Genomic DNA, 60,948 nt, shown 5'->3' on the forward strand with positions numbered 1-60,948 from the left:
AAAGAAAGAAAGCCCAAGATTTTATTTTTTTTATTTTTCTAAGTAATCTCAACAGTCAATGTGGGGCTCAAATTTACAACCCCAAGATCAAGAGTCGCATGTTCTAGAGACTGAGCCAGCCATGTGCCCCAGTCTACCCCACTTTAAAAGAAGTGAACACAGGTGCACTTGGGTGGCTCAGTCCATTAAGTGTCCAACTCTTGATTTTGGCTCAGGTCATGATCTCATGGTTTGTGGGTTTGAGCCCCATGTCTGGCTCCATACTGACAGCATGGAGCCTGCTTGGGGTTCTCTAGCTCCTTCTCTCTCTCTCTGCCCCTCCCCACTCACATGCACTCTCTCGAAATAACTAAACTTTAAAAAAAAATAAAGACGGGGTGCCTGGATGGCTCAGTCAGTTAAGCGCCCAACTTTGACTCAGGTTGTGATCTCACAGTTCGGTTTGTGAGTTTGAGTCCCACGTAGGGCTTTGTGCTCACAGTCCGGAGACTGCTTCAGATCCTGTCTCCCTCTCTCTCTGCCCTTTCCCTGTGTTCTCTCTTTCTCTCAAAAATAAACATTAAAAAAAATAATAAAAATAAAAGAAGTTGGGAATGCAAGCTGGTGCAGCCACTCTGGAAAACAGTATGCAGGTTCCTCAAAAAACTAAAAATAGAACTACCCTACAACCCAGCAATTGCACCACTAGGTATTTATCCAAGGGATACAGGTGTGCTGTTTTGAAGGGACACATGCACCCCAATGTTTATAGCAGCACTATCAACAATAGCCAAAGTATGGAAAGAGCCCAAATGTCCATCGATGGATGGATGGATAAACAATGGAGTATTACTCGGCAATCAAAAAGAATGAAATCTTGCTATTTGCAACTACATGGATGGAACCGGAGGGTATTATGCTAAATGAAATTAGTCAGTCAGAGAAAGACAAATATTATATGACTTCACTCATATGAGGACTTTAAGAAACAAAACAGATGAACATAAGGGAAGGGAAACAAAAATAACATAAAAACAAGGAGGGGGACAAAACGTAAGAGACTCAGAAATATGGGGAACAAACTGAGGGTTACTGGAGGGGCTGTGGGAGGGGAGATGGGCTAAATGGATAAGGGGCACTAAGGAATCAACTCCTAAAATCATTGTTGCACTATATGTTAACTAATTTGGATGTAAATTAAAAAAAAATTAAATTAAAAAAATAAATAAAAATAAAAATAGAAGTGAATGCAAAGTGATCAAATTGAACACAAATATGACATCGTCTTTCCCTTGCTTAACATAGTTTGAATGGTGACTAATAACGATAGCATAAAGTCCAAAGTCCCCAGTATATCAGTAAGGGGCTTAATGATTTAGACCCACCACCCAATTGGCAATTTTGCCAATTGACACCTACCCCTCTAGCCTTGCCAAATTTCTTACAAACTCTTGCCACATGCAGTTGTCTCAATCTGGAATGCCCTTTCTGTAGGTCAATTGGAACACTGCCACTAGGCTTCTAAATTTCATTTATTGTGTCCCACCTCCCATGGAAAAATTTCAAGTTGTTCCCTGGTCTCTGCCTTTAAAGCACCATGTTCATCCAAGCATTAACTTTTATCAATAGTTTTAAAATTTTGCTTATTTGTCTGTAAATGTGACTAGAAATATTGTTTTATATTTGTACTTCCAGTGCCTAACAGAGCATCAGCTTGAATTCAAGAATGGATGAATGGATACCTCCCTGAAGCTGCTGCAACTATTCTGTAGGCAATTGATTGGTTCCCTTCCTCCCTCCTCCTTTAATACTGTCTATATATTTCCAGAATAGTATTTATTACCTTATATGTCCATCTCTCCAATATAGTCTGTGAGTAGACCATTCTTTCCTATTGTTTTCGTTTCTGGTTCTAGCATATAATATGCCCTGAAAAACTTGAAAGGATGCTTCTCAAACTTGTGAGTGGTACTATATTTTGTAGGTCAAATGCCAGAGTTTTGATTCAAAACGACCTGGGTTTTTGTTTTTTTCACGATATGGAAAGGCTGGAAAGATGGACCAAAAGAAGCCAAATCAAATTTAACAGAAAGAGGTATAAATCTCCAAGTTTTGGTGCACATTAGGTTTTTATTTGCAAGGTTGGAGAGAACCGAATCAATAGTATGATGTGACTGAAAATAAAACACAGACACGCACTCTATGAATTAATAAAGCACAGAAGCTGCAGCAAGAGAGTTGTGCCTTGTCATACTATGAACTCTTCAGATGTAACTTGGGTGTTGTATAACTTATGGGCCACATTAGCAAAATAGGAAAATTCCAGAAGTGGGTAAATGGGCTCATGAGTGGCCTGAAAACTGCAAAAATAGGAATAGTTAGAAGAATAGGAATGCCTGGCTTGGGAAAAGGGAGCAGGGAGAGCAGGGGAGACAGACTATGGAGTATTAGCTCAAGGGTTGCAGATTCCATTCAACCTACTTTCGATTATTAGGCCTGTATATCTTCCTCATTTTGCAAATGAGGAAATTTGTAAAGTTTAATGGAGTTACCTGAAATCACTCAGCTAATAGAGCTAGGGCTCAACTCTGATCCATTATATCGAGCTGCTGGAAGAGTTGGGCTTCTTTAAATGTTTATCCTTATAGCATTTTCCTTTTATTTAAACCCCTAGTTGTATTACCAAATGCATTTGCAGTACATTGTAGATTGAATAACTAGTCATCACTGGAAACATTTGGGGAGAAAACTCTCATCACAGATGGATAGGAGAGTCTTGTATTTGGTTGGAGTTTAGACTTGAAACCCTCCTAGGTTATTTCATATACTAAGGTTTCAAACTTCTGTGATATAACATACATATTTGAGTTAATGCATAACTACTTTAGAATTAAGCAGTGCAGTTTGAGCTCTGGAGTCTGAGTTTGAATTCCTGCTCTGCCACTTACCAGCTAAGAGGTCTTGGGCACATTTTTAACCTCTCTTGTCCTCAGTATCCTCATTTGTAAAAGGGAGAAATAATATTTAACTCATAAAGTTATTGTGAGGGCAAAGACCTAGCAAACAGAAGTCAACAAACATGAGTCTAGCTGTATGTATGGGAATGAAAGAGATTGTCAAAGGAGAGGGTATAAAGTAAGAAGGGCTCTCAGGGAAGAACCATGGAGAACACCAATATTTAGCTGGTGTGCTGGGTTGAAAAGTATTCCCCCACAAACTCTTGTCCACTGGAAACCTTATTTGGAATTAGGATCTTTGCAGATATAACCAAGTTAAATTGGGTTAGGATTAGCACCCTAATTCAATGACTGGTATTCCTATAAGAGGGAAATCTGGACACAGAGAGATGCACAGGAGGAAAATGATAAGAAAACATGGGGAAGAGACTGTTACATGGAGACCATAGACACAGGGAAGAAGGCCAGGTGGCCACAGGGACAGATTGGTGTGATACATCTATTAAGCAAGAAACACCAAGGACTAAAGGCAACCACCAGAAGCTAGAAAGAGGCAAGGAAGGATCCTCCCCAAGAGCCTTCAGAGAGAGCATGACCTTGCCAACACTTTCATTTAAGATTTCTAGCTCCCAGAACGGTGAGAATAAATTTCTCCTGGGTGGACAAATTCCACCCAGTTTGTCCTACTTTGTTATAACATCCCTAGGAAACTAACACAGTTGGTGAACAGTCATGGACAACACAGGATGGGTGAGAACACTTCATAGTTTCAAAACTGTTTCATAAATATATCTCAACCGATCTTCACAAATACCTTGTGAAGTAGCAGTAAAGTTTGTAGATAAGAAAATAGATAATCAGAAGTGTTAGGAACTCGATAGAAGGTGGCAGAAGAAACAGAATTTCAACCCGAGTAAAAGGTCCTCTTCACTCTGACCCTGTGAAGCAAAATGCTTCATCCTTTCCCAGTCTTTTTGAAGCTTCCTTCACTAGCACAATTCCAACTTCAACCTCTGACCTCTGGCAATTTGCTTTCAGGAAGATCACTGATCAGTGAATTCTACATGAATTACATTGTCTAACTTTTTGCATTGTACAGCCTTAACCCTTACTATGGAAAGACCTTATCCCTTACCCACACAGGTAAGGAAGACATACTGGGGATGAACGGGTCATTCCTCTTCCTATCGTTCAGAGACAAGGCAGCAACCTACCCCACTAACTCCCGTTTCCATGGGCAATTTCAGCAGAAAAAAAAGTAGAGCTGTGAAACGATAAAGTTGTAAACACTCCATATTATATAATTCCAATTGTGTGCCCGTCCTGGCACAGATTTACTAACTTTCCTCGGATTACACAGCTAGCTCCTCAGTTTCTGAGTAAACAGAAACTCTCGGTTCAATGTTCCTTCCATTAAACCACCCTGTCTGTTCCTGCATAGAGATTCCTTGACACTACTTCCCTGGTTTGTTTGTTTGTTTGTTGTTGTTGTTTTGGATTACAACGAAAACTTTCAGCGGAATGACCACCCCAGGAAAAAAAAAAACTTTTTAAAGTTATTTAATCTCTTTGAGCTTCAGTTCGTACAGGTAAAAAGATAACACTTATTCTCATTATTTCCTGAGAAGCATAAACGATAGGTAAAACACCTGGCACAACAAATTTTGCCCCAAGACAGCACAAATCAAGGTCTGGGGCTTTTTTTTGTGTTCAATGACCCCCACCCGGAGACCGGAGATCCCTGCCTCGGCAGCCGCGCGGGGGAAGCCTCCGCCCAGGCGCCGTTTGAGGGCGTGGCCGGCGGAAAGGACCCGGTTCACTCCGCCCCACTCGGGGTGCCCGGCGCGCCTGATCGCCTCGGCCCTTTGCTCATCCCGCTTCCCGATCCGCCGGCGCCCGTGTCTCTTCTATCTTAGTACCGGCGACGGGGACGTCTTGGAGGATTTGGATCCGACGTGGAATGAGGCACAGCCTGTGACAGCCCGGGCCCGGAGCGCCGCGGCCACCTGAGGTCCCCGCCGTCGCCACGCCCGCGCGCTGTCGCTTCGGCCCCGCCCCTCCGAGAGCCGAAGCTGGTGGGTTCCAAGACTGTGCTCTCTTTCTTACTGTTCTCCGTACTACCATGCCTCTGTATGAAGGCCTGGGGAGCGGCGGGGAGAAAACGGCAGTCGTGATAGACCTAGGAGAGGCTTTTACCAAGTGAGTGGCGGCGGCGCTGGCTGCGGTCGTCCCCGGGGGAGGGCGGGTGGTCGAGGCCCGGGCCGGGTCCCCCCAGGCTCGCTGGGCAGGTCGCCGGGTCTCCACTTTCTCCTCCCGCACCTCCGCGAATGACGGCCCGTATTCCTTTCACTGTGAGCGATACGAATCCCGAGGGTCCGGTTCTGACTGTTGGGGAGGCCCAGGAGGCTTCGAGAGAATTGTCTTCTCCGCTGGTGTCTTCCATGCAGGGGATGACAGCGATGACTTAGATCCTTATCCTGGTCTTGTTTGCTTGGGAAGGTAGCAACCGAACTAACGTAGACGTAATTTATTGAGTGGAGCGGCTGTTGGTACTGGAAATTCGAGTACAAGACAGAGCCATTGCTCCCCAAGAGTAGGAAGTCAAATGAGAGAAACTGCACACATAAAGAGGTGAAGCCCTATAGGTAAGACTCGAGATCCTTTGTTGCACCGCCCCCCCTCCGCCCCAAAATCTTGGATTAGGAAATTTGACGTTTTAAAAGGCAACTTGTAAACACTAGAGTATTAGTTTTCAATCTTTTGGATGGCATGGATCCCTTTGACGACCGAAAGAAAACCACAGATGCACAAACCTTAAAATATTTGCACAGGGTTTCAGGGTTTGGCGAACCATCACAGTGGTCCTTGGACTTCAGGTTGAGAGCCCTTGTACTAGGTTCAAGAGAGAGGAAAGTAACAGCCAGAATTGCCTCATATAGGTATTTGAAATAGAAACATCTGAAAATCTTTATATATATCTGAACATTGCCTAATATATAGTAGGTGTTTAATAATTATTTGTTGAGTAAAGGGTCAAAACTGCCTATTTAAGAATTAGACTTCAGGTGCTTCAGAATTGGATTAAACATAGTTCTTGATCCATGACATTCTCTTAGTGTTCTATGCAAAATCTTCCCTTATTTATGTTTTCTTATTTTAAAGGCTTATTTTAATACCATAATAAGTACCTTGAGACTGACAAAGATAATTACTCTGGCTATGAGGAAATGAGAAGCAGAAAGCTATACAGGAAGGTGATTATTGACAAAGACAACAGGAGGGTGATAAGATGAATTTATGAAGTAAAAGAAAGGAATTGAAATCAACCAGTGGGTTGTTGCATCCTGGGGAATTTGAGAACTGGTGTAAGTAAACATGATGTGACTAGTAGAAGATAGAAAGAACTATTTGGGGATAGGAGAGCAGTACTGAAAACTAGACAGGACAGGAGGAGATAATGTTAAAACTAAACTCACATGGTGATCATTTTTAGCAGCATTTTTTGGAAAGTTTTGTTGTACTAACATGAAACATACATGGAAATACCTAAATACTCAGAAGAAGCCTTTTTGGGTTTTTTTGTTTGTTTTTATAAAGGATGAATTAGGGGGCACCTGGGTGGCTCAATCCATTAAGCGTCCGACTTCAGCTCAGGTCACGATCTCACAGTTCGTGGGTTTGAGTCCTGCGTCAGTCTCTGTGCTGACAGCTCAGAGCCTGGAGCCTGCTTTGGATTCTGTGTCTCCCTTTCTCTCTGCCCTCCCCTGTTCGTGTTCTGTCTCTCAAAAATAAATAAACATTATAAATAAGTAAATAATAAGAGGATTGAATATACATAACAGTGAAGACTATAATAATATGGGCAGAAGCTTATTGTATGAGTTCATGATGTGTGAACAGCATGATTATGTCAAATATGCATAGTGTAAAAAAAAAAAAAAATAGACCAAAAGCAAACACATCAATATGGAAGCTAATAATATAAGAATGATGGAATTATGAGTAACTTATAATTATAACCCTGGATTTCTACTACATTATGGGATTTCATTATGTGAAATAAAATCCCATAATGTAGTAGAAATCCAGTGTTATAGAGATATGCTCCCTGAAACTAAGGTAAAATTTATTTTTTAAAAAAAGTTTATTTATTTTGAGAGAGCAGGGGAGGGGCAGAGACAAGGAGAGAGAGAGAATCCTGAGCAGGTTCCATGCTGTGAACACGAACTGTGAAATCATAATCTGAGCTGAAATCATGAGTTGGATGCCTGACTGAACCACCTAGGCACCCTAGGTAAAATTTAAAACTAAAAAAAAAGTGCATGCTGATCTGAAATTCTGAAATAGTATACTGGTTTACAATATCACTAATTTGAAACAATTTTTCTTTTTACCTATAATATACAATAATGGATTGGATGGTATTTCTTTTTAGTTTCTTTGCCCCTTTGAATAAATCAGAGATGTTTTCGTATGTTTTTTGTGACCACTGCTTTGAAACAACGGTAGAAAAACTTGCTTCTGTGACAAATACACAGAAAGAATGTTATAAGTTGAATGTTTCAATTTTCTGTTATTTGCAGGTGTGGATTTGCTGGAGAAACTGGTCCAAGATGCATAATTCCTAGTGTGATAAAAAAAGCTGGCCTGCCTAAGGTATTTTTTTTTTTTAACAATTTACCAAAACAAATGCTGTACTGTAAACTTTTTTTTTAATGTTTATTTACTTATTTTGAGAGAGATAGTGAGAGAGCACGCACACACGAGCAGGGGAGGGACAGAGAGAGAGGGAGAGTAAGAATACCAAAATCCCAAGCAGGTTCTTGCCTGTAAGCGCAGAGCCCAATGCGGGCTCGATCTCACAATTATGAGATCATGACCTGAGTCAAAATCAAGAGTTGAATGCTTAACCAAACTGACTGAGCCACCCACGTGCCCCTGTAAAGTATTTTTTATGTGACTTCAAGTAAGTTTGATTAGAACAGTGCTAAATATATAACTTATGACTGTATTCCAAGAAAAATTTTTTACATCATTATTTCATTTTAAAAGTTTCCTGCCAAAGCTAATTTGGCAGATTAGGACTTACAGAACAATAGGAAGAATAATTTTTCGTGCCATAGAATTCACCTATTAAAATCAAATACAGATGCTCCTGCCTTAACTTAATATTTGCATTCCTGAAGAACTTCCCTTTGATCACAAATGGGAAAAGTAGGGCTGAGGGAGACCATATAAAACCCATGTAACTTTGCAAAATAATAATTGATCCCTCAGGAAAAAATTGGAATAGCTTTGGCTTGCAACTGAGAGTGACTGGAGGCTCTCTCGAAGATAGTAAAAATGAAATGATGGATTGAAAACTTTGGTCAGTGGGTGTTGAGACTGGGCAGATGATAGGGTGTGGGGCCAATGGGGCTATTTATTGTCAAAGTGGAACCAAGAGGAAATGCAGCCCAGTGAAGAGTCATGAAAGGGTCTGCTTTGGAAAAGGAGCCTCTGGTACAGAAAATCATTTAAGCTTTTGAAAAATAGATCTGAAAGGATGCCTACCTGTTTGGTTACTGAGTTGATGATTCTCTTTCTTGATGAGAGTTATAACTGTTAGAATTTTAGCTCCTCTTGCCTTACATGAACTAATAACGAACATAATACAAATTACATGTTATGCAGACATTATTCCCTTCTTTAACAATGGGATATGATCATATTTGGTTTTATAAAACACATGTTGTAGCAGAATAGATTAGTACATCAATTTATATTTGGCATGGGGATGATCATTAAGATCAACACAAAATATGTTGATTCAGAAAGCTTTTTAATTATGCTTGATTAGGGAATCATTTTATTGATTGCAAAAATTTTCTGCAAATCCTTGCGTTAATGTAACAGATATATGTGGTGTGGTATTCAAAATGTGATGGAAGTTCCTGTCTATTCACTTTTTATGTTATTTTGCTTTATAATACTTGATTTTAATGTGATACTTGATAAATTAGTAGATAGATTCCTAAGAACTTTAACATTCTCATTGACACTTTTCTTAGTGCTTTCAGCTTTTTTTTTTTTTTATTATTGTTTATTTTGAGAGAGAGAGAGGGAGCACAAGCAGGGAAGGAGTAGAGAGAGGGGGACCAGAGGATCTGAAGCAGGCTCTGCACTGACAACAGCGAGCCTGATGTGGGGCTCAGACTCAGAAATGGTAACATGACCTGAGCCGAAGTCGGACACTCAACCGACAGAGCCACCCAGGCGCCCCACTTCTTTCAGCTTTTATCTTCATCTGGAAAAGACAGATTTCTGTGAAGATTAATCTCTAATCAGCCATACCTGGTTTGGAACCTTTTTTAAGCTACATAAAATCATGAAATTAGCGGAGCTAATGGTATTGTCATTAAAAGAGTAAATAGAGGTCTGCCAGTGATGCATCAGAGTACTTAGAGCTTTCTGAGGATCCTAATTGAAGTCCTTGTTATGTATTGGTGTTGACTTAGCACTCATGGCTTGGGAGTGTTTGCCTATACTGTTGTAATGCTAATAGTGTATGTTCTCATTTTTACCACACGTATTTGTGAGCACGTACTTTGTGCCTGGTACTGTGTTAATTAAAGGAAGATGTATCGTAGGCCCGACACCGTGTGCTTGGCCCTTGGAGTAGGTAGTCTGTTGGGAAGGTACACATGTTACGAGTAATTAAGTGGGATGATCTTATCAACAGGAAAGTGTTGGTGCTTTGAGAGTGACTTGCAGGCCCTGAACCAAGTCTGGAGTGTTTCAGGAGGCTTTTCATACTTTTTAATCAGTGCTGATTTTTATCAGTCCTGGCAAAATGGTAAGTCCAGATAGAGGAAAAATTCGAATGAGCATAGCTCTCTGCTTGTGAACACATACTTTTATCCCCATAAACCAAAAGTTGTGTCATCTTCGATGAGCCAATTCTTAAAGATTCCTAATTTAAGTGATTAATTTATATTTAGGGTTTGTATTTATTCTCAATACGGATTACTTTTGATGTATTACTGGGAAATGGATTAGTACAATAAATAAGCATATATTAATTTGAAATTATTTTGTTATTATAAATTAATAAATCATTTTAATTTTTTGTAGCCTATCAAAGTTGTTCAATATAATATCAATACAGAAGAATTATATTCCTACTTAAAAGAATTCATCCACATACTGTATTTCAGGTAAGATGTAGTTATGGTTCCCCCCCCCCCCCCCAGCTTTTGTGATTAGATTTTCCTAATGCCAGTCATGGTGATATTTGGTTGTGTTACATCTGATGCAAAAGAGTTGTCTTCCCTTACCGTTTTTACTTGTTTATTTTCAGCCGTTTCCAAAATATATTTCAAGACTAGACGATTGGCAAGCATAAGAGATACTGAAAGCAAATTAAATGTTCATTTATAAAGGAGGTTGGATAATTAAATTATTATATATCCATATAGTGAAACACTTTATAGCCATTAAAAAAGAGTTCTGTATATGTAGTTATATAAAAGGTGTCTTAGATATATTGATATTTGAAAAAAGTTGCAGAACAACATCTATGGAATAAATATTTCTGTTAAAGTACATGCATACACATGGACAATAATGAAGATATACAAACTGCTGTAAGTGGTAGTTTTTGTGTAGTCGAAGTGTAAAATATTTGTACTTTTCAAATTATAAGCTTCTATTATATTTGGAGTTTTATGAGCATATATTACTTTCGTAACCTAAAAAAAGAAAAAAATCTTTTTAGTGCTTCAAGTGTGTGTTCAGACTAGGCTGTAACTTTTGTTTTCTGAGATAATTGCGTTAAAGATCGTGACACAGTGCACGGCATGTAATAAAAGGTCAGGAATGTTATCTTTACCAAGTAATAAAATGAAGATGTCTTTCTCTTCTTAACAAAATTGCACTATGTGCCAAAATAAATACAAACTTCTATTTACGTTTATAAATGAAAGCTGTCACCTTCCAGGCATCTATTGGTGAATCCTAGAGACCGCCGAGTTGTGGTTATCGAGTCGGTATTATGTCCTTCCCACTTCAGAGAGACACTCACTCGTGTTCTTTTCAAGTATTTTGAGGTACCTATTTTTATGTTGTTTCTTTTTAATTTTTTTTATGTTTATTTGTTTATTTTGAGAGAGATAGCAGGGGAAGGGAGGGAGAGGGAGGGAGAGGGGAGAGAGAATCCCAAGCAGGCTCTGCACTGAGAGGGCTTGAACCCACAACTGTGAGATCATGACCTGAGCCAAAATTAAGAGTTGGATGCTTAACCTACTGAGCCACCCAGGCACCCCAGTTGTTGTTGTTGTTGTTAAAGAGATTCATTACTTTGCCTTCTTAGAAAATTTTTTTTATTGTTTATTTTTATTTTTGAGAGAGAGAGAGAATGACAGAGTGTGAGGAGGGGAGGGGCAGAGAGAGATGGAGAATCTGAAAGCAGCTCCAGCCTCTGAGCTGTCAACATAGAGCCTGATGTGGCGCTCAAACTCACGAACTGCGAGATTAGGACTTGAGCTGAAGTCAGATGTTTAACCTACTGAGACACCCAGGCACCCCATTACTTTGCTTTTTAATTTTTTTTTTTTTAATATTTATTTTTGAGGGAGAAAGAGAGCATGAGTGGGGGAGGAGCAGAGACAGAGGGAGACACAGAATCCAAAGCAGGCTCCAGGCTCTGAGCTGTCAGCACAGAGCCCGATGGGGGGGGGCTCTAACTGGCAAACTGTGAGATCATGAGCTGAGCCAAAGTCAGACACTTAACGGACTGAACCACCCAGGCGCCCCTGTTGTTGTTTTTAGTAGGTACTAAAGCTTAAACTAAAAGATCCTCATTTAATTTCCTTCATTGTATATACTACACAATCCATTTAAGAAACCAGGTGAGAATACACTCAAACCACTTTAAATTGACCATTTATTTTCTTTTCTTTGTATGGTTATTTCACATGTAATCAGCATTTCATCTAATACTTAGAAAACTGAAGATTTCTTCTTACTGATATTTTCTTTTTTTTTCTTAATGTTTATTTTTGAGAGAGAGAGAGAGAGAGAGAGAGAGCACAAGAGGGGGAGGGGCAGAGAGAGAAGGAGCCACAGAATCCAAAGCAGGCTCCAGGCTCTGAGATGTCAGCACAGAACCCAACATAGGGCTTGAACTTATGAACCGTGAGATCATGACTTGAGCCAAAGTTGGATGCTTAACCAACTGAGCCACCCAGGTGCCCCTCTTATTGGTATTTCTGTTATTTATTTATTTTAATATAGGTTTTTATGTTAGGGGACTTTTTTAGAATTAAAAGATACATTCTTTACTATGGAGCTTATGATGTATTTTTTGCAGGTCTTTCTGGTTTCCAGTGTTTAGTTACTCTGACTGCTCTAAACTCTTTAGTTCTTTCATGTTAGTCTTTAAATTCCTATTATATATAAAAAAAATTCCTACTATACCAAGAAATTCCTATTATATAAAAAAAATTCGTATTATATCTTATTGTATCTAATATTCAAATAATGTCTCCCTTAGAGTAAGTGTGTAGTGCTAGGAATGACTCTCAAATCTTGATTGTGATAATATTACTTATAGTTTTCATTTTATAGGGGTCAAGATTATTTAAAAACCAAAATTATGGTTTAAGATGATTATATTTCATTTTAGGCCAGAATCCTTATTATTCAAATTTTTGAAAATTTTTGCCGTACACATTTAGGGTTTTTCAACAAGGGAGACTAGAAGATTGTAGAAAATGTGTATAATGGGTGAGAAATTAGGGGTGCCTGAGTAGCTTAGTCAGTTGAACATCTGACTCTTGATTTCAGCTCAGGTCACAATTCCAGGGTTGTGGGATCTCATCTCGTGTCGGGCTCTGTACTGAGCTTGGAGCCTGCTTAAGATCCTCTCTCTTTGCCATTCTCCCTGTTTGCGTTCTCTCTTTCTCCAAAAATTAAAAAGAAAGAAAGAAAGAAAGAAAGAAAGAAAGAAAGAAAGAAAGAAAGAAAGAAATTAAGCACATAACAATTTATTTTTTATATATTCTACTGAGCTCAAAATATATCAGAAATCACAATGCATTTATGAGTAAAGAACAGTTAATATTTCTAAGTTATAGTTTAGTAAGGCAGGCCCAGAGAAACAGGTTACATATTCTCCTGTACTTACTGATGTCATAAACTTAGGGATTTGGTTTGCCATTTAGAAAAAAAACAAAACAGGAAGCAGCATCAACACTTATCTGAATAAAACAGATGAGTATATTTACATTTAGAGCTTTAAGTGGGTTTGTGTTGGTATCCTTATCTTGTACGTGGCTGGAAACCTGCTGTGTCTACTTAGATAATGGAACTACAGCCATTATTTTTAGCATTTAGTTATGAGGACTTTCATATTTTGATTGAATATTTATTTAATATTTGAGGTGTCACCAGATCTGGAAAATTCTCACTGAAAAATGTCACATAGAACCAAAGATTTTTATAGATCTTCAATTTAATTTTAACTGCTATATTATATTTTAGAACTAGAGTTCAGGGTCGTCCAGGTAGCTCAGTCAGTTAAGTGTCCAACTCTTGATTTCAGCTCAGGTCATGATCTCAGAGTTCATGAGCTCGAACCCTGTGGCAGACTCTGTGCTGACAGTGCGAAGTCTGCTTGGGATTCTCTCTCCCTCTCTCTTCCCCTCCTTGACTCATGCATGTGCTTGGGTTCTCTATCTTTCTCTGAAAATAAATTAATTAATTAAAAAAAAATAAATACAGGGCGCCTGGGTGTCTCAGTCGGTTGAGCGTCCGACTTCGGCTCAGGTCATAATTTTGCAGTTGACGAGTTCGAGCCCCACGTTGGGCTCTGTGCTGACAGCTCAGAGCCTGGAGCCTGCTTTAAATTCTGTGTCTCCCTCTCTTTCTGCCTCTCCCCCGCTCATGCTGTGTCTCTCTCTGTCTCAAAAATAAAGATAAGCATTAAGATAGATAGATAGATAGATAGATAGAGTTCATATTACAAACTTTGTGAATAAAGACAATCAAGAATCTTTTTCTTGGGGCGCCTGGGTAGCTCAGTCGGTTAAGCGTCCAACTTTGGCTTGGTTCATGATCTCATTGCTCATGAGTTTGAGCCCCGCATCAGGCTCTTTGCTGACAGCTGGGACAGAGCCTGGAGCCTGCTTCAGATTCTGTCTCTGTCTCTCTACCCCTCCCCTGCTCGTGTCGCGTGCTCTCTCTCTCTCTCTCTCTCTCTCCCCGCCAATGTAAAATAAAACATTAAATTAAATTAAAATAGAATAAATAAAAAAAGAATCCTTTTCTTAATTTTCATTTTGATGACAGAAGCATCTCTTTATTTTTTTAATTTAATATCTTCCTTAGAATTTATGTTTCTGTATCTCTTCTTCTATCTCTTTGATTTTTTCCTCCAAAAGACAAAGAGCAAGAATTAATAAAAATGTTTCATAATTGTCATTTGGAATAAAAACAACTTAAAGGATTTAAGGAGTGGTTTTTTGTTTTTTTAATTTTTTTTTTTTAACATTTATTTATTTTTGAGAGACAGAGCATGAATGGGGAAGGGTCAGAGAGAGAGGGAGACACAGAATCCAAAACAGGCCCAGGCTCTGAGCTGTCAGCACAGAGCCCGATGCGGGGCTTGAACTCACAGACCACGAGATCATGACCTGAACTGAAGTTGGACGCTTAACCAACTGAGCCACCCATGCGCCCCAGGAGTGTTTTTATTTATTAAGGTATATAGTTAGATTATGTAAATTCAGATAAATCAACAAACAGCCATAAAATGGTTGAAAAGCTATCATAAATATAATGTTAACTGTGAATTTTTTCAAGTATATTTGAAATATAAGGGAAGCATCTTCGACTACTAATACTTCAGGTTTTGTTGTTGTAATTGTTATTTTGGTTTTGCTCTTTCCCAGGTTCCATCTGTCCTACTTGCTCCAAGTCATCTAATGGCTCTTCTGACACTTGGAATAAATTCGGCCATGGTTCTGGATTGTGGATATAGGGAGAGCCTCGTGTTACCTGTATCTTTTTTTGTCAAAAGCTTATTTCACAGCTTTTACTTTACTTTCCCAGTAATTAGGCTTATTATGATTGGTGTTTGTGGTATCAAACTGTTTTGGGTTACCATATACAAATATGAATTCCCATGTAGAAAAAATTCCCAAGATTGTCATGAGACTGAAATTTGGTGGAAATTACCATTATGACATGGTCCCAGTATATACTCCAGGGGTCAGACCTCTTGAATATCATGTTCAGTGTTTAAGAAGAACATCAGCTAATTAGGATGTGTCATAGGACTTGACTATCTTAGTCACGTTCTAAGAAAAGGTAATACAAAGAGTAATTGGAGAAAGTGAAATGAGAAAGTTAAATCAAGAAAAAACATGAAATCTGCCTTCAGATAGCTGAAGGACTTACTGTGGGAAAATGAGTACGTTTTCTCCTTTTTCTATTTCTGCAGGCTATCACAGAGGCAATAGCGCATAGGGTTTATGATGTTGGTTTTGGAATCAAATACGTTAAGTGGTAAATCTTAGCTATGCTTCTTACTATCTATATGATATTAGTCAGGTAATCTCTTTGGGCCTTAGGTCTCTCAACTATGAGATGAGAATTAAAATATTTCCACCTCATGGAGGGGTATTGTGTGACTTAAATGGGGTAATGTATGTAAAGTATTTAGCATATGATCTGGCATGTAGTAATTGCTCAGCAAGTGCCGTAGTTTTTGTATCAATCACCATTGGGAAGAACTTCCTGGTAATTCATGCTGTCCGAAAATGGAATTAGTGACTGAATACACTGGTGCATTCCTTGTCATTAGAAGCAGGGTATAGGTAAAGGCTGTTAGAAATGTTACAGTGCACATGGCTCCAGTGAAAACGAGATTGAAATCTGTAAATCCATGATTCTTGAGCAGTTTTGAGATCTACATACGTATTTATTAGAAGAAATGCTTGTGGGCATGAAATCAAGAATCAGTAGCTCCTAAAGAACTAAATTAGGTAACATCTTTTTGATTTATCTTTTTTAAACTTTTTAAATATTTTTTTAAGTTTATTTTGAGAGAGAGAGAGTATGCACAAGACAGGGAGAGGGGCAGAGGGAGAGAATCCCAAGCAGGCTCTGCACGGTCAGTGCAGAGTCCATTGTGGGGGGCGGGGCTCCAACACATGAACCCTGAGGTCATGACCTGAGCTGAAACCGAGAATCCGTTGCTTAACTGACTGAGCCACCCAGGCACCCTGGTAATAGCTTTTTAAATATAAACTATTTTGTGTTTATATCTTGTAACAATCCTGCCACACAAGTAGTATTCTCTTTATTATATAAATGAGAAGATGGAAAGTTGGGATAGTTGACTACAGGTCATATAAGCATATAGCCAAGGTATATAACCATGTTTGTTTCTAAAGCCAGTGCTCTTACCAATATATATTTTTTTTAAACATTGTACTTACAGACAATATGGAAAATAAGGTAGCAAATCTTCAGTACAGTATTGTCCACTATCCTCTCAGCTCTAGTAGAAACACAACGTGAGACATATGTAATTTAAAATTTTTCTAGTAGCTACATTTTTAAAGTATAAGTGAAAGATGCAATTACTGTATTTAACCCAATATATTCAAACTATTAGTTCCACATAAGTTGTATAAAAACTATAATGAGATATTTTATAGGGCTTTCTGTATGTGTGTGTTAAGTCTTCTAAATTTGGTATTGGGTTTGTTCTTACAGCACATCTGAATTCAAACTGGCCACATTTCAAGTGCTCAGTAGCTACTTTATCAGTAACTAATGAATTCTGTGTGTGTATGTGTGGGTGTGTGTAACCTTTGTCTTTGGAGAAAATTTTGAAAAAAGACTGATATTTTGTACCTCTTAAAAATATTGAGAACCTGTTACCAAAGCTGACTTAATACGCAGAAGGTAAGGAAAATACCAAGAAAACCACATTTTATCTCCTAAAATGGTTACATCCTTGACTACCCTATAGATATATGAAGGGATCCCAGTACTGAATTGTTGGGGAGCACTCCCTCTAGGAGGAAAAGCTCTTCACAAGTAAGTTTCTTGGGATTTAGCACATTTGCTTCACCTGTGCCACAAAAACATGTTAATATTTTGATAGTATCAATAGAAGGTTGATGGACATTTAATGTCACTCATTCCATTCTCTCTTAGCCTTGAATGTATTCATCTTTTTTATTTTATTTTTTTAATTTATATCCAAATTAGTTAGCACATAGTGCAACAATGATTTCAGGAATAGATTCCTTAACGCCCTTTACCCATTTAGCCCATTCCCCCCCCCCCCCAATGTATTCATCTTTTAAGGATAAAACCACTTTTGTGTAAAGCATTATAACCCACTATGATGTGGTAAAAGTATTAAATAAGAGAAGATATTAAGCGCAATATTTTAATTCCAGTAACTTTTTTTTTTTTTTTTAACCTTCAGGGAGTTGGAAACTCAGCTACTGGAACAATGTACTGTTGACACAGGTGCTGCTAAAGAGCAGAGCCTTCCCTCTGTGATGGGTAAAACTATTTTCAACTATTTAATACTGGTTTATATTCCCTTTTCATTCTTCGGCTCATATTGGTTTTTTGCCCCATTGTATAGTTACTCTCTTTTCCCTCACGTCACCTAATGACATTGCTTCAGTTATAGGGTTATTCTTCACCTCTTAAGTTCAGTAATTTAATCTTAGTCATACTTTCTAGACTTGTGGCATTGTGGATTATCATATACTCTTTTTTTTTTTTAAGTTTATTTTTGGGGGGAAGGTCAGAGAGAGAAGTTGGGGGGTGGGGAGAGAAACAGAAACCCAAGCAGGTTCCATGCCGCCAGCACAGAGCTTGACATGGGGCTCAAAAGCACAAACTGCGAGATCATGACCCAAGCCAAAACAAGTGTCAGATGCCCAACCAACTGAGCCACCCAGGTGCCCCTGTCCTATACTCTTGATATTATCTCTTCCCTTGGCATTCTGAGCTCTCTTCCTTTATGATGTTCTATTATTTCTCCAGGTATTCCTTGGTTCCCCCTGTTTTTGCTTTCTCTACTGATATTCCCTAGGGATCTGTTCTTTTATTTCTTCCCCCCCCCCCCCCACTGGTTTTTAACAGTGATCTCATCTGTTTCCATAACTTCAGCTACATCAGTATGCTGTTGATTCTCAAATGTGTCATTGGGCCTGACCTTTCTAAACTTGATACTCATATTTCCAACTGATTATTAGATGTAAACTAGGCATGTTTAGGTACCTCACATTTAAGACCTTCAAAATGGGAACACGTTATCTCTTTTTCCATATTTATTTCAATAAATTGTTATCAGATAAAGATGCCATCTTCCTTATCTCCCATTTTAGAAAACTGGGAGTTGAAAATCCTTTCAGTTCTCCCTCAGAAATCTCTTTTTAATCTCATCTCCTTTTCTCTATCATCTATACCACTGACCATCTGAAAACAAAGACATTGTAAACTAGACCCTCATTGTTTCTTGCTTGGATTGTTTCAGGAGACCATTCTCTGGACGTATTCAGTCTATTTTCTACTGTTGCCAGGAGTAACTTCCACAATACAAACTTGATTACCTTGCTCTTTGGGTTGAGGGTTTCTGCTGGCTCCACAGCTTAAAATCCAAATTATTTGTTTGATAACACATTTCTTCCCAATCTGACTTTCTACCTTGTAGCCCTAACTATTCAACTTAACCCTGTGCACCTTTTTCAGCTACAGTAAATTTCGTATAGTTTTCCAGGCACCACTAGTCCTCCCATAAACCTGAGCCTTCATACCTGGATGTTTTTCTTTGCCTGGTTGGGTTTTTCATCCCTCTACGTGACTCAGCCAGAGTGTCATTTTATTGTGAAGCCTTTCGCATTTCCCCCAAGCAGAATAAATTTCTCCCCTCTCTGTTAAGCCCTCACCAGCATTTATTACAGCACATATGACACATCCTCCTTTACCTGTTAACTCACCAATTTCCTTCAGTACACTTTAGGGATCTGTCTTACTTGTTTTTCAATCTGAAGCACTTAGTATACTACCTAGGCACTAAATAAATGTTGCAAAGAGAAAGACAGGTTTTTAGGACGTTTATCCTTGCTTATATTGTTTTCCTGTTTTTCTTTTGGTAGTTAAGATAATAATTGCATTCTTCTATATATTTTTCTTTTTTTTTAATTTTATTTAAAAATTTTTAAAAAATATTTATTTTTGAGGGAGAGAGACAGCATGTGAGCAGGGGAGGAGAAGAGAGAGAGGGAGACACAGAATCTGAAGCAGGCTCCAGGCTCTGAGCTGTCAGCACAGAGCCTGGCACAGGGCTTGAACTCATGAACCGTGAGATCATGACGTTAGCTGAAGCCGGACGCTTACCCGACTAAGCCGCCAGGGTGCCCCAGAGAGAGAATCTTAAGCATGGGCTCAATCCCAGGACCCTGGGATCATGACCTGAGCCAGACAAGGTCATCACATTAAGAGTCAGACACTCAACTGACTGAGCCACCCAGGCACCCCTAATTTATCTATTACAGGTAAATTTTGTTACTCTTTTAGTATGTCATGAAGACAAAAGTATCCAAAGATAATGAGTTTAATGTAGCATTCAAAGTATTTTTAATAAAGATCTTTAAAAGTGATGATAACATTTCCTTACAATTCTGAACTGTACATTCTTGGATACCCTTTCTTTAACCAACCATCGTGGTCTCTGATTCTAATCTTTCCGTGACATATTTTCCCAAATCTGAGTCTGTGATAGCCTTGCAGTCCTACTGATTGAGGAATTAAATCATATCATTGTTTGCTGAAGGACACGTGTAGGAGGATCAGAAATGCAAATACATTTAAAATATCTCTTGTCAAGGTTCTTAGCAAGGAGGAGACGCAAATCTCATGTATATGTGGGTATCCTTATATGAACTTTGAATGAGTTTTTTCATTTAGTTTTTGGAACCTAGTTCAAAAAGAATAAATACATTAAAGTAACTTATAAAGACTAACCCAAGTACATTGATTCAACAAAAAGTGTACAGTTAAAAGAAAATTATATAAGAATATAGGGGGGTAGCATCTACCCCCAGCTAAAATAAGGGTTTTATTTTCAAGCCTGCTTTACATTTTTTTTTTTTTTTTTTTTTTTGCCTAAAGAAAACTGTTTCTCATGTTACAAAATTTCTTTGTTACATTTTGAAATTCATTTGAATATGCCTAAAGAAAATATAACATTAATTGAATGTTACAGTTTTTAGCAGTTATATTATAGTTACATTTCTCTCATCTCTTTATAGCCAAATTAAAATTTTTTTGGAAATCTCTATCCTTTTGTGAGGTACGTTCCGACACTTAAGGACAGAAGTCTTCAAGTTTTTGATCACACACTGACCCCATCAGTAAAAAGCTTTTGAGCATATACCTTCAATACCTATGTGTGTTTATTTATAAGTTGTGTGTATACCACTATGACTATATTATGAAACACACAAAAGTAAGAATTTGGGAAGGACAAGATAATGGTAAATAATAATTCTAACGTTATACTTAACTAGGGCTAAAAGTTTTTTGTTCCTCAAAACAAGGTGATAAAATATTTTTTTAAGAGTTATGGGTTAATATTTTGAAGGTGTGGCTTTCAAGTTTAATTTCTATTAATACTTAGTTTTAGTGGCTGCCATAACTTAAAGATATAGCTAACAAGGTATGTAAGTTCAGATGGAAGAAGTGCATGATTACCCTTATTAAATCATGATTCCATTTTCAGCTATAAATTTCTGTCTTCTTTGATATAAATAATTTGTTCTTATAAATCGGAATATTTTTACATAATTAACAATGAGTTAAAAAGTCTGAGTTTAGAAGGTTTTAATTTTAGGTTAGAAAATTTTGTTTCTGAGCCTGACTTAGAGAACTAGATTTTTAGCAACAAAATCACATAAAAATGGTAATATATCCAAACATCCACCTTCTAGAGGCTCCCTAAATTGTATCGATTTCTTTGAATGGATACATTCTTGCTCACTTTTTTTAAATGTCACCTTTACCTTGAAGAAAAAAAGTTGAGAGTCTGTGTCTGATCCTTTCTAAAAATAAGTATTAGGTTAGCATATTACCGACATCACAGGAGGATAAGCAAACTTGAAACCTCACTTTTTGTACAAGAAAAATTAATAACTCCTATTTCTTCTAAGTATTTTACCACAAGATACCCAACAAATCTTTTTATAGCAGAAAGGATTGTTGTGGTCAATTTCTATGTGGTGCCAATTATTCTAATATATTATTAGATCTTGTTTATCCAAGTTTTGAGTGTGTGATATCTGGTAGGACTTGGTGCACATCTGGCTTCAACTTCTGTGCTTTGGCTTGGCTTTGAAAAATGGTGACGTTTCTATTTGGCTTTTAAAAAGCTATAGTACTTAGCTCTTTAAAAAATTTTGCTCAAATGGAAAGTGGAAATGTGAGTGCAATTTAATGGACTGCTTTTGCTTATTATTAAACTTCTCTAAATAAAATTTCTGTTTTAGGTTCAATTCCAGAAGGTGTCCTAGAGGACATTAAAGGTAAACTAAGTTCCCACTTTTGTCCCTTTTATCCTTAAGTATTAGTTTAGAGGGCATGTGTTTCTAAATATTTACAGATGTACAACATATATTCAATTGATAATGTAATATCCTAAAAGTATTTAATATACAGGATAAGCTATGTGATAATGTAAATAAAATGTTTATTTTCCTTTAGATTTATGGAAGCTTTTGCCATTATTTATGATGTCTTATTGAAGAAACTACAATTATAGAGTATATAGTAATACCAGGGAATTAATAGTTTGCACAGTATGAATTAACAGATAAACTGCTTAAGAAAGCCACTGGTTTTATGTTGTATAGAATTTTTTTTACTCTAGTTTTTAAATACATATATACAAGGTTAATCATTTTACTGACTTTAGAAGTTCTATATTTGGGGCCAAAATATATTGGATTCACTTTTTTTTTTTTAATTTTTAATGTTTATTTTTAGTTTTGAGAGAGAGAGAGAGAGAGAGAGAGCCCTCGTGCGTGAGCACAAGTGGGGGAGGGGCAGAGAGAGAGGGAGACACAGAATCTGAAACAGGCTCCAGGCTCTGAGCTGTCAGCACAGAGCCCGACTTGGGGCTTGAACCCACGAACCGTGAGATCATGACCTGAGCCGGAGTTGGACGCTTAACCAACTAAACCATGCAGGCACCCTTGGAGTTGCTTTAAAAAGATATATTACTTCTTTGCTAGAGTGTATTTTTATGATAATGTTTAAATTGAGATTTCTGGTATTTTGATTCACTGAAAGGAAAAGCATTTAAAATATAATTTCATATTCTTCAGTACTGACAATGTCATGTAAAATTCATAAGAGAGAATCAGACAATAATGGATTTTAGAATTTAATGAGACCTGAAGATAATCTGGTGTGGTTGGGGCCCTGAACAAAAGTGATTTGTTCAGTGTAATACTGTAGGTAGGATTAGAGCTGGAGCTGAAAGATGGATCTTGTTCTTCGTTATGTTGTTTACTTATGTGATATAATTACCTAAAATTTCTTCACTTATTGTAATACCTGAGTTTTACAATATGTAGATACTTATCTTGCTTTGTTATTTATGAGGACTTGAATAAAATAGATAATACCCGAGTAACTTGAGCACCTAGCTTACTATTAGCATATTAGTATCTTGTAGATTCTCAATATGTTTTAACGAATAAAAAGACTCTTATTATGATACATATATTTAACGTGTTTTGCAAGTAATTGACCAAGTCATTAGATTTTTCACATTCAACATTAATTTCGTTTCTAGTTAAACATTTTTTATTCCTTACCTTCTGAAAATATTTTGAAGCAGCTTGTTGTAAAAGATACTTTGCAACTCAAATAATTTTTGACAGAATAAATGTTCAAAGTGAAAAAAAAAAGTGGGATAGAGGGAAAATGGTAGTGTTGGGGTATGCTAGAGGTAGAAAATAATACGCCAAAAAACCCTAAACTAAGGGAGCCTTACTGCAGCTAAGAGCAAAATTTAGCCTTGCGTTCGTTCTGACCACGATTTTTATTTTATTTTTATTTTTTATTTTTTATTTTTGTAGAGAGAAAAGAGTGCATGCAAACAGGGGAGAGGGGCAGACGAAGAGAGAGAGAATCTTAAGCAGGCTCCACACTGAGCATGGAGCCTGACACAGGCTTTGATCCATGACCCATGACCTGAGCCAAAATCAAGAGTTGGACCTTCAACCAACTGAGCTATTCAGGCAACCCTGGCCAACCAAGATTTTTAAAAAGAATCAAATAGATAAGATTAGGGATAGCAGTGGTTCAAAGGAACGTGGTACTCAGAATAGCTACATATTCATAATACTAAATTTTATTATGGTACTCTTTATGCCAGGAATATAAAACATATAGTTTTCTCAGAGGTGTTTTATTTTTAATGTGGTTTTATGAAAGATGAGCACACAACATATCTTATTCCTCAGTGAATGAAAAAGTTTTTTATTTGTGAATACATTCTCATAACCAAACTAAAGGCAGAGATAGTTTGTAAAATCTGAAGGAATAGCTGACCAGTATGTCCACTTGAATAGAATTGTTTTAACTGGGACAGAGATCGATTCAATCACAAACCATAACAAAATCTCCTTTTCTTTCTTATAAGTGCGCACTTGCTTTGTAAGTGATCTGAAACGTGGATTAAAAATCCAAGCAGCAAAATTTAATATTGATGGGAATACTGAGGTAAGTTAAAAATAAATGTATATTCTTTTTTTCAGAGGTTATAACCTATGTATTTATGCTTATGATATTTATATTTCAGCGTCCCTCACCACCCCCAAATGTTGACTACCCATTAGATGGAGAGAAGATTTTACATGTTCTTGGATCAATCAGGTAGACCTTAATTTTTATGAGCAAAATAATGAACTGAAATGAATTTTTGGCTTTTAAAAATATATAAGCCTTTAATATTGCTGATTTAACAATTTTATGTGTTTTTCAGTACGCCTCCCTGTTCATGATTTATTTTATTCAACTTCTTAATTTTGAAAAGTTTTATTTTGTAAAATTTTTAAAATTATATAAAAATATTTAAATTAAAAAAAATTTTTTTCCTGCTCTTCATGTAATTTAGAAGTAATGGAACTATTCTTCAAGGTAGAGAATAAAGTACAATACTTTAAAACAGGGTTCAGCAAACCTTTTTTGTAAAGAGGTTTGTGAGCCATATGGTCTCTGCTGCAAGTACTCAAGTCTACAATTTGGAATGCAAAATCAGCCACAAGACAATATGTAAATGAATGAGCATGGCTGTGTTCCAGTTTACAAAGATAAGTGGGCTGGATTTGGCTTACAGGCCATAGTTTGCTGGCACCTGCTTTGAAACGTCATGTTAGAAGGAATGCATTCTTCCAAATGTGCTAAATCTTAAGGACCAGTTAGTAATTCACTTTTTCATTTTCTTTAGATTATTCTATCCAATGATGCTATATAAGTTACAGACTTACATAATTATATTGGTAACAATAGCATTTTGTTTATATACAAGCTTTATGATATTTGTATGTACAGGGGCACCTGGGTGGCTCAGTTGGTTGAGCATCTGACTCTTGATTTCAGCTCAGGTCATGATCCCAGGGTCGTGGGATCGAGCCCTGCATCGGGCTCTGCACGGAGTGTGGAGCTTGCTTGGGATTCTCTCTCTCTCCCTTTGCCCTTCTCTCCTGGTCACACGTGCACTTTCTCTAAAATAACAGTAAAAATAAATAGTTTGTAGCTCTTATAAAAAAAATAAAAAATAAAATTTGTATTTATAAGTTTCATTTGTAAACTATTAGATCAGAAGATGCCACAGAAAAGAATTATGTAGATAGTGAAGATCTGAGGTAATACAGAGGTTGAGATCTATAAGGGTGAGCATGAATACACAGATTTTACAGATGGTAGGGTAGGAGAACAACAGTGAGAATGTAATACTTTTTGGTAGTAGCTTTTATCATTTTACCTCTTCTTTAGGTTATACTCCTTAAATTACTGTTTTAAATTTTCTCCAGGTTGTATAGTAGAGCCCAAAATACAAGAAGAAAATAAATGTTGAAGGAGATGAATATGCAACTTTTTGGTTCATAATAGCTTTTTGGTTATTTGGGAATAAAAAAAACACTGTGTCTCACATTTCAGACCCAGTGGATTTACAGTCGTCTGCTCATGTGTTTTTTCCTACTAAAAATCGAGTTCCACTGAAACATAATTAGACACGGTTCAGACCACACACACAGTTCGTAAGTCAGAAGGGTCATTTGAATTTTTAAGTGCAGTGAGAACTTAAAGTTATTTGTGTATCCGTCTTGGTACAGAATTCCTATTGGTGGTTTTTTTAGACTTTTATACTTGGATTACCTGTATTAAAAAGATTTTAAAAATGATTGTCTTTTCGAAGCTTTCAACAGTTCACATAGAAAAACAACTTATTTTCTACCCCTAGTATTTTGTGGGTTAAGTAACAGTAAAATTGCATAATTTCAATATCAAATCTATTGGCAATAAAAGACTTGGAACAAGAAAACTGTTGTTCCGTAAGCATTCAACTCAACTGGTAGGAGTGGAATTCTGCAGGCATTACAGCAAGTGGCTGACTACCTACGAGTGTTCAGCATACTGCAGGCCTCAATAACCTTACTGATGACATGAGGAGCTAGTGAGTGGGTGGAGCCTCATGAAGAGAATTTTATGTTTTGAAGAAGATTCAAGAAAGCTTCAGAGTGTTGGGCATAGTCTGATCTAAATCTTATTTTTAAGAAATAGTGTTGATATATGCGTATGCGTAGGTAGTTTTGTATTGCATTGCTCAGGATTTAGTTTGGCCACCAGTGACACAAACCTGACACTAGTGGCTTCACCAAGATAGGAGTTTGTCTCTCTCTTTTCAGCTTTGTTTGTTTGTTTGTTTGTTTGTTTGTTTTTGAGAGGGAGGGAAGGAAGGAGGAGGTGAGCTGGGCAGGGGCAGAGAGAGGGAGGGAGAGAATCCCAAGCAGACTCCATGCTATCAGCACAGAGCTCCACGCGGGGCTGGAACTCACGAACTGTGAGACCATGACTGGAGCGGACATCAATAGTCGGTGCTTTGCCAACTGAGCCCCTCGGGCGCCCCGTCTCTCTCTTTTAAAAGAAGCTCAGAGGTAGATAGTCCAGGAATGGTATGACAGCTCCCACCAGGGACCCAAACATCCTTCATCTTTCATCCTTTTGGGGGTAGCCCTGTCCTTAGATACCAGGGTGGTATCTATATCAATACAGTTAAAGCTACTATATCTGTGTTTAAAGCAAGCAGCCCTAGGAAGGGAAAGAAAAAAGTGCTCCTGTCCTTTTTAAGGAGATGTCTTTCAGAAGTCCCAAATGCCACTTCTGCCTCCATCTCATTGTCTGTTCCTTAGCTACACATCTAACTGCAAGGGAGGCAGGTAAATACAGTATTTCACCTGGAGGAGGGCATTATATCCAGCTTAAAAATGGAGCTTTTTTTTTTTTTTTTTCAAATTACAGGATTTACAGGATATTGCAAAGATGATATAGGAAAGCCTCATGTACTCTTCACGCAGTTTCTCCCAATGGTTACACCTTACTTAACTGTAGTACAATAGCAAAACCAGTAAATTGGCATCAGTGTAACATGTATATATAGTTCGTATAATTTTATCACACGTAGATTTCTGTAATCACACCACAATTAAGATATAGAACTATTCCATCACCACAAAGACCTTCCTTGTGCTATCCCAAAATGGGTTCTTTTGAGAACAAATAGGAAAATGGAAAATGGGTATTTTATTAGGCAACTAGCAGTCTTTGCCATACGTTATTTTTAAAAACAAGAGAAATGCTTGGGGAGGGGCTTGTTTTTAAATCTTTTGTATCATTACAGATCTTTTTTTTTTTTTAATGTTTGCTTTTATTTTAGAGAGCGAGAGTGCACACAAGCAGGGGAGGGACAGAAAGTGAGGGGAACAGAGGATCTGAAGCAGGCTCTGTGCTGACAGCAGAGAGCCTGATGCAGGGCTCGAACTCATGAACTGTGACATATGACCTGAGGCGAAGTTGGATGCTTAACTAAGCCACCCTGGCGCCCCCAGATCTGTTTCTTGAATCTTAACTAACTTTTATAGAATCACTTATTTTCTGTTATTAGGCTTAAGGAAGTATAACTGGGCAAAATGTCTGTTAATCTGTACATAATAATAGTTACAGTTAATACATAAGGAGGGCCTCCTGTGTGCCAGGCACTGTTCTATTGATTCATTGAATCCTCACCTCAAACACCTGTGAGGCAGGTGCTGGTCTCCTCATTTACAAATGCAAACACCTCATGTTTTAATTTTTTTTTAATGTTTGTTGTTGAGAGGGAGAGACAGAGTGCAAGTGGGGGAGGAGCAGAGGGAGGAGGACGCAGAATCTGAGGCAGGCTCCAGGCTCTGAGCTATTAGCACAGAGCTGAGCTGTGGGGCTCGAGCCTCTAAACTATCAGATCACGACCTGAGCCGAAGTCAGACGCTTAACCGACTGAGCCACCCATGTGCCCCCAAACACCTTCTGTTTTCATAATTATTCTATGTTAACATAGTACTGGTACTTAAAAAATAGAACTGATGATATATATTCTATCATATGATGCCAACAAAGCACTCTCTGTTTTTAATCTCACTAGAGATTCGGTTGTGGAAATTCTTTTTGAACAAGATAATGAAGAGAAATCAGTTGCCACTTTAATACTGGATTCTCTTATACAGGTATTTTGATTTTGCAAAAAGTTTCCATTTTAACTACAGCCCTTTAGAGAAACTGATGTTTTTGAGTAATCTCTCCACCCAATGTGGGCCTTGCATTGACACTTTCGAGATCCAGAGCCACATGCTGTACGGACTGAGCCAGCCAGGTGCCCTGAGGAAATTTTTACATGTTATCTTCTGTATTTTTATTTTAGCTGTTGGTTACAATGTTAGCTTTTCTGCTAAATGTTACAGTTTCAGAGTTTGACTTTGGCACTGAAATATGGTACTTAACAACATTTCAAACTCAGGGATAATAAGTGCTATCGTGTATTTTTTCCCTAGCAACAATATCAGATTTTTAGTTTGTACCTGGTACAGCTTGTAGTTTCTTTAAGTGCAGGTTTGGGTAGTATTGAATTTTAAATTCCATAGGGTATATGATAATGTCTTCTTTGTTTGATGACTGGAATCACAGAATTCCATGTGAAATACCATCGATTTGGAAGATATTGTCTACCTCTGGGGCTCTGCTCAGAGACTTTTATGAAAAACATAGCATCAGTGAAAGACTTTAACATTCTAATTCTTAGAACTGATGTGGAAACAGTTTTTCTAAGAATGTTTTCTTCCCACTTGACAACTGGCTCTGCATATAATACTGTGAAGTTATCATATACTTTCTTTACTAAAAAAAGTAATGAAGTTCTTTTATTTCTTATCCTATTCTTTGCTCGACTCAGTCATTCTGTCTTGAAAATGAGATTACTCACATATAACTACCGTGTGTCCTGTGGAACTTTAAATTCTAAACTGTTAGATTTTAAAATCTTTCAAGTTCCATGTAAGTATATAGCAATATTTTCATGGTTATATTTGCTACATGAAAAACTCCCTTGTTAAAGAAACCTTGCTGTGCGTTTTTTCTGTGGTAATAGTACTGATCACCTATTTAATTTATAACACATAATCTGTATATTGTCTTGAATCCAGTCAAGCATTATTCATACAGTTAAGGATAAATTCTTTTTTTTCTTTCTCTTTAATAACAGTGCCCAATAGACACCAGAAAGCAGCTCGCAGAGAATTTGGTAGTCATAGGTGGCACGTCAATGTTGCCAGGATTTCTCCACAGATTGCTGGCGGAAATAAGGTATTTGGTAGAAAAACCAAAATATAAAAAAGTACTCGGCACCAAGACATTCCGAATCCATACTCCACCTGCAAAGGCCAATTGTGTGGCGTGGTTGGGAGGTAAGAATTTAGTTTTTACAATATAGATGATTATATGGTGATTGGTTCCTGAATGGTATATTAATGGCTGTAATAGATTCAGTGTTAAAAATCATTCACGTAACAAACTAATAGAACTATTAAATAATTTCCTTTGAACATTGACTTTTCCTTGAAGTGTTAATTTTCAGAGTTATATCCCTATTTCTCTTGGCGTTTGCACTTTAATTTTTTAAATAAACTTCATCCAATGAAAATCATTTCTCATAATAGTGATAGCTGTGCCTTTATTCCAGTGCTGCTACCATTGCTCAAGACATTTGTTTTAGTTCCTTCTAAAGCTAACCTGTGAGCCATATATGAGAATTGATCTCTTTATTTTATAATTACACTTTATTTTGTGACTGAGTTCATTGAATGATAGTTCGTAGGAAATGATAGTTCCGTTGAAATCAGGAAATAGCCTAGAGCTAGTATATACATATGTACTTTGAAGAGAAAAACAAGCATGGATGTGTATACTTGTATAATTCTGCTATGTGTTTTATGATGCATTTACAGCTAATAGGTATCTTGATCATGAGAAAAAGTATTGAGATTTTATTATTTATTTATTTATTTTTAATGTTTATTAATTTTTGAGAGAGAGAGAGAGAGAGAGAACAGGGGAGGAGCAGAGAGATAGGAAGACAGAATCAGAAGCAGGCTCCAGGCTCCGAGCTGTCAGCACAGAGCCCGACGCGGGGCCCGAACTCACAAGCCGTGAGATCATGACCTGAGCCGAAGCCGGATGCTTAACTGACTGAGCCACCCAGGTGCCCCTAAAAGTATTGAAATTTTAAATGAATGTTGTATTTCTTGTAAAGTAAAATTTGGTCAAAATGTAATTTTGGTCTAGGACAAATAGATTTAGTTACTGCATTATTTCTTATTTATTTTCTTTAAAAAATTTTTAGTGTTTTTTTTTTTATTCTTGAGAGAGGGAGAGAGACAGAGCATGAGTAAGGGAAGGGCAGAGAGAGAGGAAGATACAGGATCTGAAATGGGCTCCGGGCTCTGAGCTGTCAGCACAGAGCCCAACATGGGGCTTGAACTCACAGACCTTGAGATCAAAGTCTGACACTTAACCTACTGAGGCACCCAGGAGCCCCAGTTACTGCATTATTTTTTAAAGACCACCTTGTGGGTCTTTATAAAGTCTTTAGCAGAGACTTGGGTGGCATTATAACGATGATTATTACGTTTTACAGTGCTGTTTTATTTATTGACATACAATCTTGGAATTGTGGCAAAGAAAACTAAAAGTATTATTTACTGTTTTTACACAGAATTAAAAATACTTTCCACTCCACTCTACCTCACCTGCTTTTAGACACAGTTAATGCTTGGTAGCATTTTCACTGTAGTCTGCTATAGGCCATTTAAGTCACTTTCACACAGGAATTGTGGCTTACCCTGTTACTCAAAATATAGGATACAAAACAGCTGCAATTAATTTGAAGAGTGACTATGCATTGCTGAATTTCAGCACTTCACTCGTCAAATAATGAGTTGGACGTGTGTGTACATAAAATTTTCTGGTAAAAGTTTACATCTTAAATAAAAATGGTTTTTTTGGGTTTTTTCGGTTTTTTTGTTTTTTTGTTTTGTTTTTTTTAACCACACAGGAGCTATTTTTGGTGCACTACAAGACATACTTGGGAGCCGTTCAGTCTCAAAGGAATATTATAATCAGACAGGCCGTATACCTGATTGGTGTTCTCTTAACAACCCTCCGTTGGAGATGATGTTTGATGTCGGAAAAGCTCAGCCACCTCTGATGAAGAGAGCATTTTCCACTGAGAAATAAAAGTTTGATTAAAATTCAGCTTTGCTTCATATCAAGTATCTAATCGATTATAAGCAAATGGTACAAAGTATATAGGATGCTCTTAGAGATGACTTTATGGCAATGAAAACATTTCTGTAATGACTTTTTGCATTGCGATTCTTTTGACTTTTGTTTTTCTTGTGTAGTGGTAAAATGGTAGCTGATGCTTAATGAAATTTGTTGTATTTATATCAATAAAATATAGTAAAGCGGTTTAATTTTGGAAGTTTGTTACACAGTTTAATTTCAAAAGGAATATAACATTTTCCCTCCACAATTCACATAATCTGAGCTGAGCGTTGGAAAGTTCATTAATTTCATTATTTTCAGCAATTATTTCAAGAATAAATAATATTACCATTACCAGGTATTTCAAATATTAACCTGGGTCTATTGAGATTCTTTTGTTTTGGTATTTATGTGTCCATGTTACAATGCTGCTTTTGCAGGAATATATTTGACTCTTTGGACTGAGAATGTTTAGTAACATAGTTAAAACATTGGTTAAGCAACATGTGCAGATGTTTACTTTTTAACTTTACAGTTTCTTTATGAACAATTCTACATTTCTAAGGAGAAAGATACTTCATTTTTATGCAAAGACATTCCATTTTATGTATTTTTATGTAACTGCTTTATAAACGTGAAATTCATAATGTTTTAATCTCTTGTGCTTTTTATCTTCTCAGGATAGGGGTGCTTGCAAATATGTACTGAGTCATTGTTTAATTTTTATCTTTGTTTGTTCATCTTCATTTGTCTTTAACAAACTACTTCTTACTGAAATTTTTATTTTATTCTTTCCATGTGCCTGTGAAAATACGTATATACCGACTTCTGAAGAATGTATTCATATTTCTTAAGCCAGAGTAGGAGTTGATACATTTCCTGGTCTATATATCCCATGTCCATTCTTACTCATAGTTTAATAATTTTGATTGTCCTTTTCTGGGTGCTTCCTAGTTTTGCCATATGCTTTTTGTGTGAAGGTACCAGCTCCAGCTGATACTTGAAAGAGCTGGTTCCTGGCATGAAGAATAGGAAAGAGTGTGTGTGTGTGTGTGTGTGTGTGTGTGTGTGTGTGTGTGTGTGTTTAAAATACTTCTAGCTATACTTCATCACCAAAAGACTAGTAGCACAAGACTAAGTAGCACAAGACTAAGATTCGTTCAGTATTTATTGGTCTGTCCACTTTGCATCTAGTGGTTTTAGACACTGTAAATGCTGCAATAATGAGACCTGAGCCTTTGCCCTTAGGAGGTTGTCAGGTTAGTAGAAGTGGATGGTGCAAACTGATGACGGAATATGGTAGCAGCCATAAGGGTATTGGTTTCTTGTTACTGATGTAGATAATCCTGACCAGAGAGTTGAAGGAAGCTTCATAGAGGAGGCTGTTGCCCTTGTTCCTGAAGGATGAATAGAATTTTAACGAGTTATTTTAGTCTATGTGAACTGAATTCTCTACACAAAGTCTTAAAACATTTGGCATGGAGATGAGGCATTGCTAATTATAATTTAGGATGAGGTCATGAAGAACTTGAAAACCATATTAAAAGCAGCAAATAAAACTATGAAAGATCAATTTTGCCATCCAGTTTCCTAATGGATTCATTCTGAAAAGTGAGGTTCTTTTATCCTCTGGACCTACCACTCTTCCACAGCACCCTTTCCCCAAAAGTAGTCATCTTCCCCAGAACCACATCTCTGGAATATAAACTTCATGAGACAAAGCCCCTTTATTTCTTAGCTTTGAAACCTCTCAGTGGGATTGCCAGGAGTAGGTATACCATTAGTTGTTAATAGTATGGATTCGCTGTTGATTATTTTAAGTTTCTTTTTTTTTTTTTTTTTTTTAAGACAGCGAGAGGGAGGGAGGGGCAGAGAGACAGAGGGAGAGAAAATCCCAAGCAGGCTCCATGCTGACAGTGCAGAACCCAATGCGGGGCTTGGACCCACAAACTGCAGGATCGTGACCTGAGCTGAAATCAAGAATTGGACACTCAGCTGACTGAGCCACCCACGTGCCCCATGGATTCACTATTGTATTAACATTATCTTTTTTGTAGTAAACTTAATTTTTAAAATTTTATTGAATTTGAATTATTTACGAGAAGTTTTCAACACTGAATAATATGAAAAATAAGATCTCTGACTGAAATAGAGCTTTATAGGTATCTGGCTATAAAGTGATAGACACCTACCAGTTGAGTTTAAAGAATGGAGCCCCCTGTTAGGTGTTGAATTGTGTGCCGCAGAAAAGTAACGTTGAAGTCCTAACCTCCAGTATCTCTGAATATGATGACCTTACTTGGAAACAGAGTCTTTGCAGATGCAATCAAATTAAGATGTCATTTTGGTAGACGCCAATCCCATATGACTGGTGTCCTTATAAGACGAGGTTAATGCCATGAGACAGATACACGAGGAGAAAACAGGTATTAACCAAGGCAGAAATTGGAGCTCCGCCCCTACAAGTCCAGGACCACCAGGGGTTGCTGGTGATGCCAGAAAGCTAGGAGAAAGAAGCCTACAACAGGTTCATTTCCGTTTTAAGCCACCAGTTGTGATACTTGGGGATGGCAGCCCTAGGAAATGAATACACCCTACTTAATTCAGCAGTTCAGCATATATTTATTGAACATCTGCCGGAAGCTAATTTAGGCGCTTGAGTTACATTAGTGAGCAAAGACAAAAAGCTGTCGTTCCAAAGGGTAGAGAAAGTAAAGAATCAGATACTAACACAGTAAGTTCGAAGATAAGAGCAGTTATGGGGAAAACAATGTAGGGTGAAGTGGGTGGTGGGCTAGTTGCTGATGAGAACAGTGGTTGGGCTCATTTATTATTTGAAGAAAGAAATTAGGCAAGTGTAAATTTATATTAGGCGTCTGCCCATGGTTGCTGACACAGAGATCCTAAAACCCTTGTAATTTCCTGTGTGATGGGGGTGTTAGGAGCGTTACACCAAATGCCTAAGAATTTCTTTGGTTAATAGGAGTGTCTTTTTTTCCTAATGAGGCAATTCTTGGAGGGCTCCTGGATCACTTCAGGATGAGGGCTGGTCACCAGAAATCTCCAAGCCATGATTAGAAGCTTAGAATTTTCACATACACATGCAAATACACCATGTCTTCTAGGGAGAGGAGAGGGACAGGAAATCATGCCTACCTCATGAGACCTCCATTAATAATCCCTAACCTACAGGGTTCAGAGAACTCCCAGGATGGTGAACACATCCACATACTGCCAGGATGATGAGCTGGGAGACAGTATGGAAGGTCTGAGCTTTCCCATCCATACCTTGCCTTATGCACCTCTTCAACATGGTTGTTCTGAGTTGTAGCCTTCAAAATAAACCAGGAATAAGCAAACTGTTTTCCTGAGTTCTGTGAGCCATTCTGGGAAGTGATCAACCTGGAGGATTGTGAGACTCCCCGACTGATGGTCACCTGGTCAGAAGTGCGGGAGGCCTGCACTTACCCTTGTCATCTCACAGAATATCCACTTTAGACAAATTGGTCACTCTCCAACTGGAAACAGCAAACATTCTCTTGCCACCTGAGTGACTTTGTAAATTTCAGCTTTTATCTCTCCTGTGGTCTGCCTTCCCTATAGATAGGTTTTATTAACAACATAGAATTGCCCTTGAGAACACCCAATCCAGAAGGGGCCCTCACTTGTTAGGACTCCCCACCCCTGCAATATTACCCAAGTAAAGCCCAGATCCTATAATAGGTTCTTTCTAATACCCTCTTAACAGACACCCCACATCCCTCCATGCAATGTGTATTAAGCCAAATATTATTATTTATTTTGTTTTTTATTATTATTATTATTATTATTATTATTATTTGAAGGGGATTGTCAGCATTAAGAGATGGGAGAAGAAGGGTGAGCACGGAAGACTGCAGAGAAATAGAACGGTAACCTGCGCGAAAATTAGGTCAGTTTTTACTCTGTTTTAAGATAAATAACAGCAGGTTTGTTTGGTGGGGCGGGGGGGGGGGGTGGGGGAGAGAGGGAAAAATTGGTCGTTTTGTAGGAGGAAAGCCGGTGGATAACATGCGGAGGTAGGGGCCGGGTGCTCCGGATGGGGTTGCCTTCCGTGAAACGCGGCTCGTTCCCCTCCCGGCGGGGTCCGGGAGCTCCCGGAACCTGCCTCCTGCCGGCGGTCCTGCCCGCGTGCTTTCTGCTGATGCGGTCAAACTTCTCAGTGAAGAAGGCGGAGATCCTGCCTCCCCAGATACCGAACTGCCTCTCCGAATTTTCACATCTCCGTTCTTTTGTGCTTCTGGCCTAAAGAGCCTCACCTTTAACAGAATGCTAACCTAATTTGCACCCAATTGGATGGATAGATCCCAAGCACAGTCCCAGGAACAATGGAAAAAACCTTGAAGACGGCACCGTCAGTGTAGATCCCAACACGGAAAGAAACGTTTCTCACGGCATGTTTGTTTCTCCAGGGGATAGTCCTCGCTTGCTCCCCCCCCCCCCGCCCCTTTCCTCAGGACACGCCCTATACTGAGAGGAAGAAAAAGTAAAATAAACGTAGACGTGAAGGAGGACATTTTCTCCCAAGTCCTCCCCCACCTATCCATCCGCCCGCCAACTGCTTTTACGTAGGATCTCTTAGTTCTTGAAAACTGCCAAAATTGGGGTTCGTAATTTTGTTGCGATAAAAGGAAAAATCGCCCTCTACCAACAACTATGCAAGTATGCATAGGAACACGGAAAACCAGTCTCAACTTTAAACTGTAACCTTTTGGCTTCGTCTGTGCTCTAAGGAGGTGGTTCAGCATCGCTGAAAATTATTTGATTTCAAATGTGCAAGCGTAGCTCGAGAGCGGTTTCGTTTGCCAAATGGTCTTTTTTCCATAGATTTGCTTAAAGCATTAATTCAGTTTAAAGAACTCTTCTTAGTTATGATGATTTGGAGGAACCCCAAAATATTTCAAGGGGAAATAGAATTGAAGCCCAAAAGCTTTTGCGCCCAACGTGGGGCTCGAACCCACGACCCTGGGATTAAGAGTCCCATGCTCTACCGACTGAGCTAGCCGGGCGCCTGTGGCACAGCTCTGTTTTTCTGTCCCTTGATCAGTATTCAACTACGCTTAGTTTTACTTCTCTATATTACTTTTTACTTATAAAGATTTTTGTATCATTATTAAATATGCAATTCCGAATTCTTTTTAAGAATTCTTTAAAAACATTTCTTTAATTTTACTTACATTTAATACTTTTATTTTGTGTGTATCCCAAGATCACTGAAAACTTACGAGAGTCTGTATTATTAGAATCATTGACTCTTTTTTAAGTGTTTTAAAATATTTACTGCCCAATATGTTATGTTTTTTACAGAAACACTTAAGGCTATCTGCCTTCTATCAAATGGCAAATTGGATTCCTACAATTTGGGGCGCAGCATTAGTAAACTAAGTCCAACCTCTATGACGTTAGTTTCACGGAAGAACAGTAGCGCTTAGCTAATTTTCCTTTAATGAGATCTAGTCAAGGAAAGTTAAATTGAAGAAGGGGATTCTGGTTCAATTAAAATAAGGTCTCTTTCGATAACTGCCTGACGATGGAGACATAGGACCCTCAGGGGTTGTTATTACCATCCGATTCAAATGACAGAAGCTGGGAGGAAAGGATTATAGAGTCACTGAATCCTACAGTAAAGATTATTAATTCTAAGAGGAAAAGAGAAGAACGGACTTTGATCAAATTTTGACAAGTCGAGACAATGGATTAATCTCCTATGAAATATACATATTCTGAAATATTAGTGAACTTCTTTAGACAAGGAACTCTGCAAATCTCTGTGATGGGGGCCATCTAAAGTCTAATTGTATATAACAAAGAATAAAGAATTCTTAAATTTCAGTATTTAGAAATTTAACGCACTGGCCATCACTTTTTCTGAGCTACTTAATTAAGAAAATAATTAGGTATGGCATAAAATAATATTATACATTTAAGTACTCAAAGTATGCCTAGGATTTAAGTAGAATATTTAAAAATTCAAGCCTAAAATATTAAAATACAATTATTCACTAACAGTTTTTGTTCTTGCAACTGCAAACAATGTTTTGTTTTGTTTTTTTATAAGTTGGCAGGAGGTACCTGGGGAATGAATTTGTATTTATTGGCATTTTCAACACATTAATTAAGTGGCTACCGTACACAAAACACTGTGTTATGTTTTCTAATAGATGGATGTATAAAACAGATTGTGATAAACTTAAAAAGGTTACTGTAAGAAAGATACGTGTAAATTACATACCAATTTTATATCCACTACTTCCAAAGGTAATTTGGAGTAATTTAATAAAAACAAATAAATCCATACCCACCCCTTTTAAGTTTTCTAATGAATCAGGCAAATAGTCAAAGAACTTGGGACCATGATTCAATGCATTCCTCCAAGATACAAGACAAATTAACAGTCCAGCCCCCAAATAGGCAATTCACCTGACAAGTTCAGAAAGGGCACCAAAGTCTTAATTATTAATGAAAATACAGTAGGCACTAGGCACTCAAATAATGCTTATCGTACACAAGTAGTTAAGTTAGTTAAAAGTTTAACTGAACTTCTAACCAATTTAAAGTACTTGTAGTTGACCTCCAAAATGAACCCTCCTAAGACTATATTCTTCAGTTTTCTTCAGCACTTTATTGGCTTACCCTGGTCAAAATACTCTTGTTAAAACCCCTCATCAAAAAAATGCAAATAGCATATTTCTTTTTTTTTTTTTCCCTTATTTATCATCAATCGTTCTTTTTTAATTTTTTTTTTTTAATTTTAACGTTTATTCATTTTTGAGAGACAGAGTATGAGCAGGGGAGGGGCAGAGAGAGGGAGACACAGAATCCAGAATCTGAAGCAGGCTCCAGGATCTGAGCTCAGCACAGAGCCCAGTGCGGGGCTTGAACCCACCAACTATGAGATCATGACCTGAGCCAAACTCCAGAGATGTGTTGACTAAGAAGTTGCTGTGGCCAAGGTCAATGAGGTTTTTGCCTGCTTTCTCCTCAAGGATTTTGCTGGCTTCATGTCTTACATTTAGGTCATCCATTTCGAGTTTATTTTTGTGTATGGTGTAAGAAAGTGGTGCAGGCTCATTTTTCTGCATGTCACTGTCCAGTTTTCCCAGAACCACTTGCTGAAGAGACTTTCTTCATTGGATCGTCTTTCCTGCTTTGTCAAAGATAAGCTGGCCATATGTTTGTGGGTCCGTTTCTGGGTTCTCTATTCTGTTCTATTGATCTGAGTGTCTGTTTTTGTGCCAGTAATATACTGTCTTGATGATTACAGCTTTGTAGTATAGCTTGAAGTCTGGGATTGTTATGCCTCCTGCTTTGGTTTTCTTTTTCAAGTTTGCTTTGGCTATTCGGGGTCTTTTCTGGTTCCATACAAATTTTAGGATTGTTTGTTCTAGCTCTGTGAAGAATGCTGGTATTATTTTGATAGGTATTGCATTGAATATGTAGATTGCTTTGGGTAGCATTGACATTTTAACAATATTTGTTAAATATTGGAGCATGAGATATTTTTCCATTTTTTTGTGTCTTCTTAAATTTCTTTTATAAGCTTTCTATAGTTTTCAGTGTATAGATTTTTCACCTCTTTGGTTAGATTTATTCCTAGATATTTTATGGGTTTTGGTGGCAACTAGAATATTTCAATGAGGGATAGGTAAATTAAATGGCTAGTCTTCCAAATAAATTCAAAGCTTTTACCCATTTGTTCAAGAATAAAAACTAACCATTAATTATAATGCTTCATTAGCAGAAAAAAGCAACTGAAACTCTTCCTTCTCCCTTTTTTTTTACATCCAGTATTTCAGCAAGCCCTATATACCGAAAATCCATCAACACATTTCTACTTCCACTGCCACTACCGCTGTCCAAAACACTCTCCATTATTTCTTGCTCAAAGACTGCAATAGCTTTCCAAATAGTCTCCCTTATCTATCAGTCTTCACACTGAAGCAAGAGAGATAATTTAATAACTTAAATTAGATCATATAATTCCCCTGCTTAAAAAACTAATGACCTGACAATAGAAAGGCAATAACATATGTGGAAGGAATGATGGAATTAGAAAATCACCATTAGGCAAGCATACTAATCCATCCAACTAGGAATCATGGAATACTATAATTAGTTGGTAAAAGATTGAGGAGCTACTAGTAGGATATTTATGAGTAGTCTCAAAGTATTTCTTCACAAGATATTTATTAATTACAAAGAGCAAAATAGAAACTTTATGGTGGAGAAATCTTCAGCAAGTTAACATCATCAGTAATAGAACAGACATCATGTGCCTACTAATATAATGCTATAATATGAATGCAAGGTTACTTTTGAGGCATTCCTGCTGAAAATTTATCACCTGACTCCTATCATGAAAAATATCATACAAACCTAAATTGAGGAATACCCCATAACATAAATGGTTTGTATTCTTCAAAAATGTTAATGCCGTGAAACATGAAGAAATATTAAGCAAGTATTTTCCAGATTGAAGGAGGCTAGAATCATGACAACTGTGACAGGCCAGACTGACCTGGCAGTTCTTATAACAAGCTTATATTCCCATAACAATCCTAAATTTCAGTTTAAATATTAGCCAATCAGAAAGTTATTCCCTAAGTACCAGGCCTCCATTGTCTCTTACCTTTTTACGTACAAGGTGCAACTGTTTTGCCTATTTCCTCTTTTACGCCCATTTCCTCCCATTTAATGGGATGGGATTGTTTCCTTCACTGGTTAATCAACAGTGTTCAACAGAGTACTTGGGACCTGCTAGAGCTCAATAAGTAATCAGTGTTATCCTTAATTTTACTAGAGTTACACTCATAGAACATTCTTATGTAAAATTCCGACCTGAGCTCAAACGTGCGTTTAGAGTGAAACTTCCTTCCTTCTTGTAAGAACAGGTGGGTGAAAGGGATACCAAGATACTGGGTGGGAACCAGGATACCAAGGGTAAAGGGAGACTTCTCCCTTACCACTTTCTTTGGTCTTTGTAAGAGTGTGACAGCATCTCTCCGCTTTGCTTCAAGAAAGAATAAAGTAGCGAAAAAGAGGGATAAGATTAAAGGTAAATAATAATTTCTAGGAAATGGAATGAAGCAGCTCCTCAAACTACCCGATGACCCTGACGACTCAACGACACTAGGGACAGAAACTGAGTAATAAGGAGCCCCCGCTTCCTTTCTTCCTTTACCCCCACCTCATTTGCTTCCGTACACGCACACCGCCCGCCAAGCCCCTCCTTTTCCCACAATCCTCTATTTCCCAGGCTGACGTTAGAGGAACCAGCCACAGAGGACAAGGCTATTGGTTGAAAGAGCAGCCAATGAGAGAGCCTGTTACTGGTCTGCGGGCTGCGGTATTGGGGGAGCGTTTTAGGCCTTGAAGCCCTCCGCGTCCCGGAGGTTTCTGCACGATGAGCTCAATCGGCACTGGGGTGAGTTTATAGTCTCTTGGCCTAATGGAGTAGCCAACAGATTAGCGTTGAAGGGAACTTGGACACACAGCTTGGGGTGCGCCGCCTCGGCGTGCGCCGGGACTGCCTTCGGCCAGGTGGGCCGCTTCCACTTGTCTGGTGCCCAGCATTCTTTCCTGCTAATTTGTAGGCCCCTCATTTAGGGTGACCGTGACCTGAAGCTCTTCAGCTCAGGTGTGGCGGGCTGGGCGGCGCAGCAGTGTGATTGGGAGCCGCTTTGGATTGCTGAGTCACTTTCTTTGGCCGCTTAGGGAAACCGAAAGTGGAAACTCGTGGAGCCTGTAATAGGGTGTGAAGCGTTTGGGAGACAGCTTCATGAGAACCGCCGAGGCAAGGCGGCTTTAGATTCCAAGGTCTGGACGCAGCTTTCCATGGACCGCCTTTGCAGTTCCCAGGGTGCTGCTGACTCACTGGGCCTTCCCCATGTTGCCTTCGAGTGTACTGACCGTCCGCTTTGCAGGAGTCCCTGGAACCCCTGTCGGGGCAGAGTTGATAGAAACATTGTCTCAAAAGTGAAATCTGAAGAACGCTTTACAAAAGTTTTCCCTTTGTCCCAGCTTTTCCTGTACGAATTACTTAACGTCACTTTGAGGTATCGGTACGGTAAACATTTAAATTATTAGCTAGGGACTTAACCGCTTCTGTTAACAGACTTGAGGATTTTGGAGTTGGACTTGTTAACTTGGTCAGTTTACTACTTTCCTGTGTTAAACGTACCGCACATATGCAGCCTTTTGCTTATTCCTTTTATGTATTTCTCCGTATAGATAATCTAGTTTTTATTTAGAAGTATTTATTCGTTGTGTGCACTACAGGCATAGACTAATGGGTGTCTAAGTTCATCACTTCCCAGTGTTTCCAAGATTTTGATACTCAGCATTAAGCCCAGGTACTGGGTTTTCCTAGTTTGATAATTGGAATGATTTAATCCATTCAGTTATGAGATACTAAAGTTATGATAACGGTTTTAGATTAGTAGATGCTCAGTTATGCATGGTGTAGCAAACTGACTTCGCCACTACATTACTATTGCCTTCAATTAGTAGTGTTTTGTTCTGAAAGCCCTTTAAAAAATACTTGGTAAATATAAACATGTGAGATATTTTGGTATTACGATAGTAGAGTTAAGGATCTTGGTTTAAGAGATCAGGAAATTGATCAGGAAGCACCACTGTTGAAGTGAAGACCACTTTGGTCTTTGCTTTTTCCAAGAACTCCAGGTATGAAGACCTACTTGACATTTGTCTCCGCTTGATTGTTTTTAATTTTTTTTTTTTTTACATTTATTCATTTTTGAGAGAGACAGAGCACAAGTGGGGGAGGGGCAGAGAGAGAGGGAGATACAGAATGAGAAGCAGGCTCCAGGCTTTGAGCTGTCAGCACAGAGCCCCACGCGGGGCTCGAACTCACGAGCTGTGAGATCATGACCTGAGCCGAAGTCAGACACCTAACTGACCGAGCCATCTAGGCGTCCCTCCACTTGATTGTTTAATAAGCATTTCAAACTACATGTCCAAAGTAGAGGTCTGGGTTTCCCTCTCCCCTACATTTTGCATCTCCTACAATCTTCAGCTCAGTGAATGGTCCAATCTAGTTGTCAAGTGAAAAAAGTCTATGATTCAAGTTAATTTATTTTTATTATTTTTTTAAGTGTTTATTTATTTTTGAGAGAGAGAGAAGCTGATGACACAGAGCCTGAGGTGGGGCTCGATCTCACTACCTTCAAGATCATGACCTGAGCTGAAATCCAGTCGGACACTTCGACTACTGAGCCACCCAGGCACCTGTCAAGTTTAATTTTTCTCCTAGAGCCAATCCATTAGCAAGGTGGTTTTGTTTGCTTTTTTTTTTTTTTTTTACTTTGCCCTCACAAATATAGTCTTTCATCTCTTTTCCCTTAGTCTAAGCCACCACCTTTGGAATACTTGATCTCTGCTTCCATCCTTCTTCTCTCTATAGTTCATGTTCCAGATGAAGTTTTAAAAAAATGAGACCGTATCACTCCTTCCACCCCTGCTTCAACTCCAGTGACTTCCTGTTGCATTTAGAGTAAGATAAAAACTTCGTACATCAGCCTTAGGAGACTCAAAATAGTTTGGCCTTTACATGCCTCTGATATGATTTATTATTCTCTCCACCACTTAGTGCTCAAGACGCAGTGGCCTATTTCTTTTCCCACATTGTGCTACCCTTATTTCTACCCTAAGATTTTTATGCCAAAGGCCACAATGGCTCCTCCATATCCTAAATGGCTAGTTACTTGTCATTTAGGTCTGGCTGCGCCTAAATAGCTAAATATACATATGTTCTAGCAAGGCCTTCCCTGATCAGGTAGTCTGTACTAGGCTCTCAGATTGTCTCTTCACCCTGTCTTATTTTCATCATAATCTTTTTTCTAGTTTACTGCTGTGTTTCCAGCACAGATTTGTGTGTGGTCTCATTTGTAAGTGAAAGACTTCAAGAATGAGTATCCTTTGGGGCTACTGGGTGGCTTAGTAGATTGAGCCCTCAACTCTTGATTTCAGCTCAGGTCATGATCCCAGGGTCGTGGGTTTAAGCCCTGAATCAGGCTCTGTGCTGAGCGTGGAGTCTGCTTAAAATTCTCTCTTTCTCCCCCTCTGCCCCTCTCCCCCACACACATATACTCTCTCTCTCTTTCTAAAAAAAAAAAAAAAAAGAATGAGTAGGGGCGCCTGCTGGGTGGCTCAGTAGGTTAAGCTCCGACTCTTGATTTCAGGTCAGGTCATGATGTCACAGTTCGTGAGTTTGAGCCCCTCATGGGGCTTTGTGCTGACTCCTTGGAGCCTGCTTGGGATTCTCTCCCCCTCTCTCTGCCCCTCCACTGCTCGTTCTCTCTCTCAAAATAAATAAACATTTAAAAAAAGTGAGTATTCTTTGTAATTGCTTTTTTTTTCTTTTTAAATGTGTTATTTATTTTTGAGAGAGAGAATATGAGCAGGGGAGGGGCAGAGAGAGAAGGAGACAAAATATCTGAAGTGGGCTCTGTGCTGACAGTAGTGAGCCCGATGTGGGGCTCGAACTCACGGACAGAAAGATAAGACCTGAGCCAAAGTCAGACATACAACTGACTGAGCCACCCAGGTGCCCCAATTCTTTGTAATTTCTTATAGTGACTATATGTAATAGATGTTTATTAAATGTTTAAATGCTGTATTTTTTTCCCTAAGGTCTTTCAGTTTGTTAGTGCCACAGCAATGAATTAACCTGTTCTGACAACAGTTCTGATTCTACCATACCATAGTACAGGCACACACTTCACAGGTTGCATTTTTTTTTCTTTTTAACAAATTGAAGGTTTGTAGCAACTGTGTTTTGAGCAGGTCTGTTGGTGCCATTTTGTGTTTTGAGCAAGTCTGTTGCTGCCATTTTTCCAACAGCATTTGTTCACCTCATGTCTCTGTGTCACATTTTGGTAATTCTTGCAATATTTCAAACCTTTTCATTACTCCTAAGTTTGTTATGGTGATCTGTGATCAGTGACTACAACTCACAGCTCAGACATAATGCTCCTGCACACTGAGTAGACTACAGTATAGTATAAACATAACTTTAATATACACTGGGAATCCAAAGAGTTTATTTTACTCACTTTATTGTGGTGATCTGGAGCCCAGAGCATGTCCCTTTTGTACAAAAATGAACTTTGTTCAGTGTGGAAAACATCTGACTTTACCTTGGACTTGTATCTGTTGCTTTTCAGTAGCAGAAATCTAAACTAGCTTTTCTCTTAGTTGCTTTTGCCGCTCTGACATGCTGCCTTTTCCTCTTCAAAGCAAAATCTTTGAGATTTAACACTCCTTCCTTCCCCTCATCTTTCTGATGTGTAAGCCATTTAGAAATAAAGATGATAGGGTTATTATTGCGAAAGATGCATAATTTAAGCTTATTGTTACCTTTTTCTTCCCAGTATGACCTGTCAGCCTCTACATTCTCTCCTGATGGAAGAGTTTTTCAAGTTGAATATGCTATGAAAGCTGTGGAAAATAGTAGGTAAGAAACATTGTTTTACTTGAAATTTAGCATGTTTTAATCAGGTATCAAGTATCTCCTTTTCCATATTTTTGGTAATTAGGCTTTTTATGTTACTTTGGTACAAAATAATAGGTGCCCTAAAATAATCTCCACTTACTGGTCATTTCCGGGTCTCTTTTTAGGTCAGATCTTTCCATGAGCCTCAGTCCTATATTTCCCGTTGGTTCCAAGGTTATCCACTTAGACATTCCACCATGTCTCACATGTAGTGTATATAACCAAATTCCTTTATCATCTTTGCCAGCCCATTTTCCTTTTTAAAATTCTTGATTTATAGCATTGTTTGCTTGGCTGTTAGGTTTGTTACTTTGTCATTTTATCTTTTTTTAAATTTTGAGAGAGAGAGTGCAAGTGGGAGAACGGAAGAGGGAGAGGAAGAATCTCAAGCAGGCTCTATGCTGAGCTCGACATGGGGCTATGAATTGTGACATTATGATCTGAGCTGAAATCAAGAATCAGATGTGTAATCAACTGAGCCACCCAGGCGCCCCTGTCATTCTATCTTTTATTTCCTTGTGTTTGAAGTGTCCTATGCAGTTCATCACATCCAGCAGGATTTTTTTTTTTTTTTTTTTTTAATTCTTTTCTGCTGCCACACCCCAAAAGGTGTGGGACTCACTAAGATATCTTCTTGTTGGACTCATTTCCTTCACTCTGTCTTTTATTGTTTGGTTTAATGTGCCAAAATGATTCCTTGGTACCATTGTAATATCTTGGTTGAACTATTAGCTTGTTGACACATTTTATGAGTCCTTTATTGAAGAGATTTTGCAGTCAGTTATACTTACATGATCATTGTATCTTGGAATCTAAAGCAGCTTTGGGATGAATTAAAAGACTTTTTAAAAATAATTTATTTAATAATGTCTCATTCTCTTAAAAAGTCCTCTTGAAGGACTTTTTTTTTTGCCTGGTAAACAAATAGTGTTGGTGTTTGAGCCAAATTTTTTCATTTATATAATGAAATCTTTTGGATTAGAGGTGGAGTAGGGAAGTGTTTCCAGAATTTTATTTTACTCTTATTTTTTTTTAAGTGTATTTATTTTGAGAGAGAGCAGGGGAGGGGCAGGGAGAGAGAGGGAGAGAGAAAATCCCAAGCAGGGCTGCGTTGTCAGCAGAGCCAGATGCAGGGCTCTATCTCCTGAGCCAAAATCAAGAGTTGGATACTTAACCTACTGAGCCACCCACGTGCCCCTGTTTGCAGAATTTTAGTAAAGTCCACATGTAAATACTTTTTGCTAGTACCACATAAAAGCAAAAATGAACATAAGGTGTTTGAGGGAAGATAGTGAAGTTGAATTCAGTAGTGTGTGGGATTTATAATAGGAAATTTAATAAGCTAGATGGGCTTTGTAGATTCTCAGGATTGAAAGCTGGACCAAGGAGTTTAAACTCAAAAGGGGAACCATTGAAGATACCGGATATGTGAGAGAAGGAGTGTCTGAAATTTTTTGTGTAATTTGTGTGTGGCTCTGTTCATTTATCTGTTTTTTTTTCATCAGAATTCCCTTTTTATTAAAAGGATTAGAAGGGGTGCCAGTGTGGCTCAGTTGGTTAAACGTCCAGCTTCTGCTCAGCTCACGAACTTGCCATTTGTGACCTGCTTCACGTTATGTCTCCCTCTCTCTCTGCCCCTCCCTCTTCCTCTCTCTCTCTCTTTCTCACTCTCAAAAATAAACAAACATTAAAAAAATTTTTAAAAAAGGGGCGCTTGGGTGGCTCAGTCGATTAGGTGTCAACTTCGGTTCAGGTCATGATCTCGCGGTCAGTGAGTTCGAGCCCCGCATCAGACTCTGTGCTGACAGCTCAGAGCCTGGAGTCTTCTTTGGATTCTGTGTCTCCCTCTCTCTTTGCCCCTCTACCGCTCTGTCTCTGTCTCTCAAAAATGAGTAAGTGTTAAAAAAAAAAATTAAAAAAGAACTAGAAGAACAGAGTTAATGATATATTTTCATCTCGAAGTGGTAGCATATAATTTCTCCACATTTTACTTAAGAGATTAAGATCCATTTTGTTTTCAGCAGTTGTCTAAAATGTATATTGTTTGATATAGTTTTATAAGCACTGGTTGTTGCAAAAGAAGCAAATGAGCAAAAGAAAAGAAAGCTCTAATTTTTCCACTTAGATTAGTCACTGTTTACTTTTTGGTTTGTATATAACCTGTCTTTTCTATGCATTTTTATGTACCATTTTTAATGGACATGAGCTAAGTCAACATTTATTATAGTGTATTATCATATGTCAGACACTGCCATTTTGTACTATTTTGTTGGCATCTTTTCTCACAAGTATTAATATCTTTTTATGTCATGATATGCTAGATTTTTTTGGTCTTCTCATGATGTACATTTACATGGACCTAATTTATCACACTTCAGGTTGTCCTCTTTCTCGTTTTCAAATGTATTTGTTTTAAATTTAAATTTAGCATGCTTTAAAAAATGTTACCTATTTTTATGTTTTTTTTTTAAGCTTAAAGTTTATGAAGTTCCTTTTATTTTCAGTTAAAAAAATTGATTTTTTTCTACTTGTTCCAGTACAGCTATTGGAATCAGATGTAAAGATGGCGTTGTCTTTGGGGTAGAAAAGTTAGTCCTTTCTAAACTTTATGAAGAAGGTTCCAACAAACGACTTTTTAATGTTGATCGGCATGTTGGAATGGTAGGTCACATTTTAAAATGTTCCTTTTTGCCTTGTCCAATTTCTTTCTTGTGAAGTAACCGTAATATGTTAAACTGTGATTATAAGAACTCATTTATTACGTCAGAACTGAGGCAGAAACCAATCAGAGAGCAGCCACCGAAGTAATCACAGAGTGATTACTGATACTGGCTTGTGAATAGTTCACTGTCCAAAAGAATAGTGTTCTTGTAACCTGATTGGAGATATATTTGAAAAATTGCTTTAAGAAAATGAGGGGAGAAAGGTGGAAAGTATGTGTAGAAAGGCGATCTTGGCAGTGTAGATCACCAATGAAAGTATAAGCTTGAGAGGCATAGAATTTTTAGCTTTTTGTATCTCTTTGTATTGTAGTAAAATGGAGCACCAAGAAACGATGTTTAATGAAAGGAATAAACACTGTTTTATTTCTTGCAGCTATATTTAGTTACTGCTCTGCATAATTGCAAGTAAAGCCATAAATACATTACTGGTATATACTGAAGTCATTCTATGTAGATGTCAGACTGTAAAAGCAAAAAAAGCAAAGGACTGATTCTAACCTTGGTTACTGAAAAGGCAAGGAAGAAAAGAGAACATGTGTGTGCCAGATACTGTGCTAGAACCTCTTTACATAAATTTCCTGTGTCTGATATCCCAGTGAAAGTAATATTAATCCCATTTTTATTTAAAAAAAAAATTTTTTTTTTAACGTTTATTTATTTTTGAGACAGAGAGACACACAGCATGAACGGGGGAGGGGTAGAGAGAGAGGGAAACACAGAATCGGAAGCAGGCTCCAGGCTCTGAGCCATCAGCCCAGAGCCCGACGCGGGGCTTGAACTCGCGGACCGCGAGATCGTGACCTGAGCTGAAGTCGGATGCTTAACCGACTGAGCCACCCAGGCGCCCCCCCATTTTTATAGATAAGAAAACACAGCTGGTAAAGAAGTAATCTGGGATTCAAACTTGGGTCTGCCTGGCCTACATGTTACTCCAGAGTCCATTCTGCAGGGTGAGATCCTATAGGACCCACTCATACTGCGGTTACCTTTGGTATTTCTAAATGATAGGTGTTACAAACACAAAAAGGGTGGGAAGTATGTGTAGAAAAGAGATCTTGGCAGCGTAGATCACCAATGAAGGTGTAAAATGTAGCTGGTAAACTATAAAGCTATAGATTTTTTTGCTTCTTCAATGATTATTTTTTCTGAACATGTTTTTTCTCCCAAATGTATTATGCCAGCGAAACTGGTAATGGTTTTTCTTCTGCCATTTGGACCTCTATATTTATTTATTCTTAAAATTTGGGTATAGTTGACATACAATATGAAACTGGTATGTTTTGATGTAACTTCCCATATTGTAACCTAGCTGATAGGAAGAAACTAGTGAATTATACATTCTTTTTAGTAGAAGAAAAATTTAGGTAGGTGCGTTTTGAAAAAAGTTGTGTGTGCTTAAAGGTAGTGATGGGAAAACGTTGCCCTAGAACTTTAAAATTTGTCTCATTTGTTAATTTAAAGCCAGGAAACTGATGGCATTCCTTATAGCTGGAAATTGGCAAAACATTACATGTTGAAGAGGGTTGGAGACAATAAAGGATTAATGTTTCATCTCCGCAGTTATCTTCAGTGGTTTAAGAATTATTGGACTTCACAGTAGGCTTTCTCCAAAGCAACAGAAGACTCTTTAAATGGTGAAACTTACTGGCTGAGTAACCTTGGGGAAATTCTTCTAAACAGTTCCCTCACCTGCAAAAGTAGGGCAGTAGTAATACTTACCTCCTAACAGTTGTTACAAGGTTAAAATTAAGTAAAATGCTTAGCATGAAATGAGTGCTATGTTTTAGGAATTTTCATCATTACTACTATTAGTAGGTAGCAGTAGAAAAGTGGCTATTATTTTGATATCACTTACTTTTAAATTCTGTAAATAAGCTGGCAATTCCTGGACTTCTTGGTTCCTAGTACTAAGAGTTTCAGTAATTTTTTTTGTCGGTTTACCTACACCAAAAGAACCACCCAGTGGTTCTGATTATGCATTTAGTTACAAACAACTTAGTGTTTATGTCCCCAAAATTTAATAACCGTAAAAGAAAAAATACACATACAATTAAAAATATTTTTTTTAGAAAAATATTTTTATTTTTAAAGAATAACAATGACTAACATGCACTGCACAACTTTTTAAACTTTTAAGTTTAAACTGCACTCCCCTCACCCCCCCGTTTCCTGTTCCAAATGGATTTTTGTATGATACTTATTTTTTATCACAACAACCCAGGTGCTCAACAGTATGATGGCATTGAAAGGAATATGAATGATCTCAGAGCGCCTGGGTGGCTCAGTCAACCGGTTAAGTGTCCGACTTCAGCTCAGGTCATGATCTCGTCTCATGGTTCAAGAGTTCGAGTCCCATGTCGGACTCTGTGCTGACAGCTCAGAGCCTGGAGCCTGCTTCAGATCCTGTGTCTCCCTTTCTCTCTGCCCCTCCCCAACTTGCACTCTGTTTCTCTCTCTCAAAAATAAACATTTAAAAAAAAAAAAAAAAGGAGTATGAATGATCTAATGTTGAAACTGAGCTACTTCAACATCTGTATCCCCCCCAAATTCCAAACGTTGCACAACTGGGTTCATTATAGTGCCCCCAGCATATCTCACTCAGCACATGGTTTGGTAACTGCAGTTAACCAGTCTTGGAAGATGTGTGGTTTGTCATGTTTTGGTTTGTCCTTGCAATATATTAGTCAATAAGCTGAAAAAGATTTGAGGTTGGGCTTTTAGACCCAAACTTTTAGTAACTTGACATAGAACTGCTTTAAATAGAGATCAGTCCTGATCAAGATCAATAGTTTTATTCTTGTTGCTTATTTAGAGTGAACTGGTAAATTGGGAGACATGGAGGATTAATTACAGAAATACTGCTTGTGAATGTCATTGAACAAAACAATGAAGTCACACTTGGTAGATTTCTGAACTATAATTCCATACTTCTTTTTTCATCCCATCCCATCAAAATGCCAGAGTGCCTTATAAAGACCTTTAAGCCAAATGGTTTCTAATGGTGATGCTTGTTAAAATATTAAGTAAGCCTACAGTAATTACACACTTTCCTTGGTTTGTGATAGGAAGGTATTTATTTACTAAATTGGTACCTACTTTCTTTCAGGCAGTAGCAGGTTTGCTGGCAGATGCGCGATCTTTAGCAGACATTGCAAGAGAAGAAGCTTCCAACTTCAGATCTAATTTTGGCTATAACATTCCTTTAAAAGTAAGTTGAGGGATGCCTGGGTGGCTCAGTCGGTTAAGCAGCCGACTTCGGCTCAGGTCGTGATCTCGCAGTCTGTGGGTTCGAGCCCCGCGTTGGGCTCTGTGCTGCCAGCTCAGAGCCTGGAGCCAGCTTCTGATTCTGTGTGTCCCTGTCTCTCTGCCCCTCCCCTGCTTGTTCTGTCTGTCTGTCTGTCTTTCTCTCTCTCTCAAATAATAAACATAAAAAAAAAAGTTAAGTTGCTAATATGTTGAGGAACCTTTTGAACAGTAATAGAAATTTACTGATAAGCTCTTCTGTTTTTCTCCCTTATAGCATCTTGCAGACAGAGTGGCCATGTATGTACATGCATATACACTCTACAGTGCTGTTAGACCTTTTGGCTGCAGGTATGAAATTTTGTGACATAGTCAGATCTGGACTATAGGTATCTGTTTGCCCTGGTATCTTAGCCTTTTTTTTATACCCTTAAAAATGAGCTATGACCAAGAAGTATTAGGACAGTGATCAAATAAAACTGTACATCAAAATAAAAACTTTGAATTGTGAAAAAGACTACAAATTTGAAGTGACGAGAAAACACAGAACTGATAGTAAGAACTTTAATCTGATTATAATAAATTCTCTGGAGAAATGTGGTCAAAAGGTAAAAGGCTCTAAGATAGATAAATGCTAGGGATGTAGTGTACATTATGATGACTGGAGTTAACACTACTATGTGATATATGGCAAGGTTGTTGAGAGTACATTCTAAGAATTTTCATCACAAGGAGAAAATTTTTTTCTCTTCATTGTATCTTTTTGAGATGATGGATGTTCCTAAACCTGTCGTAATCATCTCACAATATGTGTAAATCAAACCACCATGCTATACGCTGTATAGTGCTGCATGTTAATTATTTCTCAGTAAAATTAAAAAAAATTCTCTGGTGTTAGACCCCAACATTCTCAGGAAGCAACAAACTGATTTTAACTACATCCTCTGTTGTCATTATTAGGGTAGCCAACTAAACTAACACTTCAGTTTTCTTATTAACTTCCATCTGATATACTTTAAGCGGTTAGGTTCAATGCTCTTAATTGGGAGTTTTTTTTAGCAATCGAGAGTGAGTCCATACAAAATTGCCTTTCACAGTTCTCAGTCACAATTTTTTATTTCGGTTAAGATGAACTGCTGGTGTTTTTATTCTGAGAGGAAAGCTGAGATTCAATTGTATTGAGATTTGGAATACATGTAAATATTTAAATAGGGCTCAGAGACCTGTCATGACTCTAGATTTTCCTAAAAAGACTTGTTTAGTTTATAACTTAAAAAAAATAAACATTTCTGTTTGATCATGGTAAAACATTTACTAACATCCGACTGCTTCCACTGTTAAAATGTTGTAGAAAGAAGTTTATTAGCTGTAGTCCTACCTTTGAGTTGCTTATAATCAGTCATATTTAAATTACTGAGGACAGATGTTAGAGAAAACCTGAGCTTTATTCTAGCCATAAGATAGGCCTGTGGACATTTTTAATATTAGTTGTTCTTCAGGTTCTCACTTAAATTACATTGAAACCCTTTGCTTTCAATACCTTTCAACTTTTATTAAACCTTTGAACAGCACTCTGAATTCGTTTCTCTATTTTTAAGCAAGTAAAAATAGCGGAGAGAACTTTTCAGCAAATATTTATTGAGCATATACTATGAGTCAGTCGTAGATGTAGGAGGGGGTAGGACACAAGGATGAGTAAGTTATCATTGATACAATTTTATAGGTGATATGATGAAGAAATGCACTGACTATAGTGGGGCATCAGTTAGGGAAAGGACACTTTCATGAAGAGATGGCAAGGAAAAGAATGTGAAATATAGGTGGAATGGTTAAGAATATTTCATTCAAAGGGACTAGTATGAAATTACATGGGCATTTCAGGTAATGTAGAGGTAGTCAAGTATACTTGGTATGTGGAAGGATACTGAAGATGTAGGAACGGGCAAGATCATACAGAAGTCTATGTTTCCTACAAGGAAACGTTGAAGGGTTATGATAATCAGTTCTATATTCTGAGAGATAAGTCTCACGGAAGGTGGAAGGAAATGATTGTAGGGGTGGGAATTGGACAGCTGGCTGTCATAGTAGTCTGTATAGGAAGTGATACTTAAGATGAGGCTGGTTTCTTTTCTCCTTTTAAGGCAAACTAAATCACAATTTCAGAAAATCACTAATATCATGATTATTTAATGGCCTGATTTTGTCACATATAAAAACAGATTAAATCAGTCTGGATTACTGTAGAAAAATAACTGGAGGAATATTGGGGAAATAACCAAGAAAGAATAAAGGATGGAACAGGAATTTGAGGCAGACTGAATGTATTCCCATTAGTTTTGTTATCTTGGCTTTTTCATGTTTATTCCTTTACCTATTGGGTCTTCTCCTTAGTTTTCACCTGTCATTACTTCTTTGCCTACACTGCTGTCTTCTCAGATCAGTTTCATCAGTAAGTTTAATACTAACCAAAGCCACACAAATTTTGAACAATTTCAAGTATATACTAGTTTTTATTGAAACTACCTCATCAAAGTGTTTATTAGGACTTATATGTATATTAGTAGTTTATCTTAGAAAGTATAATTGTTTTTATTGTATTTTTATGGTATTGTAAGAACTATGGTTTAAACCTAACTTACTTTCATGCAGTTTCATGTTAGGGTCTTACAGTGTGAATGATGGTGCACAGCTCTACATGATTGACCCATCAGGAGTTTCATATGTGAGTAATTTTGAATCATGAATTTCTATCTCTAGTTTAATGGTATCTCATTAGCATGTAAGTCATATATTTGGATTACATGAAGTTTCTTTTAAAATTCATGGAAAGTAACCATTTGTTTATCATTAATAACAACCTGTGGATATGAGGCAAAGGAAGGATTTACGGCTTAAAAAAATTTTTTTTTAATGTTTATTTTTGAGAGAGAGAGCAAGTGTGTGTGTGTGTGTGTGTGTGTGTGTGTGTGTGTGTGTGTGTGTAGGAGAGGAGCAGAGAGGGAGACATGGAATCTGAAGCAGGCTCTAGGCTCTGAGCTGTCAGCACAGAGCCTGACATGGGGCTCAAACTCACAAACCATGAGATCATGACCTGAGTTGAAGTCAGAGGCTTAGCTGACCAAGCCACTTAAGTGCCCTGATTTATGGCTTTCAATATGCTGTTCATAGAAACTAAATAGTGAACCTAAAAATCTGAATATGTGGTATTTTCCTTTATTGTGACAAATACTAGCAAGTCTTAAAACCAATACTAATACCTTCCCTTAAAAAAAAGGATTTTAGGGGAGTCTGGTGCAGTTAAGTGTCCAACTCTTGATTTCAGCTCATGATCTTACTGTTAGTGAGCTTTGGTGGTGTGGAGCCTACTTTGGGCTTCCCTCTCTCTCTGCCCCTTCCCTACTTGTACTCTCTCTCAAAAGTAAATACAAATTTTAACTTTTTTTTTTTTTTTTTTTTTTGGGAGAGAGCACATGTCAGCTGGGCAGGGACAGAGAGAAAGGGGACAGAGGATCCAATGTGGGCTCCGCGCTGAACAGCAGTGAGCCCAGCCTGATGCGGGGCTTAAACCCACAAACTGCAAGGTCATGACCTGAGCTGAAGTCTGATGCTTACCTGACTGAGCCACCCAGGTGCCCCTAAATAAACTTAAAAAAAAAAAAAAAAAAAAAAAAATTTTAAATGTCATTTCTTGCATCTTTAATTATTTTATCTCTCTTCTGAGGTATTTATGGTTTTTAAAAATTAAAAAAAAAAAAGACTATAGGTGCCTGGGTGGCTCAGTTAAGCGTCTGACTTTGGCTCAGGTCATGATCTCATGGTTCGTAGATTCGAGCCCCGCATTCGGCTCTGTGCTGACAGCTCAGAGCCTGGAGCCTGCTTCAGATTCTGTGTTTCCCTCTCTCTCTTTGCCCCTACCCCGCTCATGCTATCTTTGTCTCAAAAATAAATAAATGTTAAAAAAAAAAATTATAAAAATAAAACCTGTATTTTGTCATGATACACAAGTATAAATGGGAATCCTTTAAAAAATTTCAATAAAAATTGAAAGTTTAGAATACTGAACTCTGTAATTATTTCAACTTTTTGTCATAATACTAAGAATTTTTCCATTCCTACTCTGAAAAACGTCTCGAGTTCATGAAGTGTGTGTTTTTCTTTGTATATGCCTCTAATACAAATAATCCAGATAATTCTAGAATTACATTTTTTTTCCAGCTTGGTGTTCATTAGAATGTGTTTGTATTTCTCCATATTTACTTTTGAAAATCATTTAACATTCTTTCTTAACCTTTAAATAGGAACAGTTGTAGTTACTAATGATTTTAGAATAGTATAGCAATTTAATTAAACTATATATGTATATTTTGGTGTGTGTTCTTTTTAAATAGGGTTATTGGGGTTGTGCCATTGGCAAAGCCAGGCAAGCTGCAAAGACGGAAATAGAAAAGCTTCAGGTAATACATACTTAATGCTTGAATTTTCCTATGACATTATCCTCATGTAGTGAAGTTTTATCACAACAAATGAAACTGTTTAAGATTACATAGAGTGTGGTTTCCTGTTTTGAGCAGGGCTTTCTGAACGTAATAGGCTGAATAAGAAAGCTGGTCATATCTGTATGTATACAGATAAGGTATGACACAGATACGATATATATAGAATATAGATATATGTGCTGTAGATATGTATGATAATTACAGAGTTGTGTCATGGAGCCCTTTATAATTTTGATGGCTAATGATAAACCCCTTAATCCAGAAAAATACACATGGAAATTTTCATATAATTTCATAATCCTTGAGGTCCATTCATGGAACTCTGTGGCCCTTAGGTTGAGAACTTTGAAAGTCTTTAGAGTCTGTGTTCTGGTGCTTCTCTTTCCTTTGTTCCTAGTTAGATAAGGCATTAAACCCCATCCTGTTAAAACTGCCCACTTTTCTGTTCCCCCAAGAGCCATAAATTTTATTAGTGTAAAAAAAAATTTTAATGTCCTGGTTTTCCTTTTAGTCAAACTGTTCAACTTAACATTGAAACAGTATCCACTCTTTATTATTTATCAGAAACTTCCATTAAAGACAGGATTTTATCAGTATTGTGGTAAATGACAAAAAAAATTTCATACATATTTAATATTCTGAACTGGAAACTTGCTCAACCATTCAACTTCAGGTCAGGTTCTAGAAAACATTTTTTGAGTGCTTAGAATTTTATGCCAAATTCTAGGCCTACAAAAGCCTAATTTATATTTGGTATTTTAGTAAAATTGACAAAAAGACCTCAGAGGTCATTTTAGGTTAGCTCAATTCTATGTGAAACACACTGGCTAGAGTCATAGTATATGTTGATTATGAACAGACCTCATGATTCTTAGACCACGTCCTTTCACACCCCTCCTGGTGTGGTGCTAAGTTCCTACCTTCTCTTTTCCCCCTTGCTTTCATCTCTCCTGAATGTTATGTGGAAATTTGAAAATACACTATTCAGAGCGGTCATCTATCCTGTCTTTCTGAGGTCAAATTGTAATAAACAAATCTGAGCTAAGAACGAATATCACTTTGAGGAACATGTGTATACTTAATGACAAAAACACACTCTAAAATCAGAGGTCAGTAAACTATGGCACACTGTCTACTTTCTAAAGTTTTATTGGGACACAGTCATGTTTAGTCACTGGCTGCTTTTCACAGTACAATAGTAGAGTTTAAGAGTTGGAACATAGACCAAAGACCCTATGTACCATAAAGTCTAAAATATTTACTTATTTGGCTCTTTATTTCTATAAAGGAGTTTGCCAACCCATGATCTACATCATTGCTCTGGCTTGTTCTTCTGCTGATGTTATTTACTAAGAATATTATGGCATAAAATAAAAATTTCATGAACATATATAAGAATATAATTGTCACTTAAAATGTGCTTTTCCATGTTTACTTAAGTTTGTAGTTATTATTATGATACAATTCACTAATTATAACCTATAAGGGCAGAAGTATAAAGAAATAGGCATTCTTTTCATTTACTTCCCCCCCAATTTAACATGAAAAAAATGTAAACAGGAAAGATAAATAGTGCAACAGATCTCTCCATCTAGATTGAAAAGTTATTTTCACCCATTTTTTTTTTTCCTGAACTGTTTGAAACAATTACAGACATCATGATGCTGTATCCCTAAATGCTTCAGCATTCATCTCTGTAGAATAACATTATTACACAGAAGATAGTATTAGGTATTCAGTCTGTAGTCAAACCACCTCAGTAATCTGTTTCATTTTGTAACTTTTTCAAACCATGATAATTAAGGCTCACATTTCAGTCTTCACCTTCTCCCAGTGCTCATTTTTTTAAGAGCCCATGCCAGTTGCTTTTGTAGTTAGTCCCACATATTAGGTCTGTATTTCCTAGTAAGACTGGTATTCTTAAATTCAGTGTATTATGTTTTTGGTTTTATGTCTGAGACTCTAGTTCAAAACCATGGGTACTCACAAAATTTGTGCAAAGAATCTGAAAATAGTTATATAAGTGGGAAGTTCTCCCGACTCATAACTTAATATTTTCTATAGATGAAAGAAATGACCTGCCGTGATGTCGTTAAAGAAGTTGCAAAAATGTAAGTTGAAATTTTTATTACCACTGACAAGTATTTCATTTGATCTTACCATATACATTAATTCTAGAGGTCTGTTTTGTTTGGAAATAATTTAGTGCCTAAGGTGAATGTAACATTCTAATAACGTCTCATTACGGAGAAATATCCGTATTTCAAGTGACGGAACAGACCTCGTGATTCAGCAAATGGGATGGGGAAAAATAGCTTTAATATAAAACTTTTGTTAGGTGACAGAATTCACGAGGAGGAGGATACAACGGACCTGTAAGCACTTCATTTGATAGCTCCTACCCTTTCAAATCTCAGAGGTCCCAGTAATAGGCATCTTAGCTTACAAATTTTATTTTAGGTTTTATAGCTAAATTAATTATTTCTACACATGAACCACGAAGCTGGCTCATTTATACAGTCTGTTTCTTTGGGCAAGATACGTTAATCATGAAAGTTTTTTAAGAAGATGAAGAGAGCAGGTGCACCTGGGTGGCATCTGACTCTTGATTTTAGCTCAGGTCATGATCTCAGGGTTGTGAGATTGACCCTTGCTTGGGGTCCATGCTGGGCGTGGAGCCTGCTTAAGAGTCTCTGTTCCTCTGCCCCTTACCCACTTGGGCGCTTTCTGTGTCTCAACAAAACAAAACAAAACAGTATTTCAATACATTTAAAAACAGCTTTAAGAAGTCCTGAAGTGGTTCGTATTACAGGTACATAGAATAGAATGCTTATGTGACTGCAGTAAGTAACCTCAAAGTCCTGAGTGGCATGCTTCAGAATTCACGGTTCTTCTGGGTCAAAGAATGTAATAATAAACATGTGGTATTTCAGAAAATCCAATGAAATGCTAGAGTTGCAGCCAGCTTTTCAGACTTAAAAGTAATAAACATAATATTCCAGAGGATTCACGGCTCTTCTTTCCCACACGAGAACTACATCAACATGGTCTAGCCAGCAGTTTGTGCAAGTGCCTCAGGTTTTATAATTAATAATACATGCAAGGAAAAAAATCTAAGAGGCTTTATTATATATTTAAATGACATCCTTAATCTCTTCTACACTGATAGCTATAATAAAATATTGGAAGTGTTTTATAATTTTGTCCTGTCACCACTCTTCCAACTGCCACATCACCTGCCTTCCTCCTCCCTTTTACCAAGAGACCCTTCCACTTCCCAGTTAAGCAGAACCCATTCTGTGATTGTCAGTTAATAACATGAGGAACACTGGGAACTACCTGACAGAACTGCCTGGAAAATAAAGAATCCTTACTGAACTGTACAACAGTTTAAATGTGATAAACTCCCATTCCTTCACTGAGAAATGCTTCTGGAAAACAGCCCTTACCACACCTTTTTATTTTTAGGTGTAACAGCAGATGCTAATTAGTTCTGTGTAAGAAAGCCATCCCTTATCATTTAGTAAAATGGAGCACTATGCATCTTTTACTTAGTCTAGAAAATTAAGATGCTTTCTCATATTATAGCAAGGCTTTAAAAATATCCTCCAAAGTAAACTGTGTGAAGATGCTGGAAAATGTAAAGAAAGTTTTGATATGATACTTTTAATATGTTGTATGACAGTGCCTTCTTGTTTGTTGTAATTTGTTATGTATTATAGTTTGGAGGCCAGGTTAAGGGGCATATAGTGCTTATAAAATGGAGAAGAGGTTTAAAAAGATACCTGCCAAGAAGCTTCACACTGGAGGGACCAGTAATAACTGCAAGCTACTAAGTTAGTTTAAAAAATAATCACTTAATGAAAGGAATAAACAAGTGTCCTGAAAAGGCAAAAGTAACGATTGGCCTTTTCCCATTTGAGGAAATGTTTCTTTTGAGGTTATATTAGGGACAGATGATCTAATTTGTGCTGAGTGTGCATGTTTGTATACGACCAAATGTTAATTTTAAACTTTTTTGTGTTCTAGAATTTACATAGTACATGATGAAGTTAAGGATAAAGCTTTTGAACTAGAGCTAAGCTGGGTTGGTGAAAGTAAGTTATTTTTGTACATTTATTTGCTCTAAGTCATCTGTACTAAACCTAATTTACCACTGGGTGCCTTTTTCTAATTTTAAAAATTGGTAATGACGTACATGTACATATGCATGTAACCACTGTGCTCTCTCTGGTCAACAAATAGACTAGCTCCCCAGATCACCCTTTAGGCCTCTCTGAATTCATAGTCCTCTGCCTTCTCCCATAGGTAGTTTTGCCTGTCATTCAATTTTCTGTAAATGGAATTACACAGTATATATTCTTTTATCCCTGATTTATTTTCTTCAACATTCCATTTGTGTAAATTATTTGTTATGTACAGTATTTGTTCATTTGCCTTGCTGTATAGTGTTCTGTTGTCCAAATATATCACTAAGTTTTCATTTCCTCTTCTGCTGCTGGTTAGTTGGCCTCTTTCCAGTGGGTTTTTAAAAACTATAATGAATATGGGGCGCCTGGGTGGCTCAGTGCCAACTTTGGCTCGGGTCCTGCATCGGAATCTGTGCTGACAGCTCAGGGCCTGGAGCCTGCTTTGGATTCTGTGTCTCCTCTGCTTGCACTCTGTCTCTCTCTAAAATAAACTAAAAAAATAAATAAAAAAATAAAAACTATAATGAATAGGGCTGCTTTACCATTAACAGCTTTAACATTAGATAAATCTTACCTATGGATTGGATACATTGTATTGCAAATCACAACACAAGCCTCATTTCTAATTCATTTATATGGCTTAATTTGCAGTAACTAAAGGAAGACATGAAATTGTTCCAAAAGACATAAGGGAAGAGGCAGAGAAGTATGCTAAGGTAAGCTGCAGCATGTCAAAACTGTCTATAGGTATGAAAGTGTTGAATAATAAAGGAACGTGATTGATTTCTATTAAATAATACTTGAGGCAAACTGAACTAAGGATCAAAATTTTCTAGGTTATCCTCAATGGGGATATGTTTGCCCTGGTTCCAAAAATTTTGCGTGTGAAAACGTAAGGTTTTTCAGGACATTTAATGCTTTCATTCCATGTGTTCTATCAAGAGTATATAGTCTGTTCACTGTTAGAGCAAGATAAACTTAATTATCCTTTTCTTTAGTTGGGTATGTTATTCTAAGTGTTCATTTTTCAGCGACGTGCTTATTTAACCTTAATTAGATTCAGGCTGTTACAACAATATTAAAAATTGATTTTAAGCACTATCTTTCTCTTAACAGGAATCACTGAAGGAAGAAGATGAATCAGATGATGATAATATGTAACATTTGCTTCAGCATCTATTTTAAATTTCTAATACAGTCCCGTGTAACTCTTTAGCCCTGTGGATTATTGTATATCCACTGACCAGTTTTCATTAAATTTTTGTCTTGTAACGACTGAAGTTTGATACCTGTGTAACAAAATTGGTGGGAGTAACCGAGTATATATTTACTTACTTGGCATTAAAATGTTTAGGTTTACTGAAAAAAATTCCTTAAGTGAAAATACTACAAAAAGAAACTTGGGCATCATTCATTCAGAGTTCCATTTCATCACTCGCCTAGAATCTAAAGATCATTTATCGCTGGGCTTTTGTGAAGTAAGTCCCTACTGAGTCGGTAGGTATTATTTTATGCCGCTACTCAGTTTTACATTTAGTAAAATGACGGTTGGCCAGCAGCCATTGTTAACCTTGAAGTGTGACACATAAGAAAGGTTTTAGGCTCAAAAGTGAATTTTTTTTCCCTTTTATTGTGGTAAGGAGTGGGTTTAAGGAGCCACAAAGTCCCTATTCTGTCACTTCAAAAATTTCTTGATCTGTAAAGTTCAACTAAAGTACCCATATTTATGCTAAATAAGAAGTTAGACTATAATCGGTATTGAGGCCTGTAAGAACCACTGTCATAACCTGAACAGCACTCAAAGCAGGAAGAAACAGTTTGTAACTCAGGCCAAGTATGCCGGGTCTACACACCCTTTACTGGGTTCATGCC

General features: G+C 37.5%; 2 protein-coding genes and 1 non-coding gene across 3 annotated transcripts; 2 read left to right on the forward strand and 1 right to left on the reverse strand.

Moving 5' to 3' along the window:
• The first annotated feature begins 4,974 nt into the window (after positions 1-4,974).
• ACTR10 (actin related protein 10) lies at positions 4,975-31,527 on the forward strand. Its single transcript, XM_019451691.2, has 13 exons — positions 4,975-5,135; positions 7,520-7,592; positions 10,050-10,132; positions 10,915-11,023; positions 14,867-14,974; positions 16,957-17,024; positions 17,422-17,501; positions 21,497-21,532; positions 23,659-23,738; positions 23,818-23,891; positions 27,700-27,781; positions 28,813-29,014; positions 30,661-31,527. The coding sequence occupies exons 1-13, from the start codon at positions 5,059-5,061 to the stop codon at positions 30,840-30,842; spliced, it is 1,254 nt and encodes a 417-aa protein (XP_019307236.1). The 5' UTR covers positions 4,975-5,058; the 3' UTR covers positions 30,843-31,527.
• A 4,320-nt stretch (positions 31,528-35,847) lies between these two features.
• TRNAK-CUU (transfer RNA lysine (anticodon CUU)) lies at positions 35,848-35,920 on the reverse strand. The gene has a single exon. It is a non-coding gene; the product is annotated as a tRNA-Lys (tRNA).
• A 4,283-nt stretch (positions 35,921-40,203) lies between these two features.
• Positions 40,204-60,348, forward strand: PSMA3 (proteasome 20S subunit alpha 3). The gene is made up of 11 exons (XM_019451690.2): positions 40,204-40,335; positions 44,303-44,385; positions 46,962-47,085; positions 50,254-50,355; positions 50,668-50,741; positions 53,040-53,112; positions 54,779-54,844; positions 56,951-56,997; positions 58,916-58,983; positions 59,728-59,792; positions 60,193-60,348. Exons 1-11 carry the CDS (start codon positions 40,315-40,317, stop codon positions 60,235-60,237), a joined length of 768 nt encoding a protein of 255 aa, XP_019307235.1. The 5' UTR covers positions 40,204-40,314; the 3' UTR covers positions 60,238-60,348.
• Positions 60,349-60,948: the final 600 nt, after the last annotated feature.

This window comes from Panthera pardus, unplaced genomic scaffold (genome assembly GCF_024362965.1).
Source record: "Panthera pardus isolate Hobbes unplaced genomic scaffold, ASM2436296v1 HiC_scaffold_24, whole genome shotgun sequence".
NCBI classification, from domain to species: domain Eukaryota; kingdom Metazoa; phylum Chordata; class Mammalia; order Carnivora; family Felidae; genus Panthera; species Panthera pardus.

What these genes read in the sequence shown, in the direction of transcription:
- ACTR10 (XM_019451691.2), top strand. Translation starts at nt 5,059, where the DNA reads ATGCCTCTGTATGAAGGCCTGGGGAGCGGCGGGGAGAAAACGGCAGTC. An exon ending in ATCCACATACTGTATTTCAG is followed by an intron (nt 10,133 to 10,914) that starts GTAAGATGTAGT and finishes GTCACCTTCCAG; the next exon opens with GCATCTATTGGTGAATCCTA. An exon ending in TTGTGTGGCGTGGTTGGGAG is followed by an intron (nt 29,015 to 30,660) that starts GTAAGAATTTAG and finishes TTAACCACACAG; the next exon opens with GAGCTATTTTTGGTGCACTA.
- PSMA3 (XM_019451690.2), top strand. Translation starts at nt 40,315, where the DNA reads ATGAGCTCAATCGGCACTGGG. An exon ending in AAAGCTGTGGAAAATAGTAG is followed by an intron (nt 44,386 to 46,961) that starts GTAAGAAACATT and finishes TACTTGTTCCAG; the next exon opens with TACAGCTATTGGAATCAGAT. An exon ending in GTTAGACCTTTTGGCTGCAG is followed by an intron (nt 50,742 to 53,039) that starts GTATGAAATTTT and finishes ACTTTCATGCAG; the next exon opens with TTTCATGTTAGGGTCTTACA.